Below are 60,948 nucleotides of genomic sequence, written 5' to 3' on the forward strand. Positions count from 1 at the left end.
ACTTGATTATGAATGTGTCTCCCTTTAATTAGGTGACAATTTTGTATGAATCCTAATCTCCATAGAACTCCATAAATTCCTATGCATGTTTAGACCAATAAGATGGCTAGAATGTATTTAGGAATATCCGACCTAGACCAATAAGATGGCTAGTAATCGATTTTAGGGAGATTTGGCTTAAGTGCGCTAAAACCGACTTAGGTACGGATTCGTTATGCCCGAATTAGCAAATATGTGTGTGAATTTATGTCATTCCAAGTCATTTCCCAAGGGGGATTCCGAAGCCTTGGTGTTCATCTCATATTTGTTAAATCATCTCATTTGCATTAGTTGCATCCTAATTCTACGAAAATACCAAAAACACTTTGCTCTTTGCTTGTTTTAGTTGAATTACCAAACCAAACAATCTTGAGTTGAATTTTACTTTTGATTGCATTGTCCATATATACATACAAATATACATTTGGATTAAACATAACACCGTCCCTGTGGATTCGACCCTTGCTTATCATTGTGCTGTAGTCGCCGACTAGTACACTTGCTAGTAAGGTTAATTTAGACCCAACAAGTTTATGGCGCCGTTGCCGGGGATGGTTGCTTATATTTGATCCATTCTTGTTTATATACATAGATACTTACATACTTAGTTTAGCTCTTTCTTTCTTGATAATTAGTTATCTTTATACTTTTCTTTCTTGTTTGTAGTTCATGCAAGGAAGGCGTTCTCAAGATACAGAAATTCTTCCTGTTGATCTAGACTTGGAACGTGCACGAAGGAACAAGAGAGACAAGGATCTTCTTGAGGAGAAATCTTCCACTCGTTCTATTTCTCCTACATCCAGCTCTAGTTCATCTAGTGACAACATTTTGGGAGAACATTCTGAACAGGAGAGCATGGCTGAAAATCGTGAGGAAGTTGGCAATAATGCCAACAATGCAAATGCTCCGGTCACCATCATGGACTACTCTATGCCACAATTCTCTACTAGACAATCTTGCATCATATTACCAACCATTCCGCCAAATCTATCTTATGAGCTTAAATGTCATGTGATTAACATGCTCCCATCATTCTCAGGAGCGGAAAATCAAGATGCTAGTGATCACATTGATAATTTTCTGGAAATTTGTGGCACTCAAAAAATTCAAGGCATATCTGAAGAATTCATACGGTTGAAGCTTTTTCCTTTTTCTCTTAAGGAAAGTGCTAAGATCTGGTTCAAGACTTTGCCACCAAATTCTATCACTTCTTGGGATCAACTTTCTGCTAAGTTTATTCAGAAGTTCTATACTCAGTCAAGGACACAGAGGCTTCGGGATCAGATTTTCCATTTCAGGCAGAACAAGGGAGAACCACTTTTTAAGGCTTGGGAGCGATATAAAACTTTATTGATTGGTTGCCCACATCATCAATTCTTGCCATGGCAGATTATATCATACTTTTACCAACATCTGGCTGATGAATGCCGCCATAGGTTAGATGCAGCTGCTGGAGGAAATATTATGGCTAAGGAACCAACTGAAGCCAATGAAATTATTGAGACTGTGGTGGCAAATTCCTCACAATGGGATAATCGTGATCTTGATGCTCCTAGACACATGGTTTATGAGGCTAGTGGTTCAAATACAGAGATGGCATCTGTGGCTAGGAAATTGGATGCGGTAGTGACTTTGCTGAGCAGAAATTTGGATCCTTGCGGCATTTGTGGAGGCACCGATCATCCTACTCATGTATGTTCTAGAAGTGGGACATTTCCTGAAGCGGAAGTTAATGCAGTTCAACCTTTTCATAGGCAGCAGAATGATCCCTTTTCTCACACATATAACCCAGGATGGAAGAATCATCCCAATTTCTCCTATGCTTCACCCCAGAATTTCAATCAAGGGCCCAGACCTTGGCAAGCTCCACGACAAGAACCACCTTCTCAAGATGCAAGGAAGTTTACTATGGAGGACCTTATTTCCCAGCTTGCTCAATCACAAGTCACAATGCAACATTCCCAAGCAGAGATGAGCAAGTCAATGACTCAGTTGCAACAAACTGTTTCCAGTAATACTCAATCTATCGCAAAGCTTGAAATGCAAGTAGGACAACTTGCTCATGCCTTGAGTGAAAGACAGCCAGGAAAGCTGCCGAGTCAACCTGAGGTAAATCCTAAGCAGTATGAGGATGCTAATGCTATTACTGTTTTGCGAAGTGGGAAAAATGTGGATAACAAGATTGAGTATAAAAAGCTTGAAGGTGAGAATCATGATGAGCCTATAGTGGTGGAGTCAAGTGCTTCCAAAATACCTCATGTTGAGAAGGAAAAGCCGGAAGTAGAAGAGTATGTTCCAAAAGTGCCTTTTCCATCTCGTCTTGCCCCAGCTAAGAAAAGCAAGTATAATCGGGATATTTTTGAAGTTTTGAAGAAAGTGGAGATTAATATTCCACTCATTGAGGCAATTAAGTCTATTCCCGCATATGCAAAATTTTTGAAGGAGTTGTGCACTAACAAAAGGAAGATAGGTGATCATGAAGAAGTATTTCTCTCCGAAGAAACGAGTGCTATTTTACAAAAGAAGCTCCCGCCCAAATTAAAAGATCCGGGTAGCTTTACCATTCCTTGTATTATTGGAGAGAAAGAAATTGAAAAGGCCTTGATGGATCTTGGTGCAAGTGTAAATATCATGCCTTATTCTGTTTACACTACTTTGAAGATAGGTGAGTTGAAACCAACTTCAGTCACTCTCCAACTAGCTGATCGCTCTTTAGTGCATCCTTTTGGGTTAGTTGAAGATGTTTTAGTAAAGGTGGGTGATTTTGTTATTCCGGTGGATTTTCTGGTGCTTGATATGGAGGGTGAACCTAATCCGACAAGAGATGTACCACTCATTCTAGGCAGTGGTTTTATGGCTACCACAAAGACCATTATAGATGTGGAAAAGGGCATGCTCACAATGACAGTCTTTGACAAGACCATTGAGTTCAAAATTTTTAAGGCTATGAAGAGTCCGGATGTCATTAGAGAATGCCTTCATGTTGATATGGTAGGCCATGAGAGAGTGAATTTATTGACAAAAACGGCTTCAAGTGATGAGGTTGTTGAATATGTGGATGGTGATAGCAATGAAGGCAAAAAGACCCCATCATCACCAATATCCAACGAGCTCATGGCTACTTCCCTTGTTACTAGCAAGCTATCTCCAACTTTGAAAGGCATGCGGACAAGAGCAAGGAAGTTGAAAAAGGCACGGTCCAAAACAATGTTGAGAGGTAAAGCGTGTGCTCCTTTTGAGACATTGAAATTGTCTATCCATGGTACTTTCACGATAACGAATTCTAAGATAGAAAAAGGGTGGAAATTTGTGGCTCGTCAATTTCAATTCTGTGGGCCAAATGTTTCGGGGATTCTGAATGGAAAGTATCCTGTGCACCATCCTCCTTGATTTGTTTCCCAAGAATTGTTGTGAAGGTGTTGAGGCTTGTGGTGATTTCTCCAAATCAGGTTGTCTCTCTCCTTATCTAAAACAAGTGTTGTGTTTAAGCTTTCTCCCTCCCTTTATTTATTTGCATTGATGACCATGCATGTTCTTAAAGTTTGGGGTGAGAGTTTGCTTAAATTATTAAGTGTTGATGCATACATGGTTGATTTTGTAGGTACAACTACGTCTGGCTGAAGACATTAAACGTAGCGCTACTTGGGAGGCAACCCAATGAAGTATATCCTTTTGTGTATCCTTTTGTTCTTCATTAATCCATTTTTATTGACAAAATCTTGTGTGGATGTTAGTTTGAATGTGTTGGAATCTGGCTGCAGGAAAGTTTAAATTTCTGGGCATTATGTTTACAGCCAGACCACGCCTAGGCGCGTATTGTGAACGCCTAGGCGCGTATTGTGCATGCCTAGGCGCACCTTATACACGCCTAGGCGTGTGTGTTTACAAAAAAAAAAAAAAAAAAAAAAAAAAAAAAAAAAAGGGGTCATATGCAAGAAAGGGTTCATGAAGACATTGAAGAATTGTGGCTAGGCCAGTACCCCAATCCACTCGATGCATGACTCCAACCCCAGGTTGTATTGTTTCAACTTGTCCTCTTTTTAGTGCATTATTACATTGTTATGTTTTGCATTGAGGACAATGCATTCTTTAAAGTGTGGGGTGGTGGACTGCATATGGATTATCTTGTGCCAAATTTCACATGATTTTTGTTGTAGCTGAATTTAAAAAAAAAAAAAAAAAAAAATATTCAGTGCTTGAATCTTGCATATTTATGGGAATTTTCTGTTGAATTGAGTGCTATATTGAAATGCAGCTGATCTTGGTTTGTGGAACCCATCTTATCCTTCTATATGCTTGACGTCTACTCTATTGGATAATCACTTGAATTCACTTGCACAAGAATGTATGCTTGTGGGGTATGACTTGGGTGAATAGATGTTGAATGTGGACTTTCTTTAAGATGATCTAGAACACCGTGTTAGTGATATTCTTGGCACTAGTTAATTACATGCATGTTAAAAAAAAAAAAAAAAAAAAAATTGATGATGAATAAAAGCATGTTCCGCTCTTGTGATCTTGCTGAGTAACCGGGGCTCTTGTCTAACCAACTCGAGTTTCGCGTAAAAAGGTAAGACAATCTTGATGAACATACTAGGTTAGCTTAACTTCGAAGCCTTTTCAACTCGAGTGATTGATCCGAGGTGTGCTTTATCACATAGTGCCCTAAACCAACTGGTTGGGAGTCATTGGTTGAGAACTTGTTACATGGGTTGACTAGAAAGCTTAAAGGAGTGAGCATTGCACGGGCCTAGTAAGACGAAAATAAAAAAAAATAAAAAATAAAAAATAAAAAATAAAAAATAAAAAATAAAAAATAAAAAATAAAAAAAGAGAAGAAGAAGAAGAAGAGAAGTATGTACATAAATAAAAGTGCCTTGGTATTACTACTTGACTGTTCTTGGAATTCTTAGAATGTGACTATGTTTGGCGCCTATGAACTTTTGGAAGCCAAATATTTATACATTTCTTCTTTGCATGCACTTAATTTAGATGAAGTGATTGAGTAGACGGATAATCTTCACTGAGTATATGTTTGGATGAAGTGTGGGGTCTCCACATCTTTTTGATTGCATGGCATTGATGTATATTGTTTCGATTCTAGCAATTTCCCTCTCATATGTTTGATTTGAGTTATCTTGAAACGTTTGTGGGTGTCGTTCTTGTAAGCCCTCAGGAGACAAAACTCCTCCACTAGGGACACCTAGGGGTTTAAAGGCTTGTTGCATATGCTAAATGCAACCGCGATTCCTGCGTTAGTGAGTTAAGATGTTAGTGGTACATGTACTTAATCTAGTTTTACTTGAGGACAAGTAAGGTTTAAGTGTGGGGTGTTTGATAGGTGTGATAATACCTATTGTTTTTGGTAGGAATCTCCCCCTCTTAAGCTTCATTTAAATAAATAATGAGTGTATTTATGTTTTGATTTGTATTTTTTGATAGGTTGATTGCGGTTTGGATGAAAAGTGATGAAAAAATGGCTGAACTGAAGAAAATGTCCACCGACCTTCGTGTGTTCAAATACTTATAACTTTTTGTCACGTTATCGGAATCAAGCGAAATAAAAGGCATTGGAAACTAGACATCTCAAGCTTTCCGTAGACGCTAAAATCGTGCAAATCGGACGTCGTATGGAGATTTTGGAATCATTCCACGCCTAGGCGCAATATTTGTGCACGCCCAGTATCACTTGTGCACGCCCAGTCCAGCGAGTTGGGGCGTGAATTTGAAGTTGTGCACGCCTAGGATTGCGCCTAGGCGTGTGCCTAGGCGTGGTGCGCCTAGGCGTGAATACAACGCGCCTAGGCGCACAAGACAGTTTTTTGGGATGTTTTAATTCGCGAACTTGCCGAGCCGCAGAACACTTTTTAACCTAGAACTGATTTTCTGGGGAGCGAAACCAGAGGGGGAAGGCGATTCTTGGAGCTAGGAGGAGAGATTCTTCAGCTCAACTTGGATCTACTCAACTAATTGGGTTTATTCATGATTTTCTCATCTCTCCTTTTGTGTTTTTCTCTCATTATGTGTAACTAAATCTCTTGTGCCAAGGCTAGGATGAAGCCTTGGGTTTGATGACTTTGTTTATGACTTGATTTACATATATATGAGTTGATTTGGGTATAAATCTTGTGTTTCTATGTTTGATTGCAATTTCTTCATGCTTGTGGTGTTTGGCCAACACTTTAGGTTTTTGGATGAAATTGTTTGGAGAATTTGCTTAGACAATAATATGTCAAGTAGATTATGCTTCTTGAAACACTTGATTATGAATGTGTCTCCCTTTAATTAGGTGACAATTTTGTATGAATCCTAATCTCCATAGAACTCCATAAATTCCTATGCATGTTTAGACCAATAAGATGGCTAGAATGTATTTAGGAATATCCGACCTAGACCAATAAGATGGCTAGTAATCGATTTTAGGGAGATTTGGCTTAAGTGCGCTAAAACCGACTTAGGTACGGATTCGTTATGCCCGAATTAGCAAATATGTGTGTGAATTTATGTCATTCCAAGTCATTTCCCAAGGGGGATTCCGAAGCCTTGGTGTTCATCTCATATTTGTTAAATCATCTCATTTGCATTAGTTGCATCCTAATTCTACGAAAATACCAAAAACACTTTGCTCTTTGCTTGTTTTAGTTGAATTACCAAACCAAACAATCTTGAGTTGAATTTTACTTTTGATTGCATTGTCCATATATACATACAAATATACATTTGGATTAAACATAACACCGTCCCTGTGGATTCGACCCTTGCTTATCATTGTGCTGTAGTCGCCGACTAGTACACTTGCTAGTAAGGTTAATTTAGACCCAACAGGTGACGTTAAGTACCCTAGTGCTTTCCATCCTTGATTTCACACTTGCGTTTGATTTGTGTTTGTTCTTTTTAATTAGTTTAGTTAAAAATCAAAACAAACCGCAAAACCTTTCCCCAATTTGCATAGTTGTTACTAGTTTGACATTGATTTCTATTGCCAACACATCCCTAGTGGAAACGATAATTTACTCACCTCTTTATTACTTGTGCGATTTGTGCGCTTGCGAATAATTCACATCAAGTTTTTGGCGCCGTTGCCGGGGATTGAGGCAATTGTTTTTTGTGTCAAATTAGGTTTTCAATTGTGTTAATTGGTTTTTATTTTTCTGCAGAAATTCTTTCTCTTGTATGAGCTTGGGAAGACGTTCTATTAATCCGGAATTAATTGGTATTGATTTAGAGATTGAAAGGACTCTTCACAATCTTAGACGGAAGCTTATTAATAATCAAATGGAAGGCATGGGAGACAATCAAGGAAGGGGGAATGTTGGTGATCTTGGTGGAGCTTTAATTGTGAATGATGGTAATGGTAATGGTCGAGGTGTTAATGGAAGAAATGGTGGTGATGAGGTTGGAGGCCCTCCTAGGCAATTTGATCCTCGCTCTCTTGAGGATTGTGCTAGGCCTACTTGGGACACAAATCCTTCAAGCATCCGCTATCCTCCTATCAATGCTACTAATTTTGAGATCAAGCCGGCTATCATCAACATTATCTCTAATTCGGTGGTTTTCTATGGTCTTCCTAATGAAGAGCCCAATGTCCATCTTCGCTCTTTCTTGCATGTGTGCACTACTTTTGGGATTAACGGAGCTTCTAAGGATGCTATCTTGTTGAGGTTATTCCCATTTTCTTTGAGGGACAAGGCTAAAGGATGGTTGATGTCCTTGCCTCCCAATTCTATCACCACTTGGGATGAGATGGCGGAGCAATTCTTGACGAAATTCTTTCCTCCGGGCAAGGCGGTGCAAATTAGGACGGATATCATGTCCTTTGGCCAAAAGGATATTGAATAATTTTATGAGGCTTGGGAGCACTTTAATGGAATTATTCAAAGTTGCCCAAACCATGGTCTTCCGGAATGGGTGGTGTACCATGCTTTCTATAATGGGTTGTGCATGCATACTAAGGAGACTATTGATGTGGCTGCGGGAGGTTCTTTTATGACCAAAAATCAAGAGGAGGCTCGGGAATTACTTGATAAAGTGGCCAAGACCACTAACTCTTGGTCCTCGGTGAGGGGGAATCCAAAGCAAGGGGTAAGTTGTAGAGATGATGAAGTTATGTCTACCTTGGCTATTATGGCAAAGAAGATTGAGGCATTGACGCTAAATCAAGCTCAAGGGGTACATGCTATGCAAAACACACATTCTCATATGTCTTGTGCTTATTGTTGTAGACATCATCCTACGGGGGAGTGCCTTATTGCTTCTTCCTCTAACTCTAGTGAGCAAGTGAATGCCATTGGTGGAGGCAACTTCAATCAACCCCGCAATGATCCTTACTCCAACTTCTACAATCCGGGATTTAGGAATCACCCCAACTTCTCTTGGAGCAATACTCAAAATGTGAAAAATCCTCAACATCTAGTGCAGCCCCAAGAGAAGAAGAGAGATATTGATGAGATGTTTTCAAAGCTAGCCGGAGGCCTAGATACACTTACAACTCATACCTCCCAATTTATGACGAGGACGGAGCAATACATGAGTAAAACCGATGCCACTCTACAAGCTCAAGCAACTTTGATGCAAAGCTATGGAACTTCCATCCGGAATCTTGAGGTACAAATGGGGCAAATAGCTAACACTTTGTCATATAGAGAAAGAGGTACATTGCCAAGCCAATCGGAGGTGAATCCAAAAGGGAAGGAGAAAGAGCAATGCATGACAATCACTCTCCGGACTGGTAAGGTGGTTAAAAATGCTTCTGATCTAGATGCCGAAAAGGCAAAAATTTTACAGTAGGAGGAGAAGTGCAGAAAAAGAGTTGAAAAGTGTCCAGGGGCAATTTTCGATCGATCGGAGGGGGTTCCCGATCGATCGGGCCTCTTTGATGAAACTTCACCCGAGGCTAATTCCGATCGATCGGCGCCCCAACCGATCGATCGGCCTATGCAAGTGAAAGATGTGCAGCCACGATATGCAATTGAGCCCGATTGGCCCGATAGTTCTCTTCCTGCACCTCCAATCAAACCTTATGTGCCTCCAATTCCATTTCCTCAAAGGTTGAAGAGCATTAAGAAGAATGATGATCAATTTTCTAAATTTTTGGAGGTATTCAAAAAGCTTCAAGTGAACATCCCCTTTGCCGAAGCTTTAGAGCAAATTCCTTGCTATGCCAAGTTTATGAAGGAGATCTTATCCAAGAAGCGGAGATTGAAGGAGCATGAAAAGATACAATTAACCGAAGAGTGTAGTGCCATTGTGCAAAGGAAGCTTCCAATTAAGCAAGTTGATCCGGGAAGTTTCACAATCCCGTGTACTATAGGTAACACCTTGATTGAAAGATCTCTATGTGATCTTGGAGCTAGCATCAATTTGATGCCATTGTCGGTTGCTAAGCAAATTGGGATGAAGGAGATTAGTCCAACCACGGTGTCTTTGCAAATGGCGGATAGATCTATCAAGTATCCAATTGGCATGGTAGAGGATGTTTTAGTGAAGGTGGGTGATCTTATGTTCCCGGTGGATTTTCTTATCTTGGATATGGAGGCCAATCCCACTACTCCCATAATCTTGGGAAGGCCATTCTTGAGCACCGGGAAAGCTTTGATAGATGTTGAAAAAGGGAAGCTTACTTTGAGAGGTGCGGGAGGTGATCAAATCACTTTTAAAGTGTTTGGCAATAGAAGGCAAGAGGAAACAATGCCTCCAAGTGGAGCATATTGACATGGTTATCCCCGACACTCTTAAAAAGGAAACTCCATATATTCCGGTGGAAGTTTTCCTAGGCCAAGACTCCAAAGTGAAGCATGAAATTCCCAAGGCAGCCACCCCAGCTGAAAATGATGTATCAAAGTCTCAAGTTGAAGATCCCAAGGAGAAGAAAAAGAAGAGCAAGAAAAAGAAGAAGAGGAAGCCCAAGAAAATGAAGAAAAATGTCTATCCTACGGAAATGGTGGTGATGAAAGCTTATGCCCCTTACATGACACCTAAGCAATCAAATGTCAATCCTAAGAAGCCATCAAGGGGAGTCTACACCACAACCCTCAAGGATCCCGGTTGAATTCACAAAGGGGAGTCGGGCTGAAGACTTTAAACCAAGCGCTTTCGGGAGGCAACCCAGGTTTTATTGTTCTATCTCTATCTTTTTATTTCTATTTTCACCTATTCCATGCATTGAGGACATTGCATATTTTAAGTGTGGGGGTGGGAATTTAGGTTTCTAGTTTTTGTAAAAAAATAAAATTTTTGACTTCAAATGCCTTATGCCATGTCATTCTTGAGTGTATATGGATGAATTTTGTGATCTTTGAAGCATGGATGAATCTTTCTATGGACATTCTTTCCAATTGAGTCTTCCTATCTTGAAAATTGTTTTGTCCATTGTGCTTTTGTGAATATGGAACACTTGATTGTGGGGTATGAAATATGACTTGACTTTGGCATTTGTGGTTGTTTGAGATCAATTTGATTCTAAATAGCACTACTTGAGCAATGAAAAATGAAAAAAAAATAGAAAAGAGAAAAAAAATTGTGTTTATGAATAAATGATTTCTTTCATAAATTTTCTGCTGAGTAACCGGGCCTCTTGCCTAGCAAGCAATGAGTTTCGCGTAAAAAGGTAGGAAATGAATGTTAGAATACCTTGGTGACTAGTTTAACCTCGTAGCCTTTTTGACTCGGGTAATTAGATCCGTTGGGGTGTCTTAACACCTAGTGCCCTAAGCCAACTGGATTGGGAGTCATTGGTCGAAAGCTTGTTACATGAGTCATTTAGAAAGCTTAAGGAGGTTGAACATTGCACAAATCACCTTTGAGAAGAAAAAGAAAAAAAAATGTGAATAAGAATGAAGTGTGAATAAATGCTCATTGTATTTGCTCTTTGATTCTTATTGTTCTTGGAAGACTACATGGCCATTTTTTTTATGTCACTTTGAAGCCAAATATCAAGTGAAATCCATTATGTGCATCATTTCTTGAAATTACAAGCAAAGTGGATGAGATAAGATTCTTGAAGGAATGCTTTTATTGATTTGAATGCCCTAATGCTTGGTTTGTTAGTGTGGATAGGTTTGCAATTGAGAATCCATTTTATACTCTTTTTGATACATTAATTTTGGCATTGAAGTTGTTTAATGTTTGTGGGTATCATTCTGATAAACCCTCAGGAGACACAACTCCTCCTACTAGGGGCACCTAGGGGTTTAAAGGCTTGTGGCACATGCTAAGTGTCATCGTGAGCCCTACGAAAGTGGCATAGATTAGTTGCTTATTTAGAGTAGGTCTTAGTTGTTTTATTTTTCATTTGAGCTTAACGGAAAATACTCTTTCCCTCCTTTATTCATTCTCAATTTGCTCGAGGACGAGCAAAGGTTAAGTGTGGAGGTGTTTGATGTGCCAAATATATACATACATTTGCACATCCTTTACACATAAGTTCATCCCATTTTGAGTTGATTAAGAGTTGATATTGCCTAAGAAAACTATATTTGCATATTGTAGGTGCCAAGGCAAAAAAGGGAGGAAAAGAGTGCAAAATGAAGATTTGGACTCCAGAACTGATTTCCGATCGATCGGAGTCATTCCCGATCGATCGGACCTGCCAAAACACTAAAAAACTCGTGGAGGCAGATTGTATTTCCGATCGATCGGAACAGTGTCCGATCGATCGGAGGTACTATTCACAGCTCGCGAAAAAGTTCCGAATTCACTTGTTTTTAAGCCAAAACGACCCCAACTTGTTTTGAAAACGACATAAGAGTTTGGGGAAGTATAAAAGGGCATAAAATAGGGTTTTGGGGGAGTTCTTGGAGGGTTTTTCATTCTACCACCATTGGAGAGCTTGGAGCCACCATTGGAGCTTGGAGAAGAAGAGGGTCTACAAGGGGGTTTTCTCTCTCCTTTTCTATCCTAGTTTCTATGGTTGATTTCCTTTGTTTAATGATGTATTTTGCTTCTATGAGTGGCTAGATTTATTACTAGGGACTTAATGTAACCAAACCTTGAAGATTCAATAAACTTGGTTTCCTTATTTCTTGATTTCTCTCTCTATTGATTGTCTATGGGTGTGATTAATGCTTTTGAATGTTTGGCCGTCATTCAATTGATTTGCTGCCTAGATTGAGACCGGAAGGAAGTATCTAGGGTTTGCCTCAAGCCATAGATGACATAGGGTGCATGAACCACAGAAATATAGGTTTGTGGCTTATGCAATTGCTAAATGATTTCCATAGTTCTTAATGGGTTTTTGATATATTAATCCGATTGTTAGGAATAACAGGGATTTATGTTGAAAATAAGTTTGATGTATCTAGGAATAGAACATTGAATAGGTTGGGAAATCGATTGTCATTATAGAGAGAGGAATTAGGAATTAAGGGACCAAGGGAATTGAATTGGATAGGTGAGGTGACGTTAAGTACCCTAGTGCTTTCCATCCTTGATTTCACACTTGCGTTTGATTTGTGTTTGTTCTTTTTAATTAGTTTAGTTAAAAATCAAAACAAACCGCAAAACCTTTCCCCAATATAGGGCCTGCATTCTATTACGGTATTTGTCATGACTGCAGATGGAAGATGAGCTGGAAGCTGAGACCGAAAAGGTTTTAGTATCTAGATGGCATTTGTCTTGCAACCTATAGGCATCCTTTGTTGAGGAAGGCGAGAAGATACACTCTCTTCACAGGGTCTAGGAACTAGGGAGAGTGATTTAGTTTAGAGTTTTTTTTATGGCTCCGTGATTTGAGAGTTATTTAATCAAGGAAGGACACATAGTTCCTACTCGGGTAAAAGCACACCTCCAACAGTAGATTATGGATACACTAAATAAGTCAAGTAGATCACTTTTCATTATTTATGCCATTCACTGTAAAAACAGCTTATTATTGGTTGTGCCACATCTTTGGGAGGATTCCTCAGATTAGTCAACATTTATATGTTTCGATGCAACAACAAGATGTTATTTGTAACAAGTAGTTTTGTTGGTTGGTTAATTGGTCACATTTTATTCATGAAATGGGTTGGGTTCGTATTAGTCTGGATACAGCAAAATTTTATTTGTATGCATAAATATCACCATCTTGAGGCTATAATTGGGATCCCACGCATTAACGAGAACCTATGAAGCACTGACACGGATATGGGTCATGGGTAAGATATGATACGGGGTACAAGGATATGCAAATTCCTTGAAATTCTAGGATACAGGTATGGCGGGGTACCTGAAAAAAATTTTTTTTAAAAATATTATTGAAATAAAGTCCTTAAGACTCTTATAGTTGTATCGTCGTACAAAAATGAAGGCCGGAAGTGTAAAGCCTGAAGAAAGAGTTTATCAAGGCTTGATCGCTGGACCCTAGATCACCCGAGACTTGTGAAGGAGAATCAACTTCTTTGCAGTTCATGCGTGAGAACTGAGAAGCAAAAGACCGAAGATTGCATTTGTTTGGGCTTTCCTTATTCATTGGTTTGGAATTTATTGATTTGGGCTTTGTTTATTGATGTTGAAGAAATACAATCTTGATTGAAGGAGTGATTGGAGGACTTAATTGGTAGCATGATTGGAGGACTTAATTGGTATCTTGATTGAAGGAGTGATTGGAGGACTTAATTGGTAGCATGATTATAGAATATAATTATGGCATGATCATGGGAATTGATTTATTATAATGTGCATAAGTTAAGGAGAAACTTACTCTGATTTGTTGTATATAATAGGATACTGCCTCTGTAATAAAGATATAACACAGTAATATAGAAGATTTCTTCTTCGTGTACTTTCTTTCTCTCTTGTTTATATGGTATCGAAGCAGTGCCGACCCTAGGAAATCTAAGACAGATCTCACTGACGACAAGGTGACTGAGATAACCAGCACCAAGACAGAAAACATGGGACTCAACAACTTGTCCTTCCCACTCACGGTTGAAAAGCTCCACGGGAGAAACTATCTTGAGTGGGCTCAATCAATCAAATTAGTAATCGACGGCAAGGGGAAATTAGGTTACCTCACCGGTGACACGAAGAAGCCATCCTCAACCGATTCCTCTCTGGCGAAGTGGAAATCAGAGAACTCCATGGTGACTGCTTGGCTCGTCAATTCCATGAAGCCGTCAATTAGGAAGACATATCTGTTTCTTCCGTCAGCTAAAGATGTTTGGGATGCCGTTCGCGAGACTTACTCTGATCTGGAGAATTCGTCTCAGATCTTCGAACTTAAGACTCGCCTATGGCAGACTAAGCTAGGTACCCGAGATGTCACTGATTATTGGCTTGAGATGAAGAATCTGTGGCAGGAACTTGATCTAAGCTATGATGAAGATTGGAAGTGCACTGAGGACAGCGTGCGATTCAAGCGCAGGATGGAGGATGAGAGGGTGTTCGAATTTCTGGCCGGCCTCAACCATGAATTGGACGAGGTGAGAGGAAGGATTCTGGCCAGAAAACCTCTCCCATCCACTGGTGAAGTATTCTCTGAAGTGCGACGAGAAGAAAATCGTCGTAAGGTGATGTTGAATGTGAACCAGGTTGGGCCTGGAATTGCTGGGCCAGAGGGATCAGCTCTCTTGATCAGAGGTGCACCAAGTGGGCCGGGCCTAAACCCACAAAGAAAAAATCTGTGGTGTGATCATTGCAAAAAGCCTAGACTGATACAGAACCACCTTTGCGGACTTATTCACGAAAAAGGTGGAGAAAACGTGCTGAAGATGGAGATCAGTTTTTAAGTAACCAAGTCCCTCCATAATCATCCCACAATGACAGCAGTTCCACTCAAGCCATTTCATTAACTGCAGCAGTTCCACTTCCACTTTCATCAACTGTTCCCTGCTTTCTAGGAGTTTGTTTTTGTCTATTTAGTATAAATAACTATAGGCTTTGTTTAGAAGGTTATCACATCATTGTTAATATTATCTATTGGAGCTTTGTCCTCTCCTAACGGACTGGTTATTGGTTGTGATTGTGTTTAAGATTCTTGCACAATTTGCTGCCAATATTCATCTCTTCTTTCATATTTGGTTCCTTTTCCATCTCATATTATTAACCCCTATCATTTTGGTATCGGAGCCGTTGATCCATCATGGTTAACACCAGATCTTCCAACCTGCAAAATGACCCAGCAAACCCAAACACCGACCCACCAGCCAACCCAAATTCTGATTCCATTGCCCAACAATTAACTGCCATCGCTTCCAAATTAAACACCATAGACTCTCTAGCAGCCGAAGTCGCAGCCCTCAAATCCCAATCTAGTGGGGCCCCTCATGCAGAAACCAGTACTCGTGTCTCTAGCAAAGGAAAGACCAAAGAAATTCCCATGGGACCACATGAGAAGGGTAGAACAACCTGGTCAGAAGCAGAGGATGACGACATGGACAATCCCTGGTGGTTTAAAAGTCCTTCCCGGCGTCCTCATACGAAAATGGAATTTCCAAAGTATGATGGTGGTGATCCACGAGGTTGGATCCTGAAAGCTGAAAAATATTTCCGTTATTATCAGACTCCGGAGGATCTTAAAGTCGACATCGCCGCCATGTATCTTGAAGGTGATGCCCTCGATTTATTTGCTTGGGTTAATCGTGAACGAACCTTGCTATACTGGGAGGAGCTTGTCAACACTTTGCATGAAAGCTTTGGTCTGGCAGAGTTCCAAAATCCTGATGAATATCTTTGCAATATAAGGCAAACTGGGTCTGTGCAAGAATACCGTCAAGAATTTGCCAAGAGATCTTCACGAGTTACAAATTGGCCAGAACATTGCTTATTGGATGTGTTTTTAAATGGCTTAAAGGAGGAGCTAAAGGCTGATGTTAGAATCCATAAGCCCAGGACAGTCTACAAGGCCATGAGTTTGGCCCTTGAATTTGAGACCAAACTAGGCCCAAATCGGAGCACCAGAGGACCCAATTGGACCACATCCAGCCGCCCCAATACATTACCCCAATCCTCATCCACACGAGCTCTTCTACCTCGTGACCACACCTCTTCTACATCGACTTTTCACAACAATTCACGCAGTAATTTCACAGCCACCCCAGCGACAACCCAACCCCAGCAAACCCGATCTTGGCAAGCTGAAAAACAGGAGAGAATGGCCAAAGGTCTCTGTTTCAGGTGTAACGAGAAATTTGCTCCTGGACATAGATGCAAACCAAAGAGTTTCTCTCTAATGGAGCTCACGGACAGCGAACTACCAGTCGAAGAAGATGAGAACGTTGTTCACGATGACCCATCAATGGCAGATTTGGCTGAGATTTCTTTCCATGCCATTCTGGGTAAATCATCAGGCACCACAATGAAGCTTCTGGGTACTGTTCAAGGGCGCCAAGTTCTGATTTTGATTGATAGCGGATCCACACATAATTTCATTGCGGAGAGGATTGTGGAAGAAGTCGGGCTGCCTGTCCAAATTATTCCTCCTTTCGGAGTTCAAATTGGTAATGGTGAAGTGATTAAATGCAATCGCCTTTGTCAAGAAGTCGCGGTAGAGCTTCCTGGGCTGACAATTACCCAAGACTACTACCCGTTTGCAATTGGTGGTGCTGATTTGGTGCTGGGTATCAAATGGCTTGCTTCCTTAAATACGGTACAAGCCAATTGGAATGAAATGTTCCTCATTTTTCATTTGAAAGGCAAGAAATATAAGCTCCAAGGGGTCCCTCACAAAACACAAGCTGAAGCCAGCTTTCAATATTTTTCAACAGAGAACAACATCTCAGGTACTAATTCTAACCAACACTCTGAAATTCACAATTTACTTAACACTTTTGAAGCTATCTTTCAGGAACCCAATACCCTTCCACCCTTTCGGTCCCATGCCCACAATATACCATTACTACCAAATTCAAAACCCCCAAACATCAGACCTTACAGATATCCTTATTTTCAAAAATCTGAAATTGAAAATCAGGTTTCTGAATTATTACGATCTGGTTTTGCTCGCCCTAGTACCAACCCTTTTGCCAGTCCAGTCCTTCTTGTCAAGAAAAAAGATAACTCTTGGCGTATGTGTGTTGATTACCAAAGATTAAACCAGATTACCATCCCTGATAAATACCCCATACCCAACATTGATGAGCTTCTTGATGAATTAAATGGTGCCACTATTTTTTCCAAAATTGATCTGAGGTCCGGTTATCACCAAATACGTGTCAACCCTACTGACATTCCCAAAACTGCCTTTCGAACCCATTCTGGCCATTACGAGTTTGTTGTCATGCCGTTCGGCCTCACCAATGCTCCTTCAACCTTCCAATCTGCCATGAATGACCTTTTCCGACCCTATCTCTGCCAATTTATCTTGGTGTTCTTTGATGACATCCTGGTCTACAGCCAAACAGTCCAGCAACACCTTCACCATTTGCAAGTCACCCTTCAACTCCTCAAGGATAACCAATTTTTTGCTAAAGCTTCCAAATGCATGTTTGGCCAGAGTCAAATCTCCTTCCTGGGTCATGTGGTTTCTGCTTAGGGTGTTGCAGTTGATCCAGAGAAAATTCAAGCAGTTCTAGATTGGCCCGTCCCAACTAATGTGAAAGAACTTCGAGGGTTTTTGGGCTTAACAGGTTATTATCGCAGATTCGTGAAGAATTATGGGGCTCTTGCAAGGCCATTAACAGATCTTACCCGGAAAAATGGCTTCCATTGGTCTTCTGTGGCTGAAACAGCCTTTCACACTCTCAAGCAAGTTTTGACTTCAGTACCTGTGCTACGTCTACCAGATTTTAGTCAACCATTCACTGTGGAATGTGACGCTTCTTGTGATGGAATCGGCGCAATCCTCCTCCAATCTGATCACCCGATTGCACACTTCAGTAAGGGATTTTCTTTATCTAATCACTTGAAATCTACTTATGATCGGGAATTGCTGGCTCTTGTACTTGCTTTACAGAAATGGCGACATTACTTGCTGGGACGCCACTTTTTTGTCAAAACAGACCATTACAGCCTCAAATTTTTATTGGAGCAGCGAGTTACAACTAATGAACAGCAGCGGCTTCTTATGAAGTTGCTTCCGTTTGATTTTTCTATCATTTACAAGACTGGAAAAGAGAATATAGGGGCAGATGCACTTTCCAGGCGTCCCCAACATGTTGATTTTTAAGCCTTGGCTCTTCCTGTTTCTTTGGATTTTATGGATTTGCAGGAAGCTCTTCAAGTGGATCCTTACACTCGGGAAATAATGGCTTCATTATCCCAAGATTCTACTACTTATCCAGAATTTCAGGTGGTGGATAAAAAGCTTTACTTCAAAAATCATTTGGTAATCCCTGACAACACTCCTCTTAAACAAAAGCTTTTGTCTGAATCTCATGATTCATTGACTGGGGGGCACGGTGGTTATTTGAAGACTCTAAAACGCATTTCTTCTAATTTTTTCTAGCCCCGTATGAAGCATGATGTCAAGGTCTTTGTTCAAAATTGCTTACCTTGTCAACAGAACAAATATCAAGCTTTAGCACCCGCGGGACTTCTGCAACCTCTCCCTTTACCAGAGCGAATATGGGAAGATATTTCACTTGATTTCATCGTTGGCCTCCCAAAATCACATGGGTTTGATACCATTTTGGTGGTGGTGGATCGCTTCAGCAAATACTCACATTTTCTGCCCTTATCTCATCCATTTACAGCAAAAATTGTTGCTGATATTTTTTGCAGGGAAATAGTTAGACTTCATGGCATACCCAGATCTATTCTTTCGGATAGAGATGTCATATTTCTTAGTGCTTTCTGGCAAGCACTTTTTAAGTCCAGCAACACTCGTTTGCGTATGGGTACGGCTTATCACCCTCAATCAGATGGCCAAACAGAGGTGGTTAACCGGTGTTTGGAAGCCTATTTGTGGTGTTTTGCACATGAACAACCTCACGCTTGGCATAAATTTCTTCCTTGGGCAGAGTATTCTTTCAATACAGGATTTCATACTTCCACTGGCACTACCCCTTTCAAGATTGTTTATGGGCGAGATCCACCAGCTCTTCATCCGTTTGTTCCGGGTGAAACACGCATTGCTGAGCTTGAAGAACAACTTATTACTCGTGATGATATGCTGAAACTTTTAAGAGCTAATCTCTTGAAGGCACAATCTCGAATGAAAGCACATGTTGATTCCAAGAGACGAGAGTTGAGTTTCAATGTGGGAGATTCTATCTTTTTACGGGTTCAACCTTACCGCCAACACACACTTGCCAAAAGACGGTATGAGAAACTTTCTCCTCGATTTTTTGGTCCCTACCAGATCATTCGACGTGTTGGTCCAGTGGCTTATGAATTAGAACTTCCTGCTTCTTCCAAAGTTCATCCCATCTTTCATGTTTCTTTACTACGTCCGGCTAGGGGACAAGTTCCAGCTACTCCACCAGCACCACTCCCCATTACTTCTGATTGGAATATCAATATCATCCCTGCCAAAGTGTTAGCTCATCGCTGGGTCAAAGAGGGAGGTGTTCATAGTTTGGAGCTGTTAGATCAATGGGAAGGTCGTCCTATCGAAGAAGCTAGCTGGGAGAATTATGACCTTCTTGCTGGACAATTTCCATCTTTCCGCCTTGAGGACAAGGCGAGTTTCCAGGGGGGGTGTACTGATACAGAACCGCCTTTGCGGACTTATTCACGAAAAAGGTGGAGAAAACGTGCTGAAGATGGAGATCAGTTTTTAAGTAACCAAGTCCCTCCATAATCATCCCACAATGACATCAGTTCCACTCAAGCCATTTCATTAACTGCAGCAGTTCCACTTCCACTTTCATCAACTGTTCCCTGCTTTCTAGGAGTTTGTTTTTGTCTATTTAGTATAAATAACTATAGGCTTTGTTTAGGAGGTTATCACATCATTGTTAATATTATCTATTGGAGCTTTGTCCTCTCCTAACGGACTGGTTATTGGTTGTGATTGTGTTTAAGATTCTTGCACAATTTGCTGCCAATATTCATCTCTTCTTTCATATTTGGTTCCTTTTCCATCTCATATTATTAACCCCTATCATAGACACACCAAGGATACTTGCTGGGAGTTACATGGAAAGCCAGCTGATTGGAAACCAAGGCAAAATAGGACCCGTGGATATCAGGTCTCAATTGATGTCCCAACTGAAAGGAGAATAGAAGCACACAGCAGCACCCAGTCTAACACTGCCTTTAATCAAGAACAAATGGAGCAGCTGTACAAGATGTTTTATGATATCCAAACATCTAGTCAGTCATCTAATAAGGTGCCCTCAGGTTCGTTAGCCCACAAAGGTAATTTTTTAAAAGCTTTGAGTATCACATCTGAAACTAAAATTCCATGGATTATTGACTCCGGCGCATCAGATCATATGACTGGTAATTATCACATATTTTCTACATATTTGCCGTGTGCCGGCAATCTCAAAGTTAAAATTGCAGATGGTTCACTTTTACCTATTGTAGGAAAAGGGAGTATCCGTATCTCCGATTCTGTAGTCCTAAAGTCTGTTCTACATGTCCCAAACCTGTCTTGCAATTTACTATCAGTTAGCAAGTTCACAAAAGATTCCAATTGTTCTATTAATTTTCTTCCAACTCATTGTGTTTTCCAGGATCTATCATCGGGGAAGACGACTGGCAGTGCTGAGGAGTGTGAGGGACTCTACCACTTTGATAAGGTCAATTTGAATAAACAGTTTCAAACTGCTATTTGTGATTTTGTGTCTGTTTCTAAGGAAAGTGATATTATGTTATGGCATTTTAGAATGGGTCATCCCAGTTTCCAATATTTGAGCTATTTATTTCCTTCTTTAAAAAATCAAGCTTTAATCTTCAGTGTGAAATCTGTCAACTTGCAAAACATCAGCGCACTTCATTTTCAAAATCCAAATATCACACGTCCAAACCATTTGCCATGATTCATAGTGATTTGTGGGGTCCCTCTCGTATATCCAATCGTTCTTACACAAAATGGTTTGTTACGTTTATTGATGATCACACTCGAACTTGTTGGGTTTACCTTTTGAAAGAAAAATCTGATGTAAGTACTGTGTTTAAAACCTTTCATTCAATGGTTCAAACACAATTCCAAACTCAAATTCAAATTTTACGCACCGATAATGGTACGGAATATTTTAATTCCATTTTGGGGGAATTTCTGACAAAACACGGAATCATCCACCAAAGTTCTTGTGTCAATACCCCACAACAAAATGGTGTTGCCGAACGGAAAAATAGACACCTACTTGAAGTAGCCCGTGCCTTGATGTTTACTACAAAAATGGCAAACATGTTTTGGGGAGATGCCATTGTAACATCTGCTTATCTCATCAATAGGATGCCTAGCAGAGTTCTTTCTTTTGAAACCCCCCTTCATACACTTCAGAAAAATTTTCCCACATCCCACTTGTACTCTACTCTGCCTCTAAAAGTGTTTGGATGCACCACATTTGTGCATGTTCATTCTCATAATCGTAGCAAGTTAGATCCTAAAGCCATCAAATGTGTCTTCATTGGATATTCTCCTACACAAAAGGGGTACAAATGCTATGATCCATCTACAAAAAAGGTATTTGTTAGCCTGGATGTTACATTCTTTGAGAATACTCCATTTTTTCCAGAAACTTCTCTTCAGGGGGAGAGTGTGCCTAAAGAAGATCATTTCTTGAACATTGATCTACCTATCTCAAACACTGAATCTGTTCCATCTTCTTGCTCTAATATGCCATACTTAGAAAACTTGAAATCAGGAGGAGACATGGAAAAACAAAATGATAGGGAGATGCTTGTTTATTCAAGGAGACCAAAGTCAAGGAACAATGAAGATCTCACACCTGAAGCACCAAAAGAGTTGGACCTAGTGATAGCTCCAAATGTGGATGAGTCAATCCCAAGTCCAGGTATTCCTGAAATTGATTTACCCATTGCACTCAGAAAAAAACCTCGTTCATGTACTCTTCATCCCATCTCCAATTTTGTGTCTTACAATAATTTGTCTACTGTTTTTCGTGCCTTTACCTCTAATCTCAATAGGATAGAAATTCCTAAAAATATACAGGAGGCAATGGCAATTCCTGAATGGAGAAATTCAGTAATGGAGGAGATGAAATCCTTGAAGAAAAATGAAACTTGGGACCTAGTGCACTTACCGAGAGGGAAGAAACCTGTAGGATGCAAATGGGTGTTCACAGTAAAATACAAAGCTGATGGAACAATAGAGCAATATAAGTCTCGCCTAGTAGCCAAAGGTTTCACACAAACCTATGGAATTGACTACACAGAGACATTTGCTCCGGTGGCAAAGCTAAACACAGTCCGAGTTCTATTATCCTTAGCAGCAAATCTGGATTGGCCTCTACAGCAATTTGACATAAAGAATGCATTCCTGAATGGTGAGCTGAAAGAGGAAGTTTATATGGAAATCCCACCAGGCTTTAATGGAGGAGGTAAAGACAACAAAGTATGTAAACTCAAGAAGTCCCTTTATGGCCTCAAACAATCTCCTAAAGCATGGTTCGATAGATTTACCAGAGTAATAAAGAACCAAGGATATCGACAAGGACAATCAGATCACACTATGTTTTTTAAGCATGCTAAGAATGGGTTGAAGACAATTCTGATTGTGTATGTCGATGATATAATCCTAACAGGGGATAATACGGCTGAAATGGAAAGATTAAAGAGGATCCTATCCACAGAATTTGAAGTGAAAGACCTGGGACAAATGAAATATTTTTTGGGAATGGAAGTTGCTAGATCAGCAAGTGGAATCAGTATTTCTCAAAGAAAGTATGTTATAGATCTCCTAACAGAAACTGGCATGCTTGGTTGCAAGCCAAGTGACACCCCAATTGAAGTTGGAAGGAATATAGAAGAAGGGAAACTAGTTGACAAAGATAGGTATCAGCGGCTGGTTGGCAAGCTAATCTATCTGTCTCACACAAGACCGGATATTACATTTGCGGTTAGTTTTGTAAGTCAACACATGCATTCACCCAAAGAAGCTGACATGGAAGCAGTATACAAGATACTTAGATACCTGAAGGGTTCACCAGGTAAAGGGTTATTCTTTAGAAAGAGTGAGTCTAGGGACATTGAGGCATTCACAGATGCTGACTGGGCAGGGTCAGTTGAAGATAGAAAATCTACTACAGGTTACTGCACCTATGTATGGGGCAACTTGGTAACTTGGAGAAGTAAGAAACAGAATGTGGTAGCCAGGAGCAGTGCAGAAGCAGAGTTCAGAGCATTGGCACAAGGGATATGTGAGGTTTTATGGTTGAAAAAGCTCGTGAAAGAATTACTAGTCACAGTTAAGTTTCCTATCAAACTTTATTGTGATAATAAGGCAGCAATAAATATTTCTCACAATCCAGTGCAACATGATCGAACTAAACATGTAGAAGTGGACAGACATTTCATCAAAGAAAAAATTGAGAAGGGTGACATCTGCATGACCTATGTTCCCACAAGAGATCAAATTGCAGACATCTTCACCAAAGGACTTCCAAGACAAAGTTTCAGTGATTTTATATGCAAGTTGGATATGATCAACATATATGATCCAACTTGAGGGGGAGTGAAGAAATACGATCTTGATTGAAGGAGTGATTGGAGGACTTAATTGGTAGCATGATTGGAGGACTTAATTGGTATCTTGATTGAAGGAGTGATTGGAGGACTTAATTGGTAGCATGATTATAGAATATAATTATGGCATGATCATGGGAATTGATTTATTATAATGTGCATAAGTTAAGGAGAAACTTACTCTGATTTGTTGTATATAATAGGATACTGCCTCTGTAATAAAGATATAACACAGTAATACAGAAGATTTCTTCTTCGTGTACTTTCTTTCTCTCTTGTTTATAGATGTGTTTGGGACTAAGTGACTGAAGTTTACATTTGGATTTGGACTTTTGTTTATTAACTTGGTTGGGACAAGAAGAATGGGGGTATGTATTTGCCGTACCCAAACGTACCTGACACGTACCCCGCCTGCCCTACCCAATTTTATGGATACTTATCCAGTACAAATACAATGGCCAAAGAGGCGTATCCGGGCTTCATAGATGAGGACATGCTTAGCAACATATATTTGAAAGAAATTTAATGGCTGGAAGAATTCCTAGATTTCCTAAGATTATCTCCAATGGACTTAATATTACAGGGAGGATAGTTCTCTCGATAGTCTACTTGCTGACTGCCATTTCATTTCTTTACCAAGCTGCCTCTTTTTTTGCTTTAAAGTGTAAATTTTCAAGTTCACCCCAACAACTACGCGAGAACATGCAACCCAGTTTGACAAAGAGATACCCACAAACAATAAATAATGGTAAAAGAAAAGTGACCTATGCTTTATGAGATAATCATTAAAGTCACTATAGGGCACAAAAATCTTTTTGCCATTGTATGAGTAAAACTGCTTATAGACAATTGTTCTCTATTTTTCATAATCTCAGCATGCGCCAGCAATTTTACAAACAGCAAAAGCCAATACAGTCCTTGAAAAAGAATGGTGTCAAATGAGTAAAGCAAGAAATACAATGAAATAATAACGTATATATAAAGCTTATAAGAGACCAACTAGGGAGAAAGAGAGATGAAAATATGATTCAATCAGATCACAAGTCCCAGTAATGGTCATTCCGTGAGTTCATTTTACAGGAGTGGTATTATCAAACAACTTTGAGAATGTAATCCCTGTAATTGTTAAGATTAGTTACTTTGCCGGCCTAACACGTGCACAACAAACAAGGCCAACACTAGGGCTACTCACACAAAGACCCACACTTGGGGTAACAATAAATGGAAGGTTTAAATTACAGAAGCCAAGGTTTGAACCTAAGACCTCCTATTTTGATATCATGTTAATATTAGTTATTTTGTCATCTAAAACTCGTTGGTTTGGGGCATTTCACATTACTTATATATATATTATCACTCCCCTCACATGTGAGCTGGACAACTCCGATGACTCAACACGTGTGATGCAGGAAAAATGATAGACAACAATAAGGAATACAAAAATAGGAATTTGAACGCATAGATTGGAAGAAGGGACGATAAAATCAACTCAATGGAGTCCAGTCGCATGTGTCTGTTGATCTGCATCAACGTGCACAACAAACAAGGCCCAACACTAGGGCTACACACAGTAATCAAAGAAGAAGGTGACAACGACACTGATGATGATACACACAACAGCAGATAAATCCCAGAGCATATATATCATAGTAAAAGAAAACAAATGAAAACTAGCCTCAAGAGTCTAGTTCACGCACATTAGTGCATCATTTAAACTAACCTGATAAAGATGTGAATTAACCTCAGCACAAGTTTGATGCAAAGTTTCAAGAGGAGCACCACTAAGCTCAAACTGACCACCCGGCTCCAATGATATGATTTGCTTTCCCTATTCCAAAATAAAACATAGATTTAAGAAAAAAAATTCAAAAATGATAAACTCCACATATTTCTTGACAGTTCTTAAAGACACCTTTCAGGAACAAGATAAGTCGTGGAATTATTTAGAATTGAGTTACCACACATAAAATGCTTATAAGGTGATCAAAGTTCATTTATATAGATATGTAAAGATAAGTTAATAATAATAATACTACCAGTTTACCTGTTTAAGCCCTATGATGTTGTCACCTTCCATTATTTTTTCCCAGTCAAATCTCTCAGCAATACCGTTGAGCAAATTAGCAATTTGTTCATATTTCATGGGAAGTAAACTTCCAAACTCAAAACCAAACTTCTCATGTCCAGTACCAATCCTGCAAAGAAATCAAAATATTAGTAACAGATGAAACAAATTAAAAGGTTGGGAAAGATACTCTATGCTTAAGTTAAAACGCAATATTAAAACACATAAAAAAAATACAATGTTAGAGGAATGTTAACGGATCAAAATAAAATACACTAAAGCATAAATTGATAGCCCTGATAATAGGGAAATCAAGAAGATAATGATGACGGATCTTCCTGAACAGAAGGTAAATGAGACTGCTATTTAGAGTGCTAGAAAATCCTTCCAGCAATGAAGATTTACCAACAAAAGGACAAGGGAATACTAGAGGCTATAATGGTTCTGCACTGATGTAACTAATCATTCCATAACAAGTAGACATAACTAACACCAAGGAGGGATCCCAACCATATGAAGAAACTTTTAGGGCTCACTGCAATTGGTTTGCCAATGATTCATTCAGGATTCTAGGATAAACTATAACAAATGAAACAAAACTTTCTCATATACTCAACTAAGTCACCCAATAGATCTATGGATGACAATATGCGAACGTGAACATATAATACCTTTTAACCGCCTGATTTATAACACCAGAAGCTTGGGGTAACATATTAATATGAAGATTCACGAAAAAATACCATTATAGCTGTTAGAATATATTAGTATTGGGCCCAACCCACTTGATGTAATACAAGTAGGGTTTGTCTCTAGTGCTATAAATAAACAACTCTCACAACCGTGAGAGTAAGACCTTCTATTCAATATTGTAACATGGTATCGCGGCCTTAGGTTTTCTTCATCGTGTGCCACTGCCGTTACTGTTTATCATCACTGTTCACGCGTCACTGTTCACACAAGTCGTGAACTAAAATCCTGGTTTTCTGACAGTTTTTTCCAGCTCTTCTTCCCATCGTTTTCTGGGTTCTTTTCAAGTGGTTTTCTGGGCTCTTCTGGCAACAATATAGTCTTCTTTTGGCCATGATTTGTCCTTGTTGATACCTATTTCGATTTGGTGTCTGGTTCATTGAGTTGGCTCTGTAGAGCATTAGTTTGTTGATTGGGCTTTGTAAAGCACTGGTTCATTAGTTGATTTGGCTCTGTAGAGCATTGGTTCGTTGGTTTGGCTTTGTAAAGCACGGGTGAAAAATTCTTAAGATTGGTTAAAGCATTATGACGACGCTTGCTCCATCTTTTCATGATGCTGATGCAGGACGTGTGAGTCTCTCGGTTGAGGAGTATTCTCGTCTGCTAGCTAATCAAAGGACGCCTTCTGCAGGTGTTACACAATCTGAATCTTCTGCTGCATATTTGAGTGCTTCTTCGGCAGCTTGGGTCATTGATTCTGGGGCTTCTGACCATATGACTGGTGCCACGAGCATACTTTCTGATTATTCATCGACTTCTAGTCACCCTGCAGTCAGGGTTGCTGATGGATCATATATTCCTGTGTGTGGTGTTGGGAAAGCTTCTCCAACTTCAGCTATCAAATTATCCTCGGTTTTGCATTTACCAGCTTTGCCTTATAATTTATTGTCAGTTAGTGCAATTACAAGGCACCTAAAATGTTCTGTGACTTTTTATGACTCATTCTGTGAATTTCAGGATCTTTCGACAAAGCGGATGATTGGTAGGGGGGTCTCACTCCAAGGGGGCTCTATGTACTTGATCCAGATTCTTCTTCTTTCACTTGTTCCACTGTTCCCTCACTGCCGTTGCAAGTTCATTGTCGTCTGGGTCATCCTGCTATGTCTAGCCTAAAGCGTTTGTGTCCTTCACTTCAGTCTGTTTCTGATTTATTTTGTGAGTCATGTCAGTTTGCTAAACCCCATCGCGTGTCTTATTTACCTCGAGTCAATAAACGAGCTACTGTTCCATTTGATTTAGTCCATTCGGATATTTGGGGGCTTGGCCAGTTTTATCGAAATCAGGTTTTCGTTATTTTGTTACCTTTGTTGATGATTTTTCTCGGGTCACGTGGTTATTTCTTATGCGTGATCGATCTGAGGTTTTTAAAATATTTTGTGACTACTTTGCTCAGATTCGTACTCAATTTTCTGTTCCTATTCGTGTATTAAGAAGTGACAATGCTCGTGAATATTTCTCATCCTCTTTTCAATCCTTCTTTGCTACACATGGTTTGATTCATCAATCTTCATGTCCCGATACCCCCCAACAAAATGGGGTTGCTGAACGTAAAAACAGACACTTAATGGAGGTTGCACGTGCACTAATGTTTCATATGAAAGTTTCGAAAGTATTTTGGGGTGATGCGGTTTTAACTGCAACTTATCTTATTAATCGAATGCCTTCTTCTGTTCTTCAGGGGGAGATTCCGTTTAAGGTGTTGTCACCACACTTAGCTCTGCATTCTCTCCCCTTGCGGATTTTTGGGTGCACGTGTTATGTTCGGGATATCCGTCCTCATATGACAAAGTTAGATCCAAAGAGTCTTCGTTGTATTTTTCTGGGTTATTCGCTTGTCCAGCGTGGGTATAGGTGTTACTCACCTGAGTTGGGGAGGTATCTAGTTTCCGCTGATGTATCATTCAATGAGTCATCTCCATTCTCCTTCGTTTCCCCATCCTCCAGTGTCTCTGAATCTTCCTTTGATGATGTCCTACGGTATGATCTTATTCGTGTTACCACTACTCTTGCTCCTTCTGCTCCATTTCAGACATATACCCGTGGTCCCCGTCGTGTGTTTGGATCGAGCACTCCTGCAAATCCTACGCCACCCCCTGCTATATCTGATGCTTCGACGTCTGATCCCTCTGATGCTGATTAACCTATTGCCCTGCGCAAGGGAAGACGGAGTTGTGGTAAATACCCTCTTTCTGTACATATTTCCTATGCTGGTGTTTCTTCATCTGTGCAGGCTTTTATCTCTGCCTTGGACTCTGTCTCTGTTCCTTGGACTCTTTCTGAGGTTCTATCTTCTCCTGGTTGGCAGCAGGCCATGCAAGAGGAGATGTCTGCCCTTGAACTTAATAAGACATGGGATATAGTTCCCTTACCTCCAGGGAAAAAGGCTATTGGGTGTAAATGGGTATATGTGGTTAAAATGAAACCTGATGGATCCGTGGATCGATTAAAAGCTCACTTAGTTGCGAAGGGGTATGCTCAAATTTGTGGTATTGACTACACTGATACATTTTCTCCCGTTGCTAAGTTAGCTTCGGTCCGAGTTTTAATTTCTCTTGCTGCTTCTTTGAGATGGCCTTTACATCAACTAGATGTGAAAAATGCGTTTCTTCATGGTGACTTGCGAGAGGAGGTGTATTTGGAGCAACCTCCTGGGTTTGTTGCTCAGGGGGAGTTTGGGAGTGTATGTAGGTTAAAGAAATCATTATATGGCCTGAAGCAATCTCCTAGAGCGTGGTTTGGGAGGTTTAGTTCAGTTGTCTTGGAGTTCGGTCTTCGCCAATCAGTGAAGGACCATTCGATATTTTATGGTAAATCAGGGCATATTCTTCTGGTTGTGTATGTTGATGATATTATCATTACTGGCAGTGATAGTGCAGGGATTGTATCCTTGAAAGTCTTTCTTCAGAGTAGGTTTCAAACTCAAGATCTTGGTCCTCTTCGGTATTTTCTGGGGGTTGAAGTTATTCGTGGTAAGCGTGGGATTTTCTTATCTCAACGGAAGTATGCACTTGATCTACTACGTGATTGTGGTATGAGAGACACAAAACCGAGTGATACCCCTATGCTCTCGGGGGTGAAACTAATGCGTGATGAAGGTGAAATATATTCGGATCTAGATCGTTATAGACGGTTGGTGGGTAAGTTGAATTACCTAGCGGTCACTCGACCAGATATTGCATTTTCTGTGAGAGTTGTAAGTCAATTTTTATCTAGCCCTCGAGTACCTCATTGAGAGGCTGTGTCTAATATCTTGAGATATATTAAAGCTCATCCGAGTAGGGGTTTGCTTTATAGTAATCATGGATACAAGCAAGGTGAAAAATTATCCATTGATGGTTTTTCCGTTGAGGGGTTTGATGGATTTTCTATTGAGGGATTTTCGGATGCGGATTGGGCTGGGTCTCCTTATGATAGGAAATCCACTACGGGTTATTGTGTGTTTGTTGGTGGCAATTTGGTGTCTTGGAAGAGTAAAAAGCGACAAGTTGTCGCACGTTCTAGCGCTGAGTCAGAATATCGGGCGCTTGCTCATGTCACGAGTGATGTGACTTATTTATGGCAGTTTCTCGAGGAGGTGGGAGTTTCTGTTTCTGGACCTGCTAAGTTATGGTGTGATAGTCAATCAGCTATGCATATTGCGGCTAATCCAGTGTTTCATGAACGTACGAAACACATCGAAGTTGACTGTCACTTTGTTAGAGAAAAACTCAAATCAGGTGATATCTTTCTGAAGCATGTAAACAAAAAGGATCAACTGGGTGATATCTTTACTAAGGCTTTAGCTGGAAGTCGAGTTGAGTACATTTGTAACAAGCTGGGCATGATAAATATATATGCTCCAGCTTGAGGGGGAGTGTTAGAATATATTAGTATTGGGCCCAACCCGCTTGATGTAATGCAAGTAGGGTTTGTCTCTAGTGCTATAAATAAACAACTCTCACAACCGTGAGAGTAAGACCTTCTGTTCAATATTGTAACAATAGCCAAGGAATTTATTAACCAGGTTACAAGGCAGGGAGAGAGTTTGTAAGTAGCTAGTAGCCTCGTTTCCTGTATTCTAAAATTCAAACCTATGAGACTTAGGTTGCAATTAAGCGACACTACTACACCAAAGGAATTACTTAAGCTTCAGAAAAATGTACCTAGAGAGTGTGTGATGTTAGTTTCCCCAAAGAACTGATAATATGACTCTTGATTAAAAACTCTATTAGTTTTAACTAGAATCAAAGGATGTTGATTTGAGTTTATCAAACAAAACATAATATAAGGATTAAAAAATCTTACAGTTCATAATTGTACAGATGTAAAAGGGTTCACGATAAAAAAAAAAATTGATAAATTTTGTTAACAAGTATATAATAAATGTATGTGATTCAGGTGCTGCCTTTAGATGAGGTTTGATCAAGACTTCTGCTAAGGTAGAAAATATCACAGTACCCACGAGTTATATTTGTGCTAAAATAGGCATCCTTGATAATGACGTTGAAATCAATATCTGCATATGTAGCAGTATATATAGCAGTGCGTCCAAAAGTCCCATTGAAACGACCTAGCTACACTCTTCTCTTTTCAGCTGCTCTCGAAAGACATAATGACTAGAACATTCTCTGCATATTAAGCTACTTACCATGAAGCAAAGTGTCTACATCTACATAGTAAATGGTTCAATGCCCTCGCCTTAATTTTAGAAATAAGAGTACCTACTATAGCCAACGAAACCCACCTTACAAATGTAGGTGATGGATAGCTATCAAACCCCATAATTTCATGTTTCACATTTCAAAATGTGAAACATGAAATTATGTGCCATCTCGACAGAGTGAAAAAAGAAAGTGCAAAAATAACCTGCCTAGTGACCTAGTCGTGAAATATACAAACAATATCTACCAGAGCATCTGTAAGAATAATGATGAGGAGAAAAATCTGTACACTTCTAATCCAAGAAAAGTCAATTTTTACCTCCATTTTTCCATAGGCTTGCAACCAGAGGCAAGGTATGCGACAAGATCCTCTTTCGTTAGTGGCTCTGCAGCAATGACAGCATCCTCTGTAGGAGGACTAGCAGCTACAACCAATTGATTTATTCTTCTGAGTCCCAACCCTGTGTTGTCCATGCGCAAAATCTGCCCTTTCTTGGTAGAACTAAATGATAACAAAGGGAAACTAGAACATGTTTCCTTCATTTTGAATGTCTCTATATCACTGGCCATGCTAAACACCAGACTATGCCCAGTTTTACAACATGTTGTCTCAGTCTGACCACAATATGAGGGACCTACCTGGGAAAGGAGAGCCATGGTATACTTCCCTGAAAAGCAAGAGATGCTGTGTATCAACTACAGCTTATTAAAATCCATCAACCAATTCTAGCTAACATTGAAAGAGCATCTCAACCCATAGCCTCTAAACCAACAGTAAAATGCAACTGAAACTAATCACAGAATTCATCCAACTAAAGCACAAGATTAAAGTAGCTCCATCTCCAGGTGAGTATTATTCACATTAAGTCGAAAATAACTAAGCATTCATGAGACTCTAAAACATGCTCGAACCTAATGCATATGATCCGCTACTTAGCCATTATCAAGAAACACAATTGAATTCTGCAAACGTTGGAAAAAATATAGATGAATTATTCAATTCCAATATACAACGTAAAGTTCCGTAATGCAATAATTCCATCCAAAATTAACTTCTGGGAAAACTGAACAGTTAGAAGACCTTCAATCCAAAATTGAAATAAAAAAAAAAAAAAAAAAAAGTCTTGCCAAATTGAGAGGAACGAATCTCTTGACGTGACGAAGACGGCGGTGCTCGATCGAACACAGAGAAATGAAAATAAACATTTTACAAGAGAAGAGTGAAGATGTCGTCTTTAAAAGACAGCAAAAGTGAAGATGAAAGAGAACCGAAATATGCTTTTACTTATCAATCAATCAATTACAATTACAATATATAAAGTCCATAGATTTGAAGTGATTCTGTGGCGAGTTGGATGGTTTTTTGCTACTCTCGGGAGTGGTTTTCATTTTCTTCAACGTTTGGGCCCGTGAAACGACATCATTTGAGTTGTTTTTATTATGTTTTTTTGTGTTCGATCTTTGCGGATGCTAAAGGCTTCATGGGAAACGATGTCGAGTGGCCCATCATCTCTGTACTGGCGTGATTTGTTGGGAATCTTTGTATACAGGACGACGTCGTTTTTGTAGCTTATTCCACTTGAGCCATTCGATTGCTATTGGTGTTTTTGATCTGACCGTAAAAACAAATGCATGCACTTCTTCTGTTGAATCTGCAATATATAAAGTCCATAGATTTGAAGTGATTCTGTGGCGAGTTGGATGGTTTTTTGCTACTCTCGGGAGTGGTTTTCATTTTCTTCAACGTTTGGGCCCGTGAAACGACATCATTTGAGTTGTTTTTATTATGTTTTTTTGTGTTCGATCTTTGCGGATGCTAAAGGCTTCATGGGAAACGATGTCGAGTGGCCCACCATCTCTGTACTGGCGTGATTTGTTGGGAATCTTTGTATACAGGACGACGTCGTTTTTGTAGCTTATTCCACTTGAGCCATTCGATTGCTATTGGTGTTTTTGATCTGACCGTAAAAACAAATGCATGCACTTCTTCTGTTGAATCTGCAATATATAAAGTCCATAGATTTGAAGTGATTCTGTGGCGAGTTGGATGGTTTTTTGCTACTCTCGGGAGTGGTTTTCATTTTCTTCAACGTTTGGGCCCGTGAAACGACATCATTTGAGTTGTTTTTATTATGTTTTTTTGTGTTCGATCTTTGCGGATGCTAAAGGCTTCATGGGAAACGATGTCGAGGGGCCCACCATCTCTGTACTGGCGTGATTTGTTGGGAATCTTTGTATACAGGACGACGTCGTTTTTGTAGCTTATTCCACTTGAGCCATTCGATTGCTATTGGTGTTTTTGATCTGACCGTAAAAACAAATGCATGCACTTCTTCTGTTGAATCTGCTTCTGCAAAAATCTCCTACTCTGTCCTGTGCCTCATCTTCCTTTCTCCCCTGCTTTCTCTGTCCCCGAATCTCTCTCGGGCCATTGGGTTTTCCCTCTCTGCTTCACACAGCGTGAGCTTCGTTTTGTTACGGTCGACGTCGGGAGCTTCGATTTACTACGGGCTGAGTGTTCCTTTTGCTACAAAATGGAGGGTTGGATTTGCTCTGGGTGTTTGGCGTGGTTCATAGCTTTGGTACGATCAGGCAGCTGAGGTTAGTATCTACTTTTCCTGCCTTTTCAGCGATCGTCACTTGCACGTCTTCCTTCGGTTGTCTTGCTTTCTTGTGTGTTCATGTATCTACTTTTCCTGGCTTTTCAGCAGTCTTCGTTCTGTTTCTTTCTTCGGTTGTTCTCCAGTTCTTTCTTCGGCTTGCCGTAGGTGGTTGGGGTGTTTATCGGTAAGTTGGTGGGTTTAGGAGCTTTGGTGATGTCTTTGCTTCGATTTTCTTGCATGTAGGCCTTGCTTTTTTGTAGGTTCATCTATTTGCAGACGATCTTGAGTGAAGAAAGCGAGAATGGAACAACAGATTTACTTCGACTGCCTCGGGCGTCGAATCAGAGCCGATTTCTCTGATGAGCTCATCTCTTCCCATTCCATCTCCGATTCCGCCCTCCCCTTCTCCTCCATCGCCGTCGTTCACGTGTACAAATACAGCAAGACGGGTAAAACATTGATCAATACTACTGTTGTTTAGGGGATTCCCTGTTTGGGTTAAATATGTTCCCGGCATTGCCTTCAGAACCGACAATAGGCCCTTCAAGGTTGGTACTTGGTAGTAAAGGCATATTTCGTTTGTTTTAGATACCCTTTATTCGTTCATCTGTATTTTTTATGCTTTTCTTTTGGGCTGATTTGGTACAGGTTTTTGGACTCAATTCTAATGTGTTCTCTTATTTGGTGGAAATTTTCAGGTCAATGTTATTAACAGAACGCACCACATATACCATAAACTTCTTATATGCAAGTTAGAAGGTTAGGCACAATGGTTTATATGCTGTTTCAATTTTCGTTCTTTTAATTTGGTTGTGTCTTACGACTATGGGGATAGTGTACATAAAAATGTTGAATAAGAGGCCAATCTCTATCTCCATTTGGCATTTTTTTTATATGGGTTTCCTTTCATAATTATTGATTAATTCTGGATCATGATGATGTCACATTTGCAGTTCTTGGTGAGTCTCTCTACCAATATTAGCTCCAGATGGTGAGGAAGGGAAGATGGTCATGCAAAATTTCAGAAAAAAGTGAGACACTAGATAGTTTCTCTTTTTCCTAAACTTATATTTACCAGTCTGGTTTGCTAATAAAGTATTGGATTCTCTCTTTCATAGGTTCTGTGGTGGGGGGTCATTGGGGGAGGAGCTGGAGAGAACTGCGAAGGGCGGTGATGTAATTGTTGACTTAAATTCGACATTTGAAGATTTATACATGGAAGGTACGATGAAGGTATGCATTTGTCTTTAGTCAATATTAAAAACACTCGATTGCTTCTCAATATAACAGTTGTCAATTTGATCAAGCTACGTGTTCTCTTTGGTGTTTCGTATTTATATTTGCTTAGCCATTATTAGTTTCAGATGAACCTTTGTGTCTATATTTTTTTATTGTTTGTCCTGCTTGTGTGACAACTGACAACAGAAATAGCAGGCTTGATGCTAGAATATATTCGCATGTATTTGAATATTGAATTTGCTGTCAAAAAGAATAAATGAACTCTCTGTGAATGTAGTAACGTAGATTCTTTTGCTTGGTCAAGTTCTAAGAAATGGTTGAAGTTTATTGGTCTTCTTGCAACCTAATGTAGTTTATTGGGAGGACCCTATCTTGGGGCATACCAATGCAAGAAGGCCTTCTAAACAACGTCATGCTTATTGCTTTGTTTTGATATTCCAACTGAGATTGAATAAGGATTCATTTTTTACTCATTTATCATGTTTAAAATAGCATTTTTAAGGCACTTCTGCGTTGCATCTATCTCAACTGTTCCCCTCGCATTGAAGCTTCTGACAAGGCACATGGAACTATGCGTGCTGTGATCGCCTTCTTTACACTTTATTCAACCTGCTATTTTTGCAAGCCGAAAAATGTGGGTAATTTTCTGCAATTCCCTCTTCGTCCTTCATGTCTGTGGAATTCCGTGGTTCGATAATTTTCCTTCCGTGGCCTGTGAAGAAGTAATACTTTTACTGACCGTCTTCTGGCACATTTGACAGCGGAGAATAGGATGCATGAGAAAACAAAGGAAGCAGATTTACTAAAGGTAAAGCTTGAGGTCAGTATAAATTCTTACATCAATGTGTCTTACGTACTCTATTGTTAAGATGCATCTCATCATGTTCAGAAGCATATATTCTGTAAGAGTTCTCTTTACACATTCTCATGTTGTCATTGGTGCCTTTTATAATGACTTCATGGTCCTATATCTCTGGTGGAAATAAAGATCGGACTTCAAATTTTTGACGATGAGACTATTAAGATTATTCGGGTACCTAACAATGAAGATGAAAATGGCTTCTTCAATGGGCTGTTGTTGTTGAGTATTATCACTATTTAATTAAGTATTAATTAATTATAGGTATTTCATAAGTTGCTTATCTTTATTTTTTATATAATTGTCAATTAATGGTCCTTTTAACAATGGAGGAGACAGATTGCCTCTTGGATGTGCTTTTCATGAATCAATTATTCTCCACGAGATGTTTATCCTATAAAATTCAATTAGTTTGTTCACATAAACAACATACATATACATATATTATCTAAATTTTATCCAGCACTCATTATTATAACCAGCAAAAACATTAACATATACTGGCATTCATTTTAGGCACCTGTTTTTTGCTGTTTCTATTGTCATTTTTCACTATCTAAATTCAAATATGTGAAAGTTTTTCCTGTCAGTTATCCTTTCTTAACTTATTGGTTGCAGCCTTTGAATTAGCCTTTCTTATTTCTGTTTATTGCTGATGCGTGCAGGAGTTTATGGTACTAGAGGTGAACCGATGTTAGATGCTGTGAGTAATTATTAAAAATTGATATTTAGTCCATTTTTATTTGTTTAAATTACTGTCAAAATTATTCAACCTTCATTTAACTTTTGGCATAAACCTCCTAATGTAGGGAAATAAGCGTCATAAAAAAGTTATTACAATAAGAATATGAAAGCTTAGAATAAGAAATTGGTACTTATTGAAATTCAAAGCTATCTTTGCAAATCATGCATGTGTTCTTTTTGGCTGGATGACAACTTTTACTTCTTTTAATAATATGACGAAACCCATGTGAAAAAGGAAGAATAACATGGTGAGAAGTCCAGGTCTAAAATGAATGTTGATGAGGAACATGTAAAGAAAAAGAGAAAGAAAACTGGGAAGATTTGTTTATTCAATAACTTTAAATGATTTTTCCTTTTCTTCACTTTTTCCTCTTATTCTTTTTGTATTTTTTTACATTTGGTTCATTAACTTAATTTATGTCTCAACTTTTGTAGGGGGACGGAGGTGGGTTAGTCAAGGACCGATAGAGAATCATAGGTTGGATTTGGAAGAAATTGATTATATACTGCTCACAATATGATTAATTTAGCGTTCAAGTTTGATATTATAGTATGGTAATTTATCAATGGGCGACTTAAAACAGCTTAGTACAAAAAGAAGTTGTTAGTTTCAGGATATTTGGGTTTAGGGATTCTATTTTCTGGTTTTCTCTTTGGATCTCTGTTCTTCTATGAAGTCATCATTATCAACGAAGGGTCAACAAAATCAAATCTAGATTGTTTGCTCCATTGCAAAACCCATGTCATCAACTGTTTTCTGAGTCATTTTTACTGCCTCATTTTCGTAGGAAATACATAGTAAGAGCTGTTTCGAACTTTCGATTTCTATTGTTTGGATTTTTCTATCTTCTTTGTGCATAAATTTGGTTTACCATTCGTTTTGTTGATTTGACAAATGGTTTTGGATTACATGTCTACGAAAGATGAATAGAGAAAACAGCCCCTATATGAAACATCAAATGACGCATGAGATTCAGATTGTGCCAGATGACTTAGGTGAGCGTTGCTTTAATTTATCTATTTAAAATGTCAATTATAAATCTTATTGTACAATTATATATTGTTCACACATCGTTATGAAACTATATTTGGTGCTTTTGGTTTTGACCTTTTAACAATGTTCTGACATTGTTTGGTTTCAATTCTCATCGATCAAGATTAATGCTTTAATTTTCATATAAGAATATTAATATCTGACTTGGTGGTTGTCATAGTTTCTGCAGCCAATGGTGAGATTATTTTACCATGTTTGAATATATTGTGGTTTTCCCCCTTAATTCTTTTCAGAATCTTACTCTTTCTAGGGGATTCAACTTTTTGTTCTATTCATGTTCGAATTTCCCTTCCTTTCTTTCTTAAGCAATAATCCTGCAGGGGAATTTCATTAATTCCTACAACAGGTATCCTTTATTCATCAAGCACTGATTCCACGTTCATGCTTCTAGTATCATTAGTGCCATTGCTTGGGGGTGTACTCATGTGGTGATAACTTCTATGTAGCGTTGCAATATCACAAGGAATGTGTATTGATCAGTCCTTCACATGTATTTCATTTTGCACATGTTGGTCTGCTGTAACAATTCCATCCTCTATACTTTTTGTTACACATACTGTGTAATTTCTCACAACATTCTTTCGTCGCCTTTTGGAAGAGCTTCATTTTTCAGTGATTTGGGATTGGAATGGGAAAAGATGGGAAGTTTGGCATATTCATTATTATATGCCTAATGCAGAGTTATCAACAATTTATGTTTTCTAATCACATGCTGATACTTATTTATATCAGATCATCGAAAGTAAGATCGATTGATTGAGTAGATCGAATGGCGGCAAAGCAAATGGAAGAGATACAGAAGAAGTTGACAATGTTGAAATACCCGACAGCCAATCCCCCAGCTTGGTCTCTCCTCTTTGATGGCATGGAGCGCTATGCGCATCTCGAATAGATATCTTTTGGTATTTTAGTCTCCTATTCACTAGCATGGAGCGCAGAATGGCTATGTTTTGGTATTATTTAATCTTTATCAAGGTTGGTTGTTGCGTTTTCTTTGCATGGCTTTGTCAGGTGTCTGAGCTCATATTGATGTGCCAAATATATACATACATTTGCACATCCTTTACACATAAGTTCATCCCATTTTGAGTTGATTAAGGGTTGATATTGCCTAAGAAAACTATATTTGCATATTGTAGGTGCCAAGGCAAAAAAAGGAGGAAAAGAGTGCAAAATGAAGATTTGGACTCCAGAACTGATTTCCGATCGATCGGAGTCATTCCCGATCGATCGGACCTGCCAAAACACTAAAAAACTCGTGGAGGCAGATTGTATTTCCGATCGATCGGAACAGTGTCCGATGGATCTGAGGTACTATTCACAGCACGCGCAGTTTCGTGAAAAAGTTCCGAATTCACTTGTTTTTAAGCCAAAATGACCCCAACTTGTTTTGAAAACGACATAAGAGTTTGGGGAAGTATAAAAGGGCATAAAATAGGGTTTTGGGGGAGTTCTTGGAGCTGGATTTCATTCTACCACTATTGGAGAGCTTGGAGGCCACCATTGGAGCTTGGAGAAGAAGAGGGTGTACAAGGGGGTTTTCTCTCTCCTTTTCTATCCTAGTTTCTATGGTTGATTTCCTTTGTTTAATGATGTATTTTGCTTCCATGAGTGGCTAGATTTCTTACTGGGGTCTTAATGTAACCAAACCTTGAAGATTCAATAAACTTGGTTTCCTTATTTCTTGATTTCTCTCTCTCTATTGATTGTCTATGGGTGTGATTAATGCTTTTGAATGTTTGGCCATCATTCAATTGATTTGCTGCCTAGATTGAGACCGGAAGGAGATATCTAGGGTTTGCCTCAAGCCATAGATGACATAGGGTGCATGAACCATAGGAATATAGGTTTGTGGCTTATGCAATCGCTAAATGATTTCCATAATTCTTAATGGGTTTTTGATATATTAATCCGATTTTTAGGAATAACAGGGATTTATGTTGAAAATACGTTTGATGTATCTAGGAATAGAACATTGAATAGGTTAGGAAATCGATTGTCATTATAAAGAGAGGAATTAGGGATTAAGAGACCAAGGGAATTGAATTGGATAGGTGAGGTGACGTTAAGTACCCTGGTGCTTTCCATCCTTGACTTCACACTTGTGTTTGATTTGTCTTTGTTCTTTTTAATTAGTTTAGTTAAAAATCAAAACAAACCGCAAAATCGTTCCCCAATTTGCGTAGTTGTTACTAGTTTGACATTGATCTTGATTGCCAACACATCCCTAGTGGAAACGATAATTTACTCATCTCTTTATTACTTGTACGATTTATGCGCTTGCAATTAAATCCATATCACATATGTATATAGTTTAATGAAAACATAGTTGATATTCCCTCGAAGACCAGTTAATACGGTGACCTTCGTAATTAAGATATCAATAAAAATGGAACAACCAATATCACCAGTAACACAATTTCGTATGGATAAAATAAAACTGGGACCACCTCGGTACCGCGACACTCGAAATGGGTTCAGTACCATCAAAACCTTCATTTCTTGGTTAAACGACGGCCCATGAAGTTTTTTTGTTTCTATTTGTCTTCTTTTCTTTATTGGGCCGTCTCAGAAGCGTCGCCTTCATTTATTTATCATGTCTCCGTTTCCTCTTTAGCTCCTTACGTCAATCGACTTCCTCCCGCATCCTACTATGTATAATTCCTCCAACCCACCCCCTCAAACGGAACCTCGGCAAAAACCTTCGCCTCCCACAGCGATGAAAACCTCCGCCTCCCGCTGCAACGCGCGGGAATGACGCTAGTATTACTTATTACTTATATATAGAATTCTGGATCTCTCGTGGCGAGTTGAGCTCCCGATTTGGTAGTCGGGCGTCTGTCATTGGGTTGCTTTTTGTTTCGGCCGTCGATGAGTTGTCATAGATTTTGATCGTGCGGTTCATGGAGTCTTGTGAGGTCCATTTTTGTCGTTCTCTGCTTCTATGTACGACAATTGACAGAAGCCAATTCACGAGCAATAGACGTCTGTCGAGACTCCAGTGCATGCACCTGCTTTTTGCTTCTTGGAGGCTTTGCTTTTCTTAGGTTCATGCACGGGGATTGATTGAGATCTTCCCTGTCTTTTTCTTCTCCCATCCCAAATGAACAGCGACCCAATTTTCTACTTTGCCAGAGCCATGAACTATCCGAGATCGCCTCGCTTCGCCGGAACTACCATACCACAAATCCGACACATCTTTGCAATTGTTTGCTCAGGTCTCCGTCGTTTCTCCCGCGATCGATGGAATTGCGCCGTTCACTTCGTCCGTGTCGAGGTTTCTTCTCGCTCTATAATTTCCTAATTTTTTAGTTTTTGTAAATTAGATTTCTTTGTGCCAGTTTCATGTAAAGGTTACCGAAGTATGTGGATCTAATTGGTTCCCTGTATCTGCTTTTTTTTACGGGTTGTTGGCGTGAGCTTCGATTTGATACGGTTCATTGGCGTGAGCTTCGTTTGCTGCGGTTCTGTGCCTTTATTGCCGATAATCGGATTTGCTGCGAGTGATTGGCGTGGTGCATACCTTGGGTGCAATAAGCCAGTTGAGGTTAGTGGCAATCATAATGTTTTTCCGGTCTTTGCCCTGTTTCCTGGATTTCTTGATGTTCGATTGATTTCCTTTGGTGGTTCTGCACCTGCTGCTGAACTTCTGTTAGCAAAACTATGGAGTTCGTGGGCTGTAAAGATGGATCTCTTGCTTGCTAATACCCCATTTCGTCATGTCAGTAAGATTTGATGTTTTGGTTTAGTTATTTTAGCTTTTGATGGCGAGAGCTTTCACTCAATCAGGTTACATATGGGGGGGTTTTGAGGAGCTTGGTGATTATCTTTTCATGTTACATATAGTGCCAATTGTTTCCTGCCCTATTGTGTTGTGCTGCTGATTTAGCTTGGTTTTAAATTAAATCAACGTCACGTTGTTGTTATTTTGGTGTTGTCTTGAATAACCCACTTCCAGATCTTCCTTAAACTTGGGCTTTACATGCTGTAGTGAAGTTCTCCTTGGTAGAGTTTCCTTAAGAAGTTAGACAGAGTTAGGGAGAATGGAACAATTGGACTTAGTCTTTCTTACACACTAGGTATATACCCGCGCTACACGTGTCGTGAATTTATATATATTAATATTCAATAATATATAAAGACAATAAAAATAAGGTAGGTTAATTGATATGGATGCTTAATAAGTTGTTTTTTTAAATGATACTATGGAATCCTAAAGTTCAAGTCAAGCAAATATTTGCCCGTTGATGTAGGATTGAAATACGGAGTGGAAATCAATGCAACGAAAATGTAGACCTTATTGGAAATTGTGGACTTTCCATTTTCATATTCAACAACCTCAACAAAGACTCTTACAAAATGAGGAACCCAACTACCTTCCCAACATAGAGGAACTCCACATAGCAAGATATGAAGAATTCCTTCAGTGCCAAAATATCAGCCTCGGGACCGTATTTTCGTTTGAAGACCTCAGGTGCAATATGGTAAGGACTCCCCACAATCTCCGAGAACCTCTCACATGCTACAAAGGATCTTATAAACCCAGCTCAGTCACATTATCCTGAAAACCAATAAAATATTTATTGTGACATAGTAATATTTATAAATTCCTATAACATTTTTAAAAAAGAGCTCTTCTCCCCAGACACTTCAAAGTAAAGGCAGTAAAGCCACCAACATTGATAAAACCCAATCCAATCAAGATGAAGGAAAATGTTGCATAAAATATGAGGAAAATGAATACAATTCACCAGTAATACGGAATTCAACATTCATACCAGTGAAACAAAATCCACCAGCAATTACTCAACAGTCAACACTGATGGCATCTGCAACAATTATTTAAAAAATCAAAATGAAAATCCTAATTTTCATGTTTGGAAATGGTAACAAAATGTAGACCAAGAACTCAAAATCAAAATCTTATCTTGTGAATTGAAAACATAATGGTCTAATGTTCTCAGACTTTCCTTGTCTCCAGAAGAGGGGCAAAAAGAAAGCTAAGTGCTGAGATAGATTCTTGTGGGAAGTGTAGGACAGAAAGTCAGAGCAAAAATATGCTAATCAAACAACAAAAGAAGAAAATAAATAAGATACCAACTTTGGAGTTGTCTTCTATTGGCTCATTACTCGTGAAGTTTTAAGCACAGAAGCACTTCCACAAATCACTTGAAAGCAAATCAGTTTTTGATGACCTGAAACAATATAGATGAATTGTGCTTAGAAACCAAGGAGTAGAAAGGAGCAGGCAGCTTAAGACTGCAGCCTCCTCAAGAGTAGGCAAGCGAATTGAGCACAAAAAACTTACCACTTATGTGAGACAGATATAGCGATAAGCAAGTATGACAACCATAATCACCCTAAAAATCACAAAGACAAAACAAAAACATAACAACAAACAATGGACTATATGTTTACCAGAGTCACTTACCATATTAAAAGGGTTGGCATCTGATGCTATATCTACAATTAGGTTGTTCCAGCAATTCAATTGCTCAAACAATGGACTATATGCATACCAGAGTCACTTGGCATATTTATATAGGCACGTATATTGCAATATTACCCATAATGAAACAATCACTTTCCCCTTTGTACATAATAAACAATTCGTAATCAGTTTAGGACTTGCTCTCAGAGGAACTGTGCATTATCGACTTATTGCAGAACCTCGTAGGGAATTTTGGAGGCCCAGTTCACTGTAGAGAAACAATGTGCTTTAACTCGCTGTTTCAAAAAAAAAAGGTGCTTACTTTTAATCATAACACGAAGAAATCATAGAGAAATAACCTACACAAAGAAATATATAAGTCATAAAAAAATCTATGTGAATACTGAAAATGGTAGTACACATAATATCAGTCATAAGACAAAGAAAGTGCACTTACTTCTAATTTCACGCAGAAAGAGATACAAAAGGTAATTGCAAGCAATTTCATGGCAGCAATATTGATACGAAGACCGTTACAAAACACAACCAAAAAGCATTTTATCAATTAAATTACCTGAGTTTATGGGTGACGACAAATATTCCCACAGTTCTACGACCCAATTCTGTAAGCTTCCAAACAATCCGTCTATAAATGAAACCTTATGCAACGGGTCTTCAGAAAAATGGCAGCGCAGTCCATGAAGGGAGGGGCTCGATAATTGGATGGGTTTGGAGGACCATGCTGGCGTGTTCTTCAGACACCATTGCCCGGAGTCGACGGCGGTAATGGAACCTGGTCCCGTCGCCACCTGTATCAGATCAGAAGGCAGTGAGAGAAAATAGAAGATCCACAGGTAAGAGAGAATCATTCCATGAAAATCAATTGATGCATATAAAATGAAACCTTGAAAACCCAAACAATTACTTGAAAAGAGGACATAGCCTTAATTAAGATGCATGAATCGATTACTTGGAAAGATGAAATAGCTTTATTTCAGATGCATGAATCCTCGCAGGGAAGCATAGGCGGCGAAGATCAAAAAACATGTGAATCGACGGGAATGCACCTGGACTGAGACGCAAGCGTAGTTCTTTGTTTCATTCAAGTTACACGTGTAAGCCAATAATAGGTGGAACTTTTGATCACGTGGCCGCACGAGAACACTCCTTTTCCGTTTGAGGCTTCCGCTATTATGGTAGAGCATTTGCAAAGTAGCAGATATGCCAGCAGAAATGATGGTAGCAGAAATGCTGGACAATTTTAGTAGCATATACGCTGCTTGAATGCTGGATAGGTGTTTGGTTGAACTTTTACTCTTAACATTTGTGTTGTGTAGCATATTGGATAAATTACGTGCAGGGGTATTTTACATTTTAGTTGTAAAAGAAAAATATAACTAGTTGTATCTAAACATAAATATTAATTTATAAAATTCATATAATGAATTAAAATAAATTAAAGATATTTAATTTATTAAAAATAAATTACAGTAGTTACAGTAGATATTTAATTTATTTAATGAATTAAAATAAATTAAAGACATGGGTAAAGAAAGAACATCTTTTTTAGGGGTATAATGAGAATAATAATGAAATACTAAGGATATAATTGGAAAAAGAATCAAAATGCTATCAAAATTGTTCTTTCAAGTAGCATATGAAAAGTAGTAGAAAATGCTACTAAAAAATGTCTTGAATTATGTGCTAAAAAATACATGTTTGGATGGAAGTAGCATTTATACTGCAAATTAGTATAAATGCTATAACAAAAGCCTTACCAAACTCACCCATATGCGTATTGATTTCACTATTTTCAGTGTTGTTAAGGTCAGCAGAGTACCAGCAGCAGTATACACATCATGTGTGTATCTATTCCTGTCAACAGTCCTTCTTGCAGCAGCTACAATCCAGTTCAATAAGGCTAACACAGCTGTAGCAAGACCTCCTAAGAGCCCACTTTCAGCTTCTTGAATTAACAAACTTTTTGACATTTTGAGATTTCTATAATTTGTCAATGATTTTACAATAATTTGGTAACAATATCCTCTATACCCATTCTTATCCAACTCCAATTATACAGGTTCCGCAGCAACGCGTGGGCTCCTATCTAGTATATTAGTATAGTGCGGTTATGTTGGGTCCACTTGTCTTTCATGTGACACGTCAGCAATTCACAGATTACGGGGCCTTTGGATCCGAATGCAAAGAAGCATCACACATGAACACCGTGATATAGCCTTTGGATCTATCAATGAACATAAATCAATCTGCAAAATTTTCCCTCAAGTACTATGACGACAACCTATTAAAAGCTGCTACAAATCCTTTCCACTGATATATAATACAGGGAGGTTGATTTTCGTTGGAAAGTAACTTGAAGATTGTCTTACTTTGACTGGGCTACAATATTCAAAAAAGTCATTCTCCGTGCAATTTTTTATTAGATTTCTTGCGATAATATTTAATCTCACTGTGAGGCTTCCTTCATTTTTTAATTGTTGATTGTCTCAGAGTCCACTCTTCACCTTGTGGACGGCGACTGAGGCAATGTTGTAATTTGAGAAATATACTAAAATATTTCAATATATTTCTCAAAAAATTATAGTATAATTCTTAAAATATATTAAAAAATCACAGTATAATTCTCAAAAAGTATGCTAAAATTTTTCAGTATATTTCTCAAATCACAGTATAATAGCATACCAGATTGAATCGAAATCACTTGCTTCGCGATCAAACTCGGCCTCTTGATAACTTGTCTTCCTCTCCTAGACACACTACTTCCATTACCCATTCTAACCGTAGCTAACAAATTCTCCTCCGTGTCCTCACCCCCGCCATTTCGAGTGTTCTTCACAAAACTGAGTGTGACTGTGTGAGAGCACCAGAAAACTAACAAACGAAAAGACCCCCAAGAGAACACCATGAACAGAGATAAAGGCCAACCACACACCACCCAACCGACCATCAACTATACCAGAAACAACCGGAAAACTAACTAGTCAAAACCAGCCACGAAAATACAGAAAAAGAATAAAACACCGCGCAAGCTATATATGCATCATCACTCAACCAAACAGAGAACAAATATGGCCTACCTTGGTAGGCAATAAGATTGAGACTTATAATCTGAAAACCTTGGTGGGCAATAAGATCTGAAGAAACAAGATGAGAACGAGATGAGAGAGAGAGAGAGGGGGGGAGAGAAAGTGGCGAGAGAGAGGAGAAAGAAGCAGTTGTTGATATCTTTTAGTTGGTGAATATTATTTTATTCGGTTTAGAGGGATAATTTTGTTAAAAAGTTTATAAAGGACTTATTATTGGTATATTTATTTAGCATCTGGACTTATTGAAATATTATCTTATTAGGTTTAGAAGGATATTTCCTTCTTTCTCTTCTTCCTCTCTCTGTTTTTTTTTGAAATACCACAAAAAATTATGTTTGTGATTAGAATCGAATCTTGAGCATACATATGTCTAAAAAAATTATGTTTGTAATTAGAATCGAATCTTGGGCACACATATGTCTAACCCAATCGATTGTTAACCAAATCAACTCTGGTTGATCTCTTCTTCCTCTCTTATTCATTCTCTGGTAGCTTTTTGTGTACGAACATACTGTACTATCTAATCTTAAATATGCATTTTCTCTTCTCTCTTTGGCTTGACAGTTGGCAACCATGCAAAGTTATTCAATCAATTTTTACGAGTTTTTTACCCAAATGACACTCTGATACATAATACGTCTCAATATAACACCCGAGTGAAAATATTTGTCAAAATAGCACTACACGCCACTGTCAGTGGCGTGTTCTTTGTATATTTTTGGACGATCACGCCATCAGAGATGGCGTGATCTAATATGTACTGGTCACTCCATTGGCAATGGAGTGACCAATACATATTTTGGATCATGCCAACAACGTTGGCGTGATCATCCATTTTTCTACGGTCACGCCAACCATGTTGGCGTGATCAACAAACACAGGGAAAAAAAAGGAAAAAAAACCAACATGCCAAAAATACAGATACATATCCAGAAATCCATATCCAGCAAAATATTTCATCAAATATGAACTATACATCATAAAGACATATGAAAAATAAACACATAAATAGTTATATGGTTCAAGCAAACTAGAGAAATCATATATTCATGTGCCTACTCCATTCAGTAGGAGTAGTGGATGGACCAACATCATCTTGCGTCAACTGGGATGTATGCATGGTAAAGTCAGTTGCCCGGGAAATGTGACCACATCTGTGTGATTGACCAAGAGGATTTCTACCACCATGCTGGGCCGTAGCTTGAACATCAGAGCCTATAACTTCTTCAAATCGATGTCCCTCACCAACCTCGTCTAGAATGTCACGATAATTTCCCAACCAATTATTTGCAATGGCAGCAGTAGAATCATTAAGAGCATCACGCAATGCAGAAACAGCTTTTTTTGCTCCCTCTAATGCCAAAGCAGCCTGCATTGATGTTTATCACATTACAATATAATATAACTTACATAAATAAAATATGAAAATGTCGACGTACTTACCACTCGTCGTATCCGACTCCCCCGTTGCGCATAATCCAAATTTCTTTGTGGCCTATCAGTCGATGGAGCACTAATAATCCGTCGGGTGATCGAGTAATACCAATGCATATACTCGCCGACGCTCGTGCGAGGGAATCGCTCCTGCGCGATATGAGCTAGTCTATCATCCCAATATGCCAACCATGTAGCGTTTTTGACCACCCAATCGACATTATCCCGCCCTCTCCTATTTAGATTATGTAAAGTATCATTCGTATCCACTGGAGTCGGTATATGCTGTGATATACCAAATTGTCTCATAACACGATCTGGGAATTGAAACTCCACAATCTCAAAGCAAATCAAAGGCACTACAGCTCTCCAGATTCTGCTACCATCAATACATATTACTGGTGCATTTGCCAATCTCCCTGGTGTATAAGGCATCCATTGTACCTGGTTAGGTTCTTGCTGATCCAGCTCATCTCTAGCAAATATAAGGACTTGCTTTGGATTTCTTCTATATGTACGTCGTCCACGCCAACTACAAATATGCAAAAATAAGAATTAGTAAAATGTTAGCTACAATATTTCACAAAATGTTAGCTACTTAATACACATATTTTTTAAAAAAATTACCTGGCACCAAGTGGACGGGGTGGCTCTTCTGGACCAAATATAGGTGGTGCCCCAGTATCCATTTGTGGTCGACATACATGCAACAAAAAATTATATAATATTAAAAAAAAACATATGCTTTTTATTGTTATAATTAAATTTCAATAAAGTAATGTTACCTGAAGTAATAGGCTACAACCACCTATCATACGAGTAGAACTCAAACATCCTCGGCAAAGATTGCGATATAAGCATGCAAGTACTGCTCCTCCCCAACTATACGAGCTAGTCTCCTGAAGGTTAGCAAAAAGTGGTAGAAAAATGAGTGGAACGCTATCCCCCGTAGTAGATGGGAATAGAATACTCCCGAACATGGCTAATATATAAGCCCTGGCATACTGTTGCAACACCACCTCAGGAGCATCCTCTGCTGGAGGATTGTGTTCACCAAAGTTCAACACCAACCAGGATAACGACAAAGATGCACCATCCCTATCTTCAGTATTCGCCACTCTACCAAGTAATTGCATCATCACATCATCCCACTCATATATACTGCTACCAGTGATAGCTGGTCCATCGACCCTCAATCCCAATAAAACTGCAACATCCTCTAGTGTTATAGTCATCTCTCCAACACTGAAGTGAAATGTATGGGTTTCATGTCTCCATCTCTCGAGAAGTGCAGTTAGTAATCCATTATCAAGTTTTATGTTACCTATTTGGGTAATACCATAGAAACCTGCCTGGATAACATAAGGCCTAACTCGTGGATCCAATGGCCAAAACATATGCTGCCTAAATCTGATTGGTTCTCCTGTATCCTGTTTAGAACATATACTTTAGGTTTAAAAGCACATAGATAGTTAAACATAAGTTTCAATGTATTTATTGTAATATACCTGTCCACGCCAAATGTCTTCCGAACGATGGTTTGACTGCATATGAAGAACAGATTGATTGTCTGGACCAGGACGAGACTCCCTAGTAATGCGGACACCGGGTACTCTAGAATGACTCGATGATCCTCCACCCCGTGTCCGCGCCATCCGTCAGCTCCTTGAACCTGCATTTATAAATATGTTAAAAATATGAAGATATTTTTATATTTTTTATATTATTTATAAATATAAAAAAAAACTTATTCATAAAAAAAATACTTTACTTTGTCCCGAATTTGTGTGAAATTTCTTGTTATGTCCTCGTTGCCCACACACGCTACACTTGTTTGTAGTGCGACCTTCCCATGCATCCATATCATTCCTAAGCCTAGTTGACTTGGGACGACCTTCCCTAAGGCGTTGTGCATCATCAACGACAACCATCGGTCCTAAATAATCAGGCCAACATGTCTCATCGGGTATCGGACTAAAAACTGGGGCATATGTGCTTTCATATGCCCCAATTGTAAAATATGGCTCCATATATATACTCCAATCGATTCTATTAGCTGAACAACACGATAGAAGATGGCTACATGGAAGGTGATAAAGAAGCCACATATTGCATGAACAATATTGTTCTTCACGTTGTTGTCCAAGACATACAACGTATGAACGATTAGAACTTTGATTGTCCTCCGCACCACGTCTTCTCGTACTCACCTGAAATGTAGGAGGATTATGGTTGAACATTTGGACTTGTTCCCGCTTAGACTTCGCAGTCTCACAACTAATATGTCCAAAAACTTGCTGTGGCAAATCTATCCCTCCTAATCTAAATTCTTCTGCTTCAATCCTCCTCTTAACAAAATATTTGTTGCACCTGTAAAATGTCAGCTGAACCAGTGCTGTAATAGGCAAAAATCTCCCACCCTTCAGAACACTATTGAAGATTTCAGACATATTAGTAGTCATGGTACCGTATCTGTGGCCATCATCATATGCTTTACTCCACTTTTCTTTCCCGGCACTATTTAGGTACTCCCACGCAGCAATGTTCAAATCCTTAACACGCGACATCCAAAAGTCGAATTTTTCCTTAGATTCTTCGTTAGCCATTGTGACAACCGCTTGTTTCAAATCTTTATCTTTAAAATGGGTGTTGAAATTACTCACAAAATGTCTCGAGCAATACCTATGATAAGCAAATGGTTCTGGCCAACCATCACGCATTGCTGCCAAAATACCAGCGTGTCGATCAGACAAGACACAAATGCCTCTTCGATCGGTAACATAAGAACGAATGCATGCTATGAACCATCCCCAATTATCAGCACTTTCTTCGTCTACAATAGCAAAGCACAACGGGAAAAGGCCATTATCTGCATCATACCCAACCGCGATCAACAATTTGCCTTTGTATTTTCCATACAAATGTGTGCCATCAATACTTATCAAAGGACGACAGGATTGAAAGCCGACTATAGAAGGCCAAAATGCCCAGAATACACGACCAAACGTAGCCCAATTGCTGACAATGTCCTTATAGTTAAAATTAACCACCGACCCTGGATTTGAAACTTGTATTGCTTGCAACAATCTAGGGAGGACATTGTATGAAGCTTTAAATGTCCCAAATAATTTCTCGATAACCTTTTGTTTGGCCTTCCATGCTTTCTTGTACGAAACCGGGTACTGTAACTGAGAACTAGCAAAGGCCTGAATAGCTGCTATATTTATTTTAAAATCTGCTCTTACCATAGGTAGCACCTCCTCTGTGATATATTCTGAATCCAACTGTCGATGACCCTGATGCAGTGACGCATTTGTGCATGTATGCTGCCCTCTAATTACTGTTATCTTCCATACATTGAGTTTTTCCTTTTTCATAGCTCTAAGATACCAACTGCAAACAGGCTCTTTTACACATTTCAACTGTATTACATCTGAATTTGAGCATTGCGTCTTGTACTGATAGTTATTCTGAATGTGCCACATCTTCACAGCTTGAAGTAATTGTTTCTTGTTCTCAAATACTTCATTCACTGCCACTGTATCAAATTGATCAGTGTGGTACATACCCCAATCTTGACAAACAGCATAATCTGACTGGCTAACATCGCCAAATTCGGGTACTTGATCAACTACATTTAGATACCTCCCCTGATCCCCGGTGGTTGTCTCAATATTGACTCCCACGTTTCCATCACCCTCCTCATCATCGCTAGAATCAAACTCAATTTCCTGTTGTTCTACCAACTCCGCATCATTATTAGCAATTGCACCCTCAAACTGACTATCATCTTCATAATGACACATTTCTGGGATTAAATTTAGGTTCACGGACTGTGAGAAATGCTGATACGAACTGGAAGTTTGCATTTCGTCATTATCAGAATCATCCGCAAACTGGAAGTTTGCATTTCGATTCCAATTTGATGCCATTATGTTCAGTAATCTACATGAGATTATAATAATTGTGTCATAAAACAAACAACTATTGTGTATGTTGTCCAACATTTTAAAACCTTATTTTCAATTTTATATATTTTAATATGAGCATATCCATTGTAACAAAACTTCATAATCATATCCATAAACATATACAGAAATACCACATATACAAATTTGAGCCACCAATAAACATATATCCATAAACATATATCATTTTCATGATGTAGACCCACCAATATATCCATAAACATATATCATTTTCATGATGCAGACCCACTAATATATCCATAAACATATATCATTTTCATGATGCAGACCCATCAATAAACATATATCCTTAAACCATGCTACCTAAACTGGGAAACAAAATTTATAATCTCTCTCACCTCTCTTGTTGATCTCACACGGTGTGGGTGTGCACGTACACCACCTTCACGGATCGGCAGTCCGGCAGGGTGTGGTGGCTACTCCATGGATCAGAGATGCTGGAGCCGATCGTTGATGGTGCTTCTCTCACTGGTCGGAGGCTTCCTGCAGCTTCTGTGTGGTACGGGTGGGGAGGAGAAAACGGGAGACAAGATGATTTAGTGTGTGGCTGGGGTTGATCGTGGAGAAGATATTAACTAGTCACACCGTTACTAACGGCGTGACTAGTTTTTTTTTTTTTTTTCCCTTAACAAGGTTGGCGTGACCTTTACAAAGCTATTTTTTTAAAAAAAAAAAAAAGGTCACGCCAACCTTGTTGGCGTGACCTTTACAATGTCAATTTTTATTTTTATTTTTTTAAAAAAAAGGGTCACGCCAACCTTGTTGGCGTGACCTTTACAAAGCAACCAGTCAATTTTCAATGTCAATTTTCATGCTAGCTGTTAAGTTGTGAGAAAAAAGTTGACCTTAAAGTTGTGAAATAAGCTACGAGGTGTTTGGTGAAACTTTTACTGTTGTTAGTGATTAAGTTGTGTAAAAAACTTATTTGTATTATAATTATTATGAATGAATAAACATAATAATTTATAAGTATAATTATTAATTTTGGGCGTTACCGCCCATAAAATGGGGTGGTAACACCCAGCTTAATAGCTTGTTTGGTGGGGCGGGTTGGGAAAGCGAACCGCCCCAACCAACGCCCCACCAAACACACCCCTAAACTTCCTGAGCATTTCCACCAAGGTGGTTGTAACACTTGTTGGGTCCAAATTAACCTTACTAGCAAGTGTACTAGTAGGCGACTACAGCACAATGATAAGCAAGGGTCGAATCCACAGGGACGGAGCTATGTCTAATCCAAATGTATACTTGTATGTATGTATGGACAATGCAAACAAAAGTAAAGTTCCACTCAAGTTTGTTTGGTTTAGTAATTAAACTAAAGACAAGCAAATAGTAAAGTGTTTTTGCTATTTTCTTGGAATAAGAATACAAATTATGCTAATGCACACTATCACTAACGCAACTAATATGAATGAGATGAGTTAATGAATATGAGATAAACACCAAGGCTTCAGAATCCCCATTGGGAAATGACTTGCAACGAGACAAATTCACACACATATTTACTAATTCGAGCATAACGAATCCGTACCTAAATCGGTTTTAGCGCACTTAAGCCAAATCTCCCTAAAATCGATTACTAGCCATCTTATTGGTCTAGGTCAGATATTCCTAAATACATTCTAGCCATCTTATTGGTCTAAACATGCATAGGAATTCATGAAGTTCCATGGAGATTAGGATTCATACAAATTGTCACCTAATTAAAGGGAGACACATTAATAATCAAGAGTTTCAAGAAGCATAATATACTTGACATATTACCGTCTAAGCAAATTCTTCAAACAATTTCACCCAAAAACCTAAAGTGTTGGCCAAACACAACAAGCATGAAGAAATTGCAATCAAACATAGAAACACAAGATTTATACCCAAATCAACTCATATATATATGTAAATCAAGTCATACACAAAGTCATCAAACCCAAGGCTTCATCCTAGCCTTGGCAAAGGTGGTTTAGTTACACATAGAGAGAGAAAAACACAAGAAGATAGATGAGAAAGGTATGAATAAACTCAATGAGTTGAGAAGATGCAAGTTGGGTTGAACAATCTCTCCTCCTAGCTCCAAGATCACCTTTCCCCTCTATTTTTGCTCTCCAGAAAGTTTGTTCGAAGTGTCAAAGTCCTCTATGGTTAGGGTAATTCCCGAATTAAAGTTGACCCAAAAGCTGTTTTTTGCCCCTAGGTGCAAGCTCATATTTCCGGTTCTCTTCAAATCAATGCTCCCTGGACTAGGCGGATGGAATTATTCTGGGCGTGCTTAAATGCTACGCCTAGGTGCACCTCGCCTAGGCATGAGCCTAGGCACACTCTTCACCAAAATCTTTGGATCTGCCCTAGAAAACTTCAAACGACCATAACTTCTCTATATGACCTCTGATTTGAGTGATTTTGGAGTCTATGGAAAGCTTGAGATGTCTAGTTTCAAATTCTTTTTGTTTCGCTCGATTATAATAATTTTGTAAAAAATTATGACCATTTGAACACACAAAGGTTGGTGGACATTTTCTCCAATTCAGCCCCTTTTCCGCCGCTTTTCATTCCAATCCGCAATCAACCTATCAAAATACAAATCAACACATAAACAAACTCATTATTTATCAAAAGAAAGCCTAAGAGGGGGATATTTCTACCAAAAATAATAGGTATTATCATACCTATCAACACTCCAAAACTTCACCAAGGTAATTACACGGCACGATAACTATTCGCACATTCCCAGTTACCTGGGTCCATGCAGATAGCGTACCGTAAGCCTTCATTATCGGAATACCATTATCTAACTTCAATACATCAAAGTGTCTTATATTACAGACATACTCCATAATTTCAACATAGTCAAATACACACTTAGTACTTGATACAAGATCCTTGCATATATTTACATAGCTCTAGATCTATGACACTACCTCGATATTTATTTAGCCTGGTTCATCCCCAACTTAGCTCTCGTTAATATACGTGTATGGAAAACATGTAGGAGGGTTAGCCTAGCTAAACGTAACTAGTCAGAGTCAAGTTCAAACATTTATCAAAATCATTTGAGCAAACGTTTTCAAAAATAAAATAAAAATTTGTATAGAATGTAGACGAGATCACTACACAGAGTTCAAATTTCTTTTGAAGGCAATAACTATAAATTCATAGAAGTCATATTTTAACTCGAATCATCTATGTCTGACATTCTAAAATATAAATCCATTCAATGGATTCCAACATCCCCACTTTACGATTTTCCCCAGATTCGTCAATCTGGTTAGTATGTGGGGTACTCACCAGTATGTTTTCCCGTCAAAAAGATCGTGGAAATAATTCAATTACATAGTGTGGGAGTAAAATTGCTCCAACCACACACTCTAGTCGCACCTTGGGACTAGTTAGCAGAAACCACAACCGGGCCAAGGTTGGGGCGGCCATGTGCATAGGTAAACAATATAATCATATTCTTCCATTTCCACAACTCAAGGAATTCAATACTCAAGGAATTCAACACAGAGAGTTTGAAATCACATGAACATATATATCAAATTGCATAATCTCAAAATAAAATTCTTTTTCTCAAAAATTCATGGCAATCTCCATTCAACCATTTATTTGGCAAACTATGCCACACAATTCATCAATTTTCAATCTATATAAACTATACATAAGTATCTTTCCAAAATTCATTGCAAACCACAAATTGGTATTTAAGCCCAAACAAAACGTATTTTCCACAAATAAACAAATTCTTTGTTTATATATAATTCACCACATCAAATAGGCACAACAATTAAATTATATGTCGCGTCAAAATATTTTTAAATGTAGTAGCAGTGGTAACCCTCACCTTTGCCAATATTTTTCAATTGTCAACGAGTGTTTTCCCCTTCTTTTTATTATATACGAGACTCAGCCTGACATCCTCGGTTCCTAGTCAATTACTTATTTCAATCTTCTAAAAATCCAACATTATATCATTCTTCACTCATGCATGTTATCCGATTCAAAATTACATGTATACAGTATCAATGTTTCCAAAATTCCAAGTTTATCAAGTATATTACTTTAGTTATAATAGCCATGCCTTACTGGTAATAAATACAAATGAAGTTTTTGTCTTATATTATAAATTAATTTAAGTTATTTCGTAATTATTTACACATGCTTCACACCTACAGTTTTGATTAACGACCACAATCCAATTTCAAAAACTTATAAGATTTTGATTCATATGTTGATTCAATCACAGAGTAGTTATAAGTACATGCAAGACCCAAGTTCCGATTTTAAGGACAAATCCTTACATGCAAGTTTAACTTGTCAATTTTATTCATATATCTTAACAAAATTTCATAACAAAAGATCTATTCTCAAATCTCTTATAATTTCCTTAGTCAAATCTGTCACATATAATATATTTCATGTCTTTAATCCCTTGGTAGCCTTGCATGCAATTTCAACTACATTCCTTCCGCCCAATCTACACATGCATAAACATGATCATCTAATCACTCTTACTCACAACTCAGCATATTCATGATCATAATTCATCATCTGATTGACAAATTTATGCATGCATGTATAAATCCATATCAAAAACTCCAAATTTATCACCACATATTCCAACTTTTTATTTAGACTTGTAACTCTAGATCATCTCCATGCACTATTCACTACAACAGGAATGACATTATGTTGCGATATTTGCGGCGACAAATCTTTTTGCCATAAAATAATTTTAAGTAGTGGCGACATATATTGTTGCCACATAATTGTTAATTATGTGGCGACAATATATGTCGCCACATATGGTATATATTTGGTTGCAAAATATACTGGTCGCCGCAATTAGCCCCATAAAAAATACCACGCGAGAAAAATTGGCCCACGAAAAAATAAAGGAATTTAAATATTTTATCTAAAATAGTGGTCTGGTCACTTCGTCACTCTTATCGTCGTGAAGAAAAAACCCTAGCCAACGGGATTGAGGCAGTTTATTGAAGCGATTTCTTTCCCCAACTTCTATTGCTGTGAAGAGCTGCAACAGATCGGAGAGAAGTCAGAGAAGGATTCTGGTTTGATACAGTTTGATATGCACAGAGGCAACCAGGAGCAACAAAGTAGAGACTAATGGTATGCGGTTTCACTCTATGATTTTGTCTATGTATCTGTTGATTTCTTCTTGTTGTTATCAGAATCCTTTTGTTTTGTGCTTTCCTTATTCAATGAACATGCATCCGTGTCTAAGGATTTTATGTGATTGTGATTTGTAAAACCCAACCTCTCTTATTTATTAAATAATTTAATTAGCGTTTATGTTGGGTGGAATTAGACTTCGTAGTATCTTACAAAATAGAATATGTTAGATGTGATCGTTTTTCAGATTCTGACAAAATAGAATATGTTTGGTGAGTGAAGTTTATTTGGCCGATAGGAAGAGTAAATGTTTTTGTTTGATTGAAGGAATTTTGCTTTGATTTAGCGCATATAAAAATTGTTTTATCTTTTCATAAATTGCTCTATTGTTGAAAATCTATGCCCTGTTCTGTCTGCAACTTTTTCTAAAATAACTTAGCATATGCTTCTGTTCTTCTTAATTCTTTGGGCATTTTTATGAAATATGGTCTAATATTCATATAATATTTTCTTCTTGTCTTCATTCCTATTTAAGTTTTACTAGAATATTGTTTCAGTCACTCCTTGCGCTCTTGTGTTACTCCTTATCATGTTCAGCACTAGCCCAATCAATTATTAAGACATGAGATTGCAGTTTCTTTTTGCCAGTTATTGGACTTCTTTGATTTATAGTACACCATATCCAATTGCATATTCCCACATTTCTCATGGTTTCTTTACTGATTATGGTTAAGTGCTACATATCTCAACAGGAATGCCATGATAAATGATGTTCCAAGCTATGAAGAGCCATATATCAAAGTTCCCAATGTTCTGAACAAGGAGTAACACTAATTTAGGCAACTTGTTTAACCTCATGAAATAGCAAGTATTCCATATTTTTGGCTTTCTTACAGCACTTAGATGATTGCAATTATTTCATATTTTTGCTTTTCTTGTAGGACCCTAAACGATCCGAAAAACTCAAAAGCCCAACTACTTTTGTGTTGTAAATTTAACGTGAAATTTAAAGCAAAAATCCTCACTGTAGTCACTTTTTTATTTAGTATTATTCCTTTGTTCTTCAAATTCAGAAGCTGCATACATTTTATTGTTCATAATTAGCAATTTTTGTTGCTTATATTTACCATGTTGGTATGAATGTTTGATAATCTTGAAGAATCATCAAGTATTGTTCGTATATTGGAGCGTGCAATTTTATATGTGTTAATAAGCTGTATATCTATCATTGAATAGTATTGCTCAACTTTTCTTGCATGTGTAGAATGGACAAGAGTTGGATTTCCTTAAATAGAGGATTGCCTGAGTATGAAGAGGGCATTAAAAAGTTTTTAGATCAAGTTTTTAGTCGGGCAGAAGATAATAAGGCTCTTTGTCTTTGCCGAAATTGCAACAATGGATATCGTCATTTAAGGGCGACTATAGAATTTCATTTATTCAAATGGGGTTTTGAAACTACTTATAGACGTTGGGTATATCATGGAGAGGAATCTTCAGATGAATCGGAAGATGAAGTTATGCATGAAAGGCACGTTGATGCTAATACGTACCAGATGATATATGATTACCATCGAGCAGAGACATGGGTAATGGGTGTCGATGAAGTATTGGGTGAACAAGTTCCAGAAAGTCCGAATGAAAATGCCAAAAAATTATATGGATTACTCAAAGATGTCGAGGAAGAGCTTTACCCAGGTTGTGAAAAATACTCAAAGTTGTCATTCATAGTTGAGTTGTTTCAAATGAAGTGTTTGCATGGGTTAAGTAATGCAGCATTTGACACGCTGTTCAAGATTTTGAAAAAAGCTTTGCCTCCAAACAACAAATCACCGGAATCTATGTATGAGGCTCATAAAACTATTAAAGACCTTGGCCTTAACTACGAAAAGATTCATGCATGTGTCAATGATTGCATCTTGTATCGCAAATAGTATACTGACTTGGATAGTTGTCCAATTTGCGGAGAGTCGAGGTGGAATCAGGGCGGAGAGATAAGAAGCCAGAGAAACAAAATTGCAAGAAAGGTTTTACGTTATTTCCCTTTAACACCAGGACTACAAAGACTGTTTATGTCGTCACAAATAGCTGCTGCTATGCGTTGGCATAAAGAAGACCATGTTGAGGATGGGGTCCTAAGACATCCAGCTGACTCTATAGCATGGAAATCCTTTAATGAGAAACACCTAAGTTTTGCCATGGAGTCTCGTAATGCAAGGCTTGGACTAGCAACGGATGGGTTTAATCCATTTGGTAACATGAGTACATCATATAGCACTTGGCCAGTTGTACTAATTCTATATAATTTGCCTCCGTGGTTGTGTATGAAACAATCTTACTTTATGATATCATCAGTTGTCCCAGGACCCAAAAGTCTAGGTAATGATATTGATGTATTCCTTCAACCATTGATAGACGAGTTGAAAGAATTATGAGAATGCGGTGTTCAAACTTATGATGCATCGTTAGAATCAAACTTTCAAATGTGGGTAGCTTTAATATGGACCATCAATGACTTTTCAGCATATGGGTCGATATCTGGGTGGAGTACCAAAGGGAGATTAGCTTGTTCTTCATGTAACATTGATACAAGTTCTTTTAGATTGAAATATGGCCAAAAGCAATGTTATATGGACTATCGTCGATTCTTGCCAGTTGGGCATCCGTGGAGACGTCGTAAGTCGGTCATTGGTAACAATCATGAAGTTAGACTTCCTCCTAAGCCTCCCTCAGGTGATTATGTACTTGATCAGTATGCCAATTTTGAGCAAATTATATTCCGAAATGCTAATCGAAAAAGAAAGCGTGGTGATACAAAGGGGGATAATTGGAAAAAGAAGAGCATTTTATTTGAACTTCCGTACTGGAGAACCCAATTGGTACGACATAACCTAGATGTGATGCACATTGAAAAAAATATATGTGATGGTATATTGGGTACACTTATGGGCCTTGAGGGTAAGTCAAAGGATATGATAAAAACTCGTTTAGATCTTGAAGAATTAGGCATAATGCAGGAACTCCATCCATTCCAGTCAGGTGATAAATATACTTTACCACGTGCACGCTACACATTGTCAATGGAAGAAAAGAGAGTTCTATGTAAAATTTTGAAAGATGTCAAGTCCCCTGATGGTTATGCTTCAAATGTCTCTTGATGTGTAAATGTGAAAGAAGGGAAGATAACTGGATTGAAGAGCCATGATTGTTATGTTCTTTTCCAATGACTTTTACCACTTGCTATGCGAGGACTTTTACCTAAGGATGTTTGCACTCCATTGATTGAGTTAATTGCTGCTTTTGGGGAACTGTGCTCTAAAGTATTTGACGCAAATAAATTGGACCGTCTTCATGAAGAAGTTGAGAAAACCTTATGTAAGTTAGAAAAAGCATTTCCTCCAGCATTTTTTGATGTCATGGTTCACTTACCTGTTCATTTAATGAATGAGGCAAAACTTGCTGGACCAATTCAATATAGATGGATGTATCCAATTGAAAGGTGTGTATTTATGTTTAAATTGTGTTTTGATGTTGAGTTCTTTCATTAATTTGAACCTTTTTTTTTTCACTTTTTTAAGATACTTGCGTACACTAAAAGGATATGTCCATAATAAGGCTCATCCCGAAGGATCCATGGCCGAGGAATACCTTGCTGAAGAATGCATGACATTCTGCTCGAGGTATCTACGTTATATTGGAACAAGAATACAGCGACAAGAAAGAAATTTTGATGGCAAACAAGGCAATTCATCAAGTACTTTATATGTTTTCTCAGAACTTGGAAAGCCTTTAGGAGTTGGGAGATATGAACAAATTTCAAGGAATAAGTTAGATCAAGCTCATTTTTATGTCTTACAAAATTGTCAAGAGGTTCTCCCATGAATAAGGTATTGAACTATTGATTATCTAAGTTGGATAAATCCTTTAGTTGTGTGTTATATAGTATAAAGTATAATTGATACTTCTCTTTGTATTTATAGTGAGTATATGAATGAGCTCACGAGAGAATGTCCTAATAACTTTGAGAAAAGGCAAATAGAACAATTTATCGATTGGTTTAAAGCACATGTAAGTTATTATATGTGTGTGTGTATTATACTTCAATTAGAGAAATGATTTTTCGTTTATATGGTACCAATATATATAATGCATGTATATATAGGTATCAAAGCTCTATGCTGAAATGGATGAAAAGGCTACTGAAGAACTTTATTCTTTATCACAATGTCCTAATATTAGAGTACTTTCTCATAGAGGTTACTGTATTAATGGTTATAGATTTCGCACAATAGATTCTGAAAAGTCTATGAAGAAACAAAATAGTGGAGTAGTCGTAAGAGGTGATGACCTCATTGGGAA

At 38.5% G+C, this 60,948-nt stretch overlaps 6 protein-coding genes across 16 annotated transcripts; 4 read left to right on the forward strand and 2 right to left on the reverse strand.

The window, feature by feature from the left end:
* Positions 1 to 15,097: 15,097 nt before the first annotated feature.
* LOC119986865 lies at positions 15,098 to 17,785 on the forward strand. The gene has a single exon (XM_038831558.1). It carries the CDS (start codon positions 15,098 to 15,100, stop codon positions 17,486 to 17,488), a length of 2,391 nt encoding a protein of 796 aa, XP_038687486.1. The 3' UTR covers positions 17,489 to 17,785.
* Positions 17,786 to 25,222: 7,437 nt separating this feature from the next.
* On the reverse strand, positions 25,223 to 32,269 carry LOC119987271 (glutamate--cysteine ligase, chloroplastic-like). Its single transcript, XM_038832142.1, has 4 exons — positions 32,138 to 32,269; positions 31,328 to 31,676; positions 25,598 to 25,748; positions 25,223 to 25,381 (listed from the first exon to the last, which is right to left on the reverse strand). The coding sequence occupies exons 2-4, from the start codon at positions 31,663 to 31,665 to the stop codon at positions 25,238 to 25,240; spliced, it is 633 nt and encodes a 210-aa protein (XP_038688070.1). The 5' UTR covers positions 31,666 to 31,676; positions 32,138 to 32,269; the 3' UTR covers positions 25,223 to 25,237.
* Positions 32,270 to 33,300: 1,031 nt separating this feature from the next.
* LOC119987216 lies at positions 33,301 to 38,671 on the forward strand. Of its 9 annotated transcripts, none has more exons than XM_038832059.1 (11): positions 33,301 to 33,609; positions 33,720 to 33,795; positions 33,872 to 34,159; positions 34,310 to 34,370; positions 34,565 to 34,642; positions 34,730 to 34,844; positions 35,353 to 35,488; positions 35,612 to 35,658; positions 37,377 to 37,449; positions 38,240 to 38,482; positions 38,647 to 38,671. In XM_038832059.1, exons 5-10 carry the CDS (start codon positions 34,617 to 34,619, stop codon positions 38,251 to 38,253), a joined length of 411 nt encoding a protein of 136 aa, XP_038687987.1. In that variant the 5' UTR covers positions 33,301 to 33,609; positions 33,720 to 33,795; positions 33,872 to 34,159; positions 34,310 to 34,370; positions 34,565 to 34,616; the 3' UTR covers positions 38,254 to 38,482; positions 38,647 to 38,671. The 9 variants fall into 9 exon arrangements, with proteins under 9 accessions (XP_038687987.1, XP_038687986.1, XP_038687985.1 ...); XM_038832058.1 differs by having other exon boundaries at positions 33,302 to 33,609; positions 33,717 to 33,795; XM_038832057.1 differs by having other exon boundaries at positions 33,304 to 33,609; positions 33,720 to 34,159.
* A 1,789-nt stretch (positions 38,672 to 40,460) lies between these two features.
* On the forward strand, positions 40,461 to 41,477 carry LOC119986501. 3 transcript variants are annotated; one of them, XM_038831076.1, is made up of 3 exons: positions 40,461 to 40,784; positions 40,914 to 41,054; positions 41,164 to 41,477. In XM_038831076.1, the coding sequence occupies exons 1-3, from the start codon at positions 40,611 to 40,613 to the stop codon at positions 41,188 to 41,190; spliced, it is 342 nt and encodes a 113-aa protein (XP_038687004.1). In that variant the 5' UTR covers positions 40,461 to 40,610; the 3' UTR covers positions 41,191 to 41,477. The 3 variants fall into 3 exon arrangements, with proteins under 3 accessions (XP_038687004.1, XP_038687002.1, XP_038687003.1); XM_038831074.1 differs by having other exon boundaries at positions 40,474 to 40,784; positions 40,914 to 41,477; XM_038831075.1 differs by having other exon boundaries at positions 40,474 to 40,784; positions 40,921 to 41,477.
* Positions 41,478 to 47,084: 5,607 nt separating this feature from the next.
* On the reverse strand, positions 47,085 to 51,819 carry LOC119986867 (serine/threonine-protein phosphatase 7 long form homolog). The gene is made up of 3 exons (XM_038831559.1): positions 51,807 to 51,819; positions 47,489 to 47,898; positions 47,085 to 47,414 (listed from the first exon to the last, which is right to left on the reverse strand). Exons 2-3 carry the CDS (start codon positions 47,786 to 47,788, stop codon positions 47,085 to 47,087), a joined length of 630 nt encoding a protein of 209 aa, XP_038687487.1. The 5' UTR covers positions 47,789 to 47,898; positions 51,807 to 51,819.
* A 6,038-nt stretch (positions 51,820 to 57,857) lies between these two features.
* On the forward strand, positions 57,858 to 59,747 carry LOC119986868. The gene is made up of 3 exons (XM_038831560.1): positions 57,858 to 58,432; positions 58,541 to 58,968; positions 59,113 to 59,747. Exons 1-3 carry the CDS (start codon positions 57,858 to 57,860, stop codon positions 59,745 to 59,747), a joined length of 1,638 nt encoding a protein of 545 aa, XP_038687488.1.
* Positions 59,748 to 60,948: the final 1,201 nt, after the last annotated feature.

Source organism: Tripterygium wilfordii, chromosome 20 (genome assembly GCF_013401445.1).
Source record: "Tripterygium wilfordii isolate XIE 37 chromosome 20, ASM1340144v1, whole genome shotgun sequence".
Classification (NCBI taxonomy): domain Eukaryota; kingdom Viridiplantae; phylum Streptophyta; class Magnoliopsida; order Celastrales; family Celastraceae; genus Tripterygium; species Tripterygium wilfordii.

Bases quoted from the DNA above. Each gene is read 5' to 3' on its own strand.
- LOC119986501 (XM_038831074.1), top strand. From the start codon at position 40,611: ATGAACAGCGACCCAATTTTCTACTTTGCCAGAGCCATGAACTATCCG. The intron at 40,785-40,913 runs GTTTCTTCTCGC...TTTTTTTTACGG, and splicing joins TTCACTTCGTCCGTGTCGAG to GTTGTTGGCGTGAGCTTCGA.
- LOC119986865 (XM_038831558.1), top strand. From the start codon at position 15,098: ATGGTTAACACCAGATCTTCCAACCTGCAAAATGACCCAGCAAACCCA.
- LOC119986867 (XM_038831559.1), bottom strand. From the start codon at position 47,788: ATGAGACAATTTGGTATATCACAGCATATACCGACTCCAGTGGATACG. The intron at 47,415-47,488 runs GTAAGTACGTCG...ACATCAATGCAG, and splicing joins GGAGTCGGATACGACGAGTG to GCTGCTTTGGCATTAGAGGG.
- LOC119987271 (XM_038832142.1), bottom strand. From the start codon at position 31,665: ATGGCTCTCCTTTCCCAGGTAGGTCCCTCATATTGTGGTCAGACTGAG. The intron at 25,749-31,327 runs GTAAAAATTGAC...ATTTCTTTGCAG, and splicing joins AAGCCTATGGAAAAATGGAG to GATTGGTACTGGACATGAGA. The intron at 25,382-25,597 runs GTAAACTGGTAG...ATTTTGGAATAG, and splicing joins ACATCATAGGGCTTAAACAG to GGAAAGCAAATCATATCATT.
- LOC119986868 (XM_038831560.1), top strand. From the start codon at position 57,858: ATGGACAAGAGTTGGATTTCCTTAAATAGAGGATTGCCTGAGTATGAA. The intron at 58,433-58,540 runs GTATGAGGCTCA...TGACTTGGATAG, and splicing joins AACAAATCACCGGAATCTAT to TTGTCCAATTTGCGGAGAGT. The intron at 58,969-59,112 runs GTAATGATATTG...ATGACTTTTCAG, and splicing joins CCCAGGACCCAAAAGTCTAG to CATATGGGTCGATATCTGGG.
- LOC119987216 (XM_038832059.1), top strand. From the start codon at position 34,617: ATGGTCATGCAAAATTTCAGAAAAAA. The intron at 35,489-35,611 runs GTAATTTTCTGC...CACATTTGACAG, and splicing joins TTGCAAGCCGAAAAATGTGG to CGGAGAATAGGATGCATGAG. The intron at 35,659-37,376 runs GTAAAGCTTGAG...TGTCTACGAAAG, and splicing joins AGGAAGCAGATTTACTAAAG to ATGAATAGAGAAAACAGCCC.